Consider the following 72,089-nt stretch of genomic DNA (forward strand, 5'->3'; position numbering starts at 1 on the left):
AACATTTACTAAGTTAATTAACATCGTTACTTTAATGAATTACTCAATCGAAACTTTTTATCGACAAACAGCAGAATTGTAAAAGTGCTTCCAGTTTCCGCCAAAGTGACTCTTAGTTTTCTAAACATCAGGTTGCTAAAGTTTGTGACAGACAGCTTATAATGATGTAGAGTTGACTGGCCTCATCAGTGTAATGCCACAGAGGAAGACAGGATAATGTAGAAATGAATGAGTGGTAAGTTTAAAAAATACTGCAACACGAATAAACATTGCCATTACAATGTAATTGGGTGAAATGTTTGAAAAATGCTAAGTTGCAAAAGTTTTTTTTTGTAATAATTTCAAAATTTCAAATAAAACAAGAATTCCTGTTAGCTTGCCATAATTACTATTTGTAAATTGTCACAATTTGACCTAAAAGTTATATTTCGTGATGCAGTAACTACTTATATGTTAAGATGAGCTTTCCGTGACATGAGAAATAACTTAAGCCAAGTTTGGTACCGCTAATATCTACACTGCATTTAAAATATTCTTCTTAGAATTTGTGGCTTGAATTCATTGCATAAAACCATGCTCAGGACCCAAAGTAAATAATTATTGCATTTCATGAGACTTGATATCATGATATTCAAATTCCCAGTTAAAGATGTGGTTGCGTCAAAAAGGTCAATTTAATGAAATTAAGACCAATTAAAGGCTAGAACATCAGCTACAATCTGTTGTCATTTTTCTCTTTATAGACTTACCTTGTCCAGAGATATATGCATTTGAATGAGAGCTTTTAAAAAGCTCACATTTCAGCAAGTGCTTATTTCGTGTCGAACTAGTGATACATTTGAAAAGAGGCAACAAGCAAAAAACATAAAATCGCTTAATTAGCCAATCAACAGCACAAAATTTTTATCTAGGTCGTAATAAATGATATCACTCAAAAAACGTGTTGTCTGTGATCTCAGATTTGGAGATTTTACTCTATTATTAATATGCATGGACATAGATATTTACTAACCTAATTAACATTGGTACTTTAATGAACTACTCGATTGACAAATTTTATTGACGAACAACAGAATTGTAAAAATTACTGTAAAATTACAGTAAAAGTAAGTTTGAATTTTTCGAGCATCACATGGTTAAAGTGCTACAGGGGAAGATAAGAGAGGGGAGGTAAAATTGTTTCACTTTCAGTCTCCTACTATAGATATACTGTTGGGTTTACATTCAAAAATAGACATTTTCCGGTCTTTGTTATGTATTATTTTTAATCAAGAAAGAGTTCACCATCATCATCATTACATTGAGATTATATTTCCCTGTGAGGCTACTTTGGCTAACCAAATTGAGACAGAAATTAGATGCAATTCATACATGTGAGTGTCCATGTGAACATCTTTCAACTCTATATCTTCTAGCAACTGCCCTTTGTAATGACCAAAATTGATGATTGAAATGGTCTCCTTACAGTTGCACAGTAACATAACAATTGAACCGCTTGGACAAAAAATATCAACAAAAGACGGAGAGAAAACAGAAATATTTATGTATATATATAGTAATAATGTAATAAACTTTAACAATTTTGTTAGATTCTCCAATTCTGACATCATTTTATTTTTTAAAATGGCGGAATAATGGTTCATTCTCATTCTGCAGTGCATTTGTGGTATTTTTCAGCATTTTTGTGGTATTTTATTCTGGCATTAGCCAAAGTAAAACTTCATGTCATTTTAAGACAAAAATATTTTTTACTGGCTTACTGGTTCAAAGTTTATACAGATTTTACGTGTGTTTGCTAAATATTAGGTTTTTGTCAAATACATAATTATGTTTGAGTAAAGAAATTGATTTGGTAGTAAAAAAATTATGTTCAATATATGTACATTGACATGTTGATAATTATTTCATTTACCGACTCTTTCAATAGAAAGGGTGCAATGGTAAAATGATGCAAGCGCAAAAAAAGAAAAGGTGAAAGGAAAAATTTCGAAAGGGTGAAAGGGAAAAAGGGCAAAGGCGTGAATGGGCTAAAAGACAAAAGGATAAAGTTTTGTAAGGCAAAATGACAACACAGTGAATGAACAGGAATTATATCGAGTGCAAGATACTTATTATGATAGAGCTAAGCAAGCCAAATCGTCTTCTATATGTCAGGCAAAAACTAAATTCTGCATGTTGCCTTTTTTAAGTCAGCTGAAATGCATTTTTTCCAACATTTCTCTTTGTTTAGTTAACTTTTATTTTATGATCATCTTAATAGTACACAGAGATGCTGTATATAATAATAGTCAAAGCTCAACAATGATGTAACACTTCTAGAGAATTCTTGTGCCTGAGTTATAAAACAAAAACTCCTATTTTAAACAAATATATTTTGCATATTAGATTAACCTTTGTCAGTGCATGGAATAGATATTTTCATAATGATACCAAAGTTTAATTTTTAAAACAACAAATTTTAAAAGTTGCTGAAAATGTTATTTAAAAGCATATAAATTAGATATATCAGCTAACCTTAAAGCTAATGTAGTTTATAGAATGAAAATTCAGGTTTGGTCTTCTTGAGTTACATTAGGAACTGCATTTAGATCTACATGTTTTCAGAGTTTATCTGAATAAAGAATTACCAATAGACAAATTTTGTTTGCCGTTTTGGAGAGCTGTGTGTAGTAAATCAATCGTTAAGCTGAGGAAAGTTCCCACTTACATGCACTGATATATATAGAGTGACCCAAATGAATTTGTATTTTTGAAGTTTTGCTTACTGTTTCACTATCGATCTGTGTGTTGTTATTACCGAGACTGCCCAAGAAGTCACCAGTCTCCATCAATTTTCTCTGTTGAAGTCATCCATGTATTTACCTACCGCATCTTCTTTGTTGACTCTCTTTTGTGACCTGTATAAATAACAAAATTTTAAACTAGGTTACGAGCGGCGCAGTTACGGAGACAAAAAGCAGTTTCTAAAGCGAGATAAGTTTTAATTTCAGTCGCTTTACTTCGTGAAATTTGATGTCTTACTTGTACTTTTTCAATGTCGATTTTCAAATACTAATCAAAGTTACTATAACACAAATACATGTACGCGTAATATCCTTCTCCCAACCCATACAAAAGTTTTTTTTTCTTTTTGTGTTGTAATTTTAGTTCTGCTGGTAGTTTACTGTATAACATCTAGCATCATAATTAATAGGTTTATAAAATTCTATTTCCTGTTTTAAACTTGCAGCTTTAGTCTTTGCAAGCCTGACTAGAAAATCACTATTAAATAATATTTTGCAAACTACATCATTTTTCAAAAAACTTACATGAACATCTGTGCTTTAATTGAACTAACATGAACTCACTTGCAGTAAATTGCAGTTAAACTCATTTCCAAAGTTATTTCTCTATCGATTTAATGGCAACAGTATATTTATTCAAGAAAAACTAGCAGACGACAACAAAAGTGGTCAATTATTTTTACGTTTCCAACTTCCTTAATTTCATTAGCTTTAGGTTGTTTATCTTATAACTAGTATATAAAGTTCTCTTTGAGAAAAACATTTTTTACACCATTGCTCACCTCCACAGTCAAACTGTTCATATGAAATGCAGTTGCTCCTTAATGGCAAAGCTATTAAACATATGTTTATATAGGAATCGATGAAAGCCAGTTCAGCATATTGACTTGGCAACAATCAACAGCATATCCCCATGACGACAATCTACAGCATATTGACTTGGAAACAATCAATAAAACAACACTTAGTTATAATGTCAATCACTAACAGGTGGAGCTTCCAATCAGTTTCCAACAACTTGGCATTATTAGATAGCCACTTAAGTTTGCCAAACAACCAGCGCTGACATAGACATTTAACGTAATTCTGGGTTCAAGACACCGAGTACAATTCCAGTGAAGATGATCAACTGGCTACTTTTAACATGTATGATAGTTTGACACGTGTCTCTTTACCACTCGACTGCTGAATCAATATCTTTGACAGCTGACAACGAACTTATTTTCAAAGTGAAACTGAAAATGGGAGAGCGGAGTGGGATTTTCGATTCGACTTTTGTTGCAACACTCAATAATGAAGAGCTTCACTAGTTTCTGTACACTTTAAATAGTTTTTCCTATTTGAAACGGACACTACAATGTAATGTATTTTAAATTATTCAGTAATTCTAGTTTAAAATAAGAAGAATCCTGTAACAGCAGCCGTTACTTTTAGATGCAATTCATGATTCATGATTTTATTTTTTCATGATTATTTGTATAAATGTGTATCATTATTGCTTTAACAATACAGAGTATCCTGATCTTTTTAATCTTTTATCAAAAAAACATTCAAATTATTTTTTATCAATTCATTCTAATGTTTTTACTTTGTACACATTGGGTCCAGTTATACCAATTAAAAACTAACAATTAAAATCTATATACAAAATATCTCATCTCGAAACTGGTTGTTCATCAGGCCACAAGCTAACCTACTTTTCTAAAAAGGATACAATGACTTTTTTGTATCTGTTTCAAAATTCCACTAATTGGGTTAAAATGATAAGATATTTGAGCTGATTACTGGGCAGATAATTATTATACGTTGAATCATTATTGAATATATAATGACTGTCCAATGTCCATTACACATAAACATGTAATTATTATTTGTGTTGAAATGTCCATTTCGCCCTAAAATCTTGCACAACAACACTCAAGCTTGCTCTCATGACTCGTCACAGTAAGTATAACAATATGTATACTCACTTAGTCAAATAAGCCAACAGCACCTCTCACTATTTATAAGCTGTTGTTAATGTATGTACAACTTTGCGCAATTTGCTTAAGTTGGTTAGTGATGAGGGCGGCTAAAAATCTCTTAAAAACTAGCTAATGATATAAGTAAATAGTTAAATACCCATATACATGTATTTATTTACAGTCAATTAGCCCTGCCGCCAATGGTTTTTAGGTTTTTTGAAAATTTCTCAGATTCTTAGATTTATAGGATACATCTTATAGAGAAAAAATAAAACTATGTACTTTTATGATCTTAATAATTTTCTTAGTTTGAAGTAACATAAACAGAGCAGAATTCCCTTTTTTGACAGCTGGTATAGGTTTTTTAGATTTCTCAGATTTATGGGATACAAGTTGGAAAGAAAAACAAAACCATATATTTGTATGATGATAATAAGTTTCTTTATTTAAAGTAACATAAACAGAGCATAATTACCTCTTTTGACAGCTGGTATAAATAAGAAACATAGATGCACTATTGAATAAATGGGCCCCAACATATGTTTTATCTGATTTTTTGTTAAATTGTTGATAAAGAACTGATTATTGTGTGGAGTTAAACAGAGAATGATGTCAAGATATTCATAAATATATATATACATTGACTCTGGTAATCATTGTTTATATAAGTATTAGCTGCATGTTACAGAAAAAAACAGCCTATCGAAAGTGTGTTGTACAGTAAGCCTTAAACGTCTATTGTTCTGAAGCAGCTGTAGTTGCAGTTAGCCCTGCTGACATTATAGAATACTAATTTATAAGGTTTGCCAAGTATTTTAAAAATTTAGGCTGATGCAATCTTTATTACAAGATTGAATTGAATATTGAAAAAAAAATTGAATCACAGAAGTATAAGGACAGTGATATAAAAATTTGACAGAAAATGCCCTGCAGGTAAAGATGCTCTGCTAACGTTTTCCAAGTTTCCCTAAACTTGAAGTTGGAAAATTTTTTAACTTTCAATTGGTTGAGTCTCTATTTAATAAGCAACCAATAATAATTTAAGGGCAGTGTCCATCTTTCTGTCAAAAACCCTAACAAGAGCGCTAGGTATAAAATTGCATCGCTCAGAAATTCAACTCAGGCATCACAAATTACATTCTAGTGACCAAACCATTTTATCATCAACCCACATGCATGTCTCCAGGTCTCACTTGTTTTATATATATTACATACTACAAGCAACTTAACATGGTGTCAGGACTTTGAGACCACGCCTACGATACAGCGACAACACAATTTTACCAACATGGCCGAGAGTGGTTCTCTTAGGCCGCCTCCAATTTTTATGACATAGTACTCTGCGCCAAATCCGAGTGACGCTAGCAGACATTGGAAAACATGGTTGAAACACTTTCAATTTTATATGACAGCAACAGAGAAGGATGCTAAATAAGAGAATGTTCAGGTAGCTAACTCACATCATTTGGAGTTGATGGTTTGGAGTTGTTTAAGACTATCGAATTATCAGCGACCGACAAAAAATAGTTAAAACTTACCTAATTTATTCCCTCCTAAATTCATGGTAGAATTTGAACGGTACAAATTTTATAGCTAAACAAAACAGACAGATGAAGTGTTCGAGAAGTTTTTATTATCATTTGAAAGCCTTGTCACAACATGCAACCTTTGTGAGGCAGAAAAAGATAAATCTTCGAGGGACAGAGTTGTGTTGACAGAGTCAGTAAGAAGTGAGTTGATTACATACCAAAGAATCTCACGTTAACTAAGTGCATCAAAGTCTGTCAAAGGTTTGAGACAACAAAACATTACAATAATTATTTTAAGATATCAAATACAGAACCAATTGCCAAGGCACATGCTATAGATGTTCAACAGACACAGCCAGCTGCTAATTAAAAGCCATATATGTGCCTAGCAGTACAGTCAAAAATCATATGGTGGTCAGCAACAGAATATGGTAATCAGATGCAAATATTGTAGTGGTTCACACCCTGCTAGAAGAGGTCCAGCATACAACAATTTCTGCAAAAGCTGCCACACAAAAAAAACACTTTAGAAAAGTATGCAAGTCGGCACCTACAAGAGTGTCAACTTTCACTAACTCACTCAAACTAAATGTAGTAAAAGGTCAGTCAAACACTAAATAATGGTGTTTAGCAGCTAACTGTGAAGGCAACAAACTCAAAATTAAAGTAGACACTGGTGCCACTTGTATCAAAATGCCAAAATCAACTTACAATAGGTTGAGTCCCACAGATACCATAATAGAGAAGCATAGCGAAGCATAAACTTCATTCAGTTAATACACACTCATGATCATAGGAAAAGTAGCGCTTACGCTTGAACGCCGGCACACTTTTACCTTACATGATTTCATAGTAGTTGAGCAAAGGAAGACAACCTTTCTAGAATTCACCATTTATATCACTATGAATTTAGTAGAAACTGCATGTGCTGTAGCTAATAGCTCTGCTGAATCTGGTTTTACTGATGTTTTTGTAAGATTGGGCGAGTTACCCAGCATGCATACTTTGACACTCAATGAGGGTAGCAAACCAGTAGCACAGAGCCCTAGCAGGGTGCCATTTAGGTTGAGAGATTCAATAAAAAGCATGCTTGACTTAACGAAATCTAAAGGTACAATGACCAGGGTTAAAATGCCTACTATGTGGGTTCATCTCAATGTGAATACCTTGAAGCCTGACGTATCACTGCATGTTTATCTCAAACCCACCGAGCTAAACAGGTGTATCAAAGGCAAACAATTTTTTTTGCCAACAGCCACCGAGATATTTTTAAAATCATTGCAGTCAAGGTCTTTTATTAGATGCAAATCAGTTTTTGCGACTTAAACTCGATAGTGAGAGCGGTTTTCTAACAACATTTGCGACTCATTTTGGGAGGTACAGATTTCTTAGGCTACCATTTAAAATAGGTTCAGCTCCGGATGTTTTCCATAAAACTGTCAGCAAAATATTTTCTGACATTGATGGGGTAGAAATATTTGTGAATGATTTGCTAGTTTATGCACTAACAAACACAGATCATGATGCTATACTTCAAAAAGTGTTGACAAAATGTGGAGAACTTAATCTCAAGCTCAATCTAACAAAGTGAAGGTTTGAACAGTCAGAACTCAAATACCTGAGGCAAATACTAATAAAGCAAGGGGTTATATGGCCTGATCCAGCAAAAATAATAGCTATTATTGATATGCCCACTTTAAACTGCCCCAAGGAATTGCGTAGGTTGCTAGGCATAGCCACATACTTAAGCAAGTTTTGTCCCAATTAGGCTGAGGTTACAGCTCCTTTTCAGGATTCTGAAAAAAAAGATGTTCCGTGGTCTTAGAGAACTTAACAAGAAAAGTCACTCAAACAGCTAAAGTCATTACTTAGTAGCGGTCAGCTACTCAAAATGTTTGATCTTAATCAACCAATCACACTAAGTTTTGATAGCTCACAAAATAGTATAGGAGCAACTATTCTGCAAAATGGTCAGCTAGTTGATTTTGCTAGTTGTAGTTTAACTAATGCCCAAAAAAGGTTACGCCATCAGCACTCTTATGGATGATGAAGGCTTGGAAGATGGCTCAACTCTTCCTGGACACAGAATTAAAGGTATTTCAGTTCCATCAGCAATAAACATCATAATGCCAAGTTTGGTAATCAGGTTATTTGTGAATCAGGTTATAAGCATACAGTTGAGTTCGAAGTCTCTTTCTTTGTAACCTTAGTGTGAGGTCATTCAACATTTTCTCTTGATGCCAAGCAGTCGTAAATGATCAGTTTCCACCATTAATTTCCAGCCATACTATATGGGTTAACTAGGTGTCTTCAATACATGTATGGTCAGAAATTAGTAGTGAAAACTGATAACTTACCATTGCTTGGCTTCAAGAATAAAATTTTGAATGGCCTCACATCTAGGTTACAAAGAATGAGACTTTGAACTCAACTGTATGATTATGACCTGATTCACAAACCTGGCAGCATGATGTTTATTACTGATGCTTCGAGTAGGGCTTACCTCAATGACTCCTGCCCGGACAGTGCAAACTTATTCAGGAGGGATTTTGAGCAAATACATGCTATAACCTCTAGAATTTTTTTAAACCAATCACACTGTGAACGTTTTATCAAAGCCACCATAGACAATCCTGCTTTAGACACACTCAAATCATACACAGTAAATGACTGGCCAGAAAACAGACGCTCATGTTTAGAACCTGTAAAACCATTTTGGAACATGAGACAGGACTTCAGTGTACATGAGTGTACCAACATCTCTCAAGCAAACCATTATTATCTATATACACAAAGGCCACCTCGGAACTTCTAAGCGCAACGAAAGAACTAAAAATGCAGTTTACTTGCCAGTCTATTTTGGCAATATTACTTATTTAGTTGATGCTTGTGAGACATGCAAAAAATGCCATAGCGAACAATATGTTTGCACATAAACCATACAAAATTCTTGAAAACTTTATGCAAACAGTCAGCATTCACATTTTCCAGCTAGAAGGCATTAAATACTTGGTTACTGTAGATAGATATTCAAAAAGGCCCACTTGCCATGAACTTGAAAGTTCTACTTCTAAGCAGATAACTGAATTGCTGAAACGACAGTTATTGGACTTTGGCACGCCTGAAACCTTGGTATCAGACAATGCATCATACTTTATCTCATTTGAATTAAAAAATTTTATTGAAGGTGATGATTTCAGCCATATACATGTTAGCCACTATTTATGTAGATCAAATGGATTGCCTGAGTGTATAATACAGATGGTTAAGACCAGTCTAATTGAAGCACATCAGTTTAGTTAAACACTTTATGATGCTAACACCCATGAGCGTACTTAGATCTACACTACTAGGTAATGGCCTGGCAGCTTCTCCAGTCCTACTACAAGGTAGAAACCTAAGATCAACACCGTATATCCTGCAAAAACAACTAAAATCACAGTCTATCAACACATATAATGTAAAGTAGTTGACGTATTTAAAAAAACGACAAGCGCTGTCTGAGTTTTGTGACAGCAACAATAGCTTGCCTGGTAATTTTATAAAGGTCACAAATGTATGGATAAGACTGGGATACATGAATTGTGTGGAAGAAAAAGTTATAAAACATTTTGACACTCCACAAATTTTTATAGTACAATTACATGTAGATGATGGCAGGATTTTCAGAACAAACAAATCATTTTTTATAACAAAGAAAAGTGCTTCCAAAGCTGCGAAATCAAGTTGCAGACAACCCAGTTATCCCTAAATACACATAACTTCCTCATTTAGAACACCTAATGATGATTGGTTGGCTGAGGCTATGCCGATTTCTGATGCATCGTGTGAGGTTACGGTTGTTGGTTTGGGAGAAGGTAGTGCTTCGTGTGGCTCCGGCACCGTCACCAGGAGTAGTAGAGTTTCAAAACTACCAGATCAATATGGTGAAAGTATTTATGGCTAAAGATTGACCATAAACAGTGTACCTTTGGAAAGTTTTTAGCACAGCAGTCGATTTATATTTACACCAGTGTATTATGCATTTCTTGTCCTTTCAATCAATAATGTGGCCAATACCTTTTTTCTGTTACATGTTTTTGCCTTGTTTTCAGAAAAAACAATATGTTATAAAGCTATTATCTTGTATTAATAGCTTATTATTATCCTGAATAGCTAGGCTATTATTCTGGATAGTTATGTTCGAGCAATTGGAGAAGATCATGACATGAAGGAACTGCCTGTAACAAAACACCTTTGACTACTGAAAATTGAGACAATAAAATTACTTATAATGCCGGTTAAAAGAATTCAAATTTTAACGCAAAACATGAATGGAGATAGAACATCTTTTAAGCATAGATAGTTAAAAAAGGTCTAGTTTACAAAATTCTTTTTTTTATCTAGAAAAAGATCTTAAGCTAAGGTAGTTGCCTATTATATTTCCATGTACTAATAAAATGATTGGCTTTTGTAGAAAGATTAATAACATATAGCAAACCTAGACACTTTCTTTCACAAATTACATTTTTTTCCTATCTGCAATTGCTCATTAAAATATTAACTATATAACTTACAGGCTGGAGACAAAACACTTGTGTGGTTTTTGCACAACCTGCAGAGTAGATTATTGATGACTTTACACTGTGAGATTATCAGAGTTACTCATCATAGATTTTTGGGTTAAACCTCCAATCTGTAGGGATGGCTGACAGCATAATCGGTATTATTTATCACAAATTTCTGTCTGGCGATTAACAGTGTGTAAGAAAATTTTCAATAATTCTTGTCTGTTCTGCTTTTGAATTGTTTTTTATTGTTTTTCATTGTCAATTCTCATTTAACTATATCACACTCTATAAGTATTGTGATAATTTATATTGTGTTTTTACCAATTTGTAAAAATTAAGCTATTTTTCAAAACTTACAAGGTTATTAATGCAGTTGATGATCTATCATTTTGTTATGTTAGACATCATCCTAGACTGTTAGTTTAAGTATAAAGTTGCTCAAAATGCATCATTTTTAACTTACCAAAAAAACTACGCAGTCAGCAACAACTAGCAACAAAAATATCAGACAAATTTACCCTCTTATTTGTACATGTTGGCTTTCGTAATTTTGTAGGTGGAAGTACATTAACAGTTTTTCATAATTTTAATGTTGATAACTAGTCAAAAAGTGATTAATGAACTTATTATGTGCGAACGTGCTAAAGGAAATGAGAATGGTATGTATGAATATCTGCGCAGACAGTGGATTATTTTAATAATAATTCAGCTATTGATGACTGGATTAAGAAACATAACACCTAGGTATGTATGGATTTTTTTTCTTCGGTATCTTACCATAATTTAAACAATTAGTATTTACATATGGTTCCACAAATTTAATAAGAAAGGCATTGTTTATGGTGTCATAAATAAAAAAACTGTTTTTTTAAATATCGTTTTTTTTAGTTATTTTGACAAATGAATTAAAAGCTTAGTTACACAATTTTGAGTGCATAGTTTGGTAATTACAAAAATGGAATAATTGCACATTGGGTATCTGGTACAGTGCAACCTCGGATCTTGAACACAATCCGTTCCAGAAGGTTGGTCGAAAACCGAGTTGTTCGAGATCCGAAACAGGTTTTCCCATTAGAATTAATATATATAAGTTTTAATCCGTTTCAACACCCTGAATGTTTACCTTTTTAATATTTTATACATTATTTTATGCATGAAGTTGCACATTAAAATGCTGACCAACACACAAAAAGCAATGTATATCTCAAAAAGTGTTAAGCAAAATGGCAAAGACACAAATAACATAAACATAAATGTAACCAAGGCTAATCGTACGTTCGCGTTGTCGTAATCTTCTATACAAAAGATTACGCTAACATGAACAGGTAAAAACAAAAAAAAGGATAAAGAAAAGAATTATGAATAGAATTTTTTACTCGGCTACAGGATGTTCTTTTCTCTTAAAATATCTATCCAATGACACTTGCTTCTGCCTTCTTTTTAGCACTTTTCGGAAATGGTTCATGGTAGTGTCGTCAAAATCATTGATGACTCTGGTGGCTGCAGCTTTATCGGGGTGGCGGAGCTCGACGAAATTCTGTAACTCGGCCCATTTGCTGCACATTTGTTTAATCTCGGACAATGCGACAACAGTTGGTCACGGAGAGAGCCATCTACACCCGTACGCTGCTCAGCATCCCACCCTCACGTCCGCACTCACGCGTTGTACCGGCGTTTGAACTCCGATTTTTGTTTGAACTACGAAGCAAGAAATTCTTGAATTTTTTGTTCGGACTCCGATTTGTTCGAACTGCGAGTCGTTCGAAAACCGAGGTTCCGCTGTACATAAAAAATGAAAAATGTCAGTAATAGTCTTTAAAAAATATAAACTTTTTAGTATTTTGAATCAAACTATATTAGTAAATACACAAAAATATTTGGCAGTAGAAAGACATTTAGTATACACATAAAACAATAATTTTAATACAGCAGCCACTTTTGTAAAACCTGAAAACTGTGTAAGCCGACTTTAGCATAGCTAACAAATAAATTTCACTAACACTTTTACGCTACATGTTATTCACTGTTTTATTTTGGATAAGCTCATTTCATTAAGATAATTGTAATAATTAATACTAAATTGCTTTACTTTGTTAAATCGCATAAAGTTTGCAACAGTTTTATTTAATTCTTGGACAAAAGTCAGAAACTAATACAAATGTTATCACACTAGGTTTAACAATTCGAGCTAATTGTATGTTTTTAGCTCTTGCTTTTGCTATCAGATTACTGCAATTTGTATTTTAGAAATACTAATGTTTGAATTACTGATATTATTTGAGATTTGGCTACCATACTTTAAATACTTTAGAAACGTTTTTTTGCAAGATCAAATGCCAACTTCATCCGCATCATCGCTGTTTTTAGAAACTCTATATTGGCAGAACTATGAAGCTCCTTCTATAAATCAAAACGTTATAGGCCACCGAAGCCAGGAAAGCTCGAGAAGTGATGGCAGGGGTGCTGGAAGCGTAGGTTGGGACCAAAGCAATGATGAAAGCAATCTTGGTACCAGCAGTGGCATTGCTCACTCACCTGAGTTTTCTTCACCAACATTCTCTAGTTCTAGCAATGACTATGACGGTGACCGAAGAAGTGATAGAGGTAGTGGAACAGGTAGAAGCATTATGAGCAGTGAAAGCAGTAGAGAATGTAAAGAAATCGGAGGAGAAAAGAGGAGCCCAAAGCTTTAGCACTGCTAGTAATGCTGGTAGCAGAGACAATTTTGAAGTTTTAACAGGGCTTCCTCTCATACCCCTTTTTGACCTTACTCAGAATAACGAAAATGTTCAACTTGTGGGTGTCACAGGTCAAACAAATACTACTGGTAAGGATGGAATAGAATCTAATCTTATTCCTGACATAGACAATAATGTCGTACTACCGCAACAAGAGCAATTTAGGCAACAGCAAGAACGAAGTAGGCTATGGTTTTGTGGAACCACTCCTACTAGATTGTACAACCTCGAACCAAATCCAGATCTAAATGCTCCTGAATATATACCAATATTTCAGACCGTTCCTTTGTATGACAAACCTCTACCTTATCAAAACATCGAGGCAATAACTAGCTCCTAACCATAGTTCCTAACCTAATCTTTCTGATAACAAACCAATCAGTGCCGTAAATTTGGTCATGAAGTCATAATGGTAGCACACCAACTTGCTTTCAAAACAAAATTGCTAAAAGATTATGCTTGGAAAGTTTTACTTCGTTCAATTCTATCTCTATTGTGCAACTTATTGGGTCAACAGGTGTTTCAATTGCTTGTGAACACTAGCTATATGTTCATCAAAGTAATATCAAATAACGATTTTTTTTATTAAAATATCTTGATTCAAACAATACTTTTTGCATCTCTATTGGAATAAATAAGTGAGATCTAAAAAAATTTTTTTACACTCATTATTTTATTCAACAGACATGACATTTTTTATTGAATAAACTACCTTTCAACCAAAATAGCCTCTTAAATATGATTAAATTTTGGTTTAGTTCCTGTAATATGAAAGAATCGACAAATTAATTAGTCTTTTACCTCAAAGTCTTTGCCCAAAATAAAGCGCAAAATTTAATTTTTTAATCAACACACTACCCATATAATTAAGAATAAAAGGTCAACATTAAATGATGACCTCACGAAAACTAAATTAAGAAAAATACAATTTTAAAGTAAAGATGGCGGGTCAATCTAGTCCTAAATCTGAAAGCTGTCTTCCGGAAACCTCTCGAACAGCAAATATAATTATTGCATTTGTGCTTGGAAGGTATGATGCCCTAATGTTTTTACTTGTTGCAATACTTAAGTTTTTCAATTTTTGTATATATAAGTAAAAAAAATTTAGAATAATGCTAGGAGTAAACCCAGAGCTGTCCAGAATTCCTTCTCTTCTTTATTTTGCCCAACTTCCTGTATGATTACGATTTGTGATTGTGCTTATTGGTTGTAGTTGCCTTTATTGTATTGGAGGTCACATTTTAAATTTTCTAATTTAGTAGACTGGATTGTAATTATATAGAAATCAAAAATTCTAAGAAATGAAAGTGAGCCCGGCAGGCAATGCTTGATAAAGTCTTGTTTTTTTGCCCAAAATAAACAATATGCATTCTGTGCCGATAATATTTTGTATAGAAATCATAGGTGGTAATTTTTATACCGATATTAAAATTCAGGATTAAACTGAATTGGGAACGTAGTAAAATAGAGATATTTTAGCAAAACAAATTTAATATTAAAAACCACTCAATTAGTATATTTATTACTAAAAATTCTGCATTTGTTTCTGAATTTCGTAGAAACCCACTGTCTAAAAATATCTGGAGTTTTTTCCTGACAACATTATTACAGCCAAACTTGATATTTTAGAATAGACAGCACTGATGAAATTGAATTTATGGAATCAGTTTTTCTGGATAAGCGAGTGGATGTCAGCAGCAATAACATTCAGGAAAACTTGCGAAGTTTCAGTGAGTTTTGAACATTCCATCAAATTACATATATGTATATATACATATATATATATATATATTTGTTATATATACATATATATATATTAGCTATATATATATTTGTTATATATAATATATATTATAAATATATTTGTTATATATAATATAAATTATAAATATTATATATACATGTTTGATATATTATATATGTTATATACCATACATATTACATATAGGTATATATATATATATATATATATATCAAGGTCTGTGATATGTCTGTCATCATCTTTTTTTCTGTTGGAGGTATACCTACAGTCTGTTTATTTTGATATTTTCCCATTATGATGCCAATACTGAAATGAACTAAAAGCTAATTGTGTACCAAATAACTTTTCATCGTAATCATAATAGACCATATAATCGACTAGAATAGACTATAAAGCAAAGTAGACTATATTTAGCCACTACCCACTAATCATTTCACATTTACATTTAAACACCTTCATAGTTTTATTTTGCCTTCCTAATTTGCAGCAAAAAACATTTTTTTCAGAATATAAAAGTTTAAAAATGGTTTGAAAAAGTTTGAAATCTTTTACTGTTGTGATGTTTTTATCTTAATCTATTTGAACTGTACAAAAACACTTTTTCATGATATGAAGTTTAAAGGTTAGAATGCTAAATGTTGTGTTGTATTCATTAAAAAAAGAGTTTTTTCTAAAAACCTTTTTATTAGTTGGGCAACGCTGCGCATTCACTAGTTTATGCATGAACAAAAATATGCGTACAATGTTTGTAAGAAATTCAACAAAATGTAAAAGCACTTTGCACTTGCATGGAAAAATAGACACACACAAACACACATGCTCACAAACACTCACACATGCAAGCGCACACATGCACACAAGACCGCACACGACCAATACAAAGTAAGATTTTTAATGTGGGTATGTATATGTTGTGAAAAAATTACTAAAACTACAAAAAGGACTCACTGTACATATGTCTCGTATGACTAATTAAAAGTTTTAAGTCGTATTTTGCGAATTTTATATTCATTTGATTTCTTACTTCAACATGTAACCAGTTTGTTTGCATAAAACTCTTGGTAAATTTTCAGCATCTACAGCTGCTATCATCCTGGCAGTTTAGTGTACAATTAATGATTGTCAGTGGTACTGACATGTACTAGCAGGTGGTTAATTTTGGCTAGTGTTACAGTGTCATCCTGTTAAGCCTAATGTCATGTGATCAAGTCATGAGCGAAGCAATTTCTCATTCTAACTGTTAACCCTAGCTTCGGATTGTGAAACAGACAAATATCATTTTATAATAAAGAGGCGATAATACAGTAATTGTATATAATTATTTGCATAAACCAGTAGTACGCTTTTTATTAAAATATTTACTATACAAATCTTGTATTTTTGCCCATCTAGAGCTAAGAGCCAGAGATAAAATAATATATATATATATACATGTATGTATATATAAAAAATTGTTTCCTAACCCCGACTAACCCGTATGGGTGGTTGTTTCTGCTCCAACTCAAGTCTCTTACCAGAGACCTGGGAGTTTGAGCACTTGCCTCAAGATCTTAGCTGTTCCCAATAGCGCACATTTCTACAACTCACCTGAGTTGATTGCTGTTGGTATTTGGGCAAGCCACATTTTATGCGCCGGTGTTATTGCGCCCAGCGCCCCAATGACTACTGGGATTACAGTTGTTCTTACATTCCAGCATTTTTCCATCTCATCTCCAAGAGGGAAATATTTCTCTACCTTTTCTTTTTCTTTGCTGGCTATATTGTAGTCATTGGGTACTGCTATATTTATTATAGTAGCCCTCTTGTTCTCCTTGTCCACCACCACTATATCTGGTTGGTTTGCCAGGGCATGCTTGTCAGTCCGAATGTAGAAGTTCCAGAGGATCTTAGGGCGGTCATTTTCATTGACCGGGCTAAGATCCTCTGGGAGGATCCTATCCACTTTCATATATATATATACATATATATATATATATGAAAGTGAATAGTTGTGATTGCTCCCTCAGAGCAGGAAACTAGTAGTAATAAAAGTGTTTTAACCATAAGTTTTAAACTTTCGTTTCTGTACATATATATATATATATATATATATAAACTATATTAAGAACTGAAAACTTTTAAAACATTTTACAACTTAAAGTTTCATGGTTGCTACCATTCATCAGGTAAAATTAAAATGAACTCTGTAATGAACTCTAAACTCTATAAATACATCTATAATACTCTATGAACTATATAATTAAAATTATATATATATATGTAAATATATATGGCTAAGCAGATGGAATGCCTAATAGGAGAAGGCGACCGTTCGGAATGGCTGACCAAAGGACGAGCTGTACTTCTGATAAAAGATCCAAAGCAGGGGCCGATTCCCAAAAACTATCGACAAATAACGTGCTTGTGCATCACCTAGAAACTGCTCTCAGGAATAGTTGCAGACAAACTGGAAGAGCACATGAGTCACTATATGACCAGTGCTCAGAAAGGAATTGGGCGCAACACCCGAGGAGCCAAACATCAGTTACTGGTAGATCGGACGGTCTGTCAAGACAGCAAGAGAAGGCATATTAATCTTGCCATGGCTTGGATTGACTACAAAAAGGCCTATGACTCAATTCCCCATAGTTGGATACTTGAGTGCCTCAGTATGTACAATTTTCACCCTGCTCTTGTGGCATTCATCAAGATGTCAATGGCCAAATGAAAGACGGAACTGGAGGCTAATGGCAAAAAGCTGGCGAGTGTAAAAATTAAGCGAGGCATCTATCAAGGTGACTCTTTATCACCGCTGCTTTTCTGCATATGCCTAAACCCTCTAAGCAATATGCTGGAGAAGACCCAATATGGGTACCAGTTTAAGAGTGGCATGAGGATAAACCACTTCTTCTACATGGATGACATCAAGCTGTACGCTAATAAAGAAAGGGACATTTATTCGCTAATACACCTCACTCAGGTATACATCAAGGACATCGGAATGACCTTCGGTATTGAGAAATGTGGAAGGCTAATTCTCAAGAAAGACCATTCTGTGCTCACAGATGGCCTAAGAATGCCAAATGGTACTATCAAAGATATAGAAGAAGGGTACAAGTACTTGGGAATTATGCAAAGCAACATCAACCACGAAGCCGAAGTACTAAATTCAATTACAAGGTACTAAATTACTAAATACAAGAAACGCCTTTGGCAGGTCCTACGGAACCCGCTCATTGCCAAGAACCAAGTCATGGCAATAAATACTTACGCACTGCCAGTAATAAGATATCCAGCAGACATAATAAAGTGGACTGAGGAAGCCATCAAGGAAACATATATAGCAACTCGTAAACTGCTGACCATGCATGGAGCATTGCACCCAAAATCCGATACTACTAGATTGTATTTCAAAAGGAAAGTTGGCGGTAGGGGACTCAAAAATGTACATCAGACAGTGAAAGCGGAAGAGCAAAGCATCAAAGCCTATGCAGCCTCTATGGTCACTTCAGATAAGTTGCTAGCTGAATTTCCATCGGCTGCTCTTACAATGGACCTTCACTCTGATGATGAGGAAATTGACTGGCACACGAAACCTCTTCATGGTGCTTACCCCAACAAATATCTAAAGTTGGCGATCTTCACCAGACATATATGTGGCTAAACAAAGGAAACCTAACGGCCAATACAGAGTCGCTAATCATGGCAGCCCAGGAGCAAGTGTTCCCAACAAGGCAACTCCAAACGAAAATCTATCACACTAAAGACGATCCTAGATGCAGACTGTGCAAAGATGCACCTGAGACCATCCAACACATCATTACTGGATGCAAGCAGCTAGCAGGAAACGCATACACTGAGCGGCATAATCAGCTTGCAGGTGTTGTGTATAGAAGTCTATGTGACGAGTATGGCCCTAATAAACCACAATACTGGTGGGAAACTCCTGGTAAGGTCAATGAAACTGACCGCGCTAAGATCCTCTGGGACTTCTACATCCGGACTGACAAGCTTGTCCTGGCAAACCAACCAGATATAGTGGTGGTGGACAAGGAGAACAAGAGAGCTACTATAATAGATATAGCAGTACCCAATGACTACAATATAGCCAGCAAAGAAAAAAAAAGGTAGAGAAATATCTCCCTCTTGTAGAAGAGATTGAAAAATGCTGGGATGTAAGAACAACTGTAATCCCAGTAGTCATTAGGGCATTGGGCGCAATAACACTGGTGCATAAAATTTGGCTTGCCAAAATACCAACAGCAATAAACCCAGGTGAGTTGCAGAAAGTGCACTATTGGGAACAGCTAGGATTTTGAGGCGACTGCTCAAAATCCCAGGTCTCTGGTAGGAGACCCAAGTTAGAGCAGAAACTACCACCTATACGGGTTAACCGGGGTGAGAAAACAACTTTGTTTGTTTATATATATGTATATATACATATATATATATATATATATTTAAATATGTACATGTATACATACTAGCTGGGCCTTTTGGCCTTGCCCGGGTATTGAAAATTAGCTTTTAAACAATGAGAAGTGATAAGAATTGTATACCACTTGCTAATAGCCTGGCACATTGCCAATGTAAAGTTCTAGTAAGCTAGTTAATAAGCGCCATTTTATATATAGTATAATATACATTTATATAATGTTTAATATGTATTGTAACATATATAATAGTACATATGTTAAATATACCATTTTGTAAGTATATATTATATAATATATATCATATAATATTTGAATATAAGTTTTGTATATATTATTTTTATAGTATTTATGCAGCTCATGTTATCATTTCACACTTTATTATTTTCTTATGAAGTATAAAATAATATTATGAGCCATAGCTGTAAGCCGTAGTGCACCTGCAGTTATTGCTCTTTTTTAGTGTGAGTCTTTGTTAAAGAGCATATTTATCAACATGAAAAAACTGCCTTAATGATGCTAAATAATACATTTTTATTTTATACAATTCATTTTAGTTAATCATAATAATATAATAATAATAATATCATAATAATAATATCATAATAGTATAATGTAATACATTATGATAAGAATTAATATGATAAATTATATCATCCCACGACCAAATGAGCAGAGCAAAGTTTGAGAGTTTTTATGATAAATGCATGTGCACATAACTTACAAAAATTATTCATCAACAATGAGCTGAACCCGTGTCTCGAAATCTCATCAACAAATTTAACCATCATTTTGTAGAGTCGTTAAAGTATAATAGCAATACAAAACACATATAAGCATATTTAAATATGTTACCAAGTCTTTGTAAATTGTCGAAATTCTCTTAAAACTTACCCATATGAACGGATTATACACAAATAGAAAATTAATTTGGCTGAAATTCTTCACAAAGCGCTTGACAAGCTTGGTTTAATAAAATTTGAGACCAGAAATTGAAATGCCAAGCGACAGAGAATAGAACGATTAAGTCGCGCACATTTCACGGAAAAATAACGTGCACATTTAACTAGTCTATAGTATTGTCGAATTACCGAAGATTTCTGTAATTAACGTAGGGGTACTGAAATAGGAGTACTTTGGTATTCTAACTGATGTCCAACGCAGTGTAAGTAAAAGAAATGACGATGATTATTTTTCTAATGTTCTTCATAAGGTTATTACAATAATTAATTATAAGTTTGGATGACTACAGAACAATGACTATGTAATACAGATTTTCAAAAAATGTATATAAAAATCACAACTTATTGATATTGCTAGCTATGACGTTTTGAAATGTCAACAAAATTGTGCATTGGTTTTATATTATTACTATATTAATAATATTGGTTATTCTAATAATATCAGTGCATTTTACTTCTAATATTGGCCAATATTGCATTTCTCCTATTGCATGGGGAGAGATATAAACATATAATATTTTCCTTTCATTATTTATATTTGTTTTATAAATAATAACATCCACACCCAGTACATTACAGCTACCATTGCAGTTATCTTATTGCACTGCCGTGCCATTTGACTGCAGCTAATATTGCATTTCTCAACCGTCAGTACCCTTTCTTTTTTTCCAATATCTCTTTGGTTGTGGGCTGTATGACAGTGGAATTTTAAGTAGTATATATAAAGATCATTTGAAAATCGATAATCACTTATAATAATCTTGCTACTACTATTGTGACTGCAACTACAACAAAATAATAACTTTGTTTTTTGTTTCTTAATGACAGTTTTAAACATTAAAATCATAAACAAGTTCACAAATAATTTCATGATGTTTTCTGAAACCGATTATTTTCACCAAGTTTAAGGTCTACAGATTTACAAAAGTTTGTGATTTGGTGTATAAAATCGTATGCCTTACTTGTCAATAATATTTAAAGTGAAATGGAAAGCCTTAGATTCACTGCATAGCAAAATAATGCAGGTTAACCAAATAAAGCAAGTCAATTTGGTTCTTACACAGTTGAGCTCATTGTCACCTAAACAAATACTACTTTTTGAAAAAATCAAAAAATGTTTCAAGTTTTACGAAACTGAACAGTTATAAATTACTTTTAAAATTATGCTAGCTATTTAATTTTATCTGCTTGTGATACTGCTCATATCTTGTTAGTCACTATTTTAACCAAATTTTGGTAAATCAAGACGATTTTTTCATAGTTTTATTACAAACCGCCCCAGGTATAGTAAAGCCTTTTAAATTGTTTCATGAAAATTTTTTGGGTTTTATTTGCACTGTTTCTAAATTAGACTAATTATATAATGAGTTCACTGCTTTGAACTGCAGTTCAAAAATTCTTGAAATGTGAAATTTAATTACATTATTTGATAATTTTGTTAAAGATGACCAAATGGATGAGGAGGATGAATTCAATTGCCGCATAAGAGCAAGCATATCATATATTACTGAGAAGCCTACTGAAGAAGAACAGCTGGCAGCTTTTCAAGAGCATCTTGAAATGTTTGAAAAAAACATCATTGCTCAGACAGACACTGTAGCTGGATGGAACATAGTGCAATGGGTAAGCATGGTTAGTCAAGAGACGTACAGACTATTCCTAAAGTCAATGAAGATATATCAATTACTGTTTCGAAAACGTTCAAAATTTCTTGAATTCTAATAAGATTTTTAATTGAACATTGCATCAATGTGATGCACTTATTTATTTCTACTAAATACTCTCAACTACATGTAAATCAACCATAACATTATATCATGTTAAATAACGAATCAACCAAGTTAGTCGTCTCCTCTCTATTGAGTCACAAAGGTAAATAGTAGAAAGCTGGCTGTTACTTACTGTTAGTTACTCCAGCATCAGCTAAGGTGACAAGCTTTGTATCGGCTTACAGACTGTTGATACTATTGCTAGGTCTCTTAGCTCTATAAAGTATAAAGAGGAATAATTTAGCTCACCATTTAGAGAAACGGCCTTGTTTTCCATGAAAACATCAAATTTGTCCCACGGTTTTATGTTTTCTCAGAGGGATATGAGATATCTTTTCATTACCAGGCCTTTTTAGCAGTTCACAACAAGCTTTGATCTACTAGACTGCTGTTTACAAACTGCGACGCTATGCTAACTCTCAACACTATAACTGTTCTATAGCGCTCCATGCTTATAGTGAAACTGATTAAAAATTAATCAAAAATCAGTAAATAAATTGGGTCATCTTTCAGTTAGATAATGACCAAAATGAACAAAAATAAACATTTATTATTTTTAATGCTGCATATAAAAAGTAAAAAGGTAAAAATAAAAGCCTCACTGAATTTACAAATTGACATGAAGATGAAAACGTTCCTAAATTGATGACTTTTAAATTGAACGTTTCATTTTACCAATCATTAATTTCTTTACAAACCTCCTGTGAGCAGAGAACTTAGGACACAAGTAAGGAAGTATTGAACAGTTTTAAATGAATTCATAATTTGATTTGAAAAAAAGTATTTTAGTTTATATTCTATTGAAGACATTTTTTATGCTAACTCAATAATAAAATGCATAATTTAGTCTTTTCCGGCATTAGTTAGTTTTTTTTCCATTTTTAGCATAAATATTTTTTCAACTAATTCTATAATATGTGCATAAGTTAATTTCACGCAAAATTTATTTAGAGATTTTATTTTCAGTTTATTTGTTCGTTAGACTAATTTATTAATTAATGCCTAGTTCTCATTTTTCAAACCGATGATAGCGCCTGAAGGTGGTGAGGGAGTGACTTTACAGCAACACATTTGGTATGCTACACTTTTTTTCATACTGTTCATAAAATAAGCTTTAAATTTACTTTGGATATCAACTTACTAAACAGAAACTTTGAAGATTGTTTTAACTTTAAACAACATCAATTACATAATTATTATAATACACATTGTATAATTATAACTAATTTGACTAATAACTGCAAATACTTTTTTTCTAAATTAATATCCTGTTTTAGGTATTTTTTCTTAAGGAGTGTAAACATATTAACATGTATTTAGTTTTTTTATATAAGAAAAGTTGATTTGAGCTATGGGAAGACTGGCATACAAGTTTGGTTTCGGAAAATATTAACCTTGAATGTCAAGGCATGGCTGTATTTAAATTTGAAACAAATTCTTTACAGTTTTATTGTTAAAAACATATATTATATTTAATTTTTAGCTTCTCGTTTTGTAGGCATATTAAAAATTTAAACTATTTAATAAGGTTTAAAGTGTATACTTTCTTTCAAATGGTATGAAAAAGGTCACTAACTACAATTTTTTACAATAGTTTAGTTTTAGCCATTTTAGTTACTAGAAGTTCCACTGTCATACAGCCCACACCAAAGTGATAATGGAAAAAAGAAAGGGTACTGTTGATTATTGAAAAAGTAGTTCTCAGCAGGAATTGACAGATTATAGTGTAAATGAGACTTGTTTGAGAAGATATAAAATAAATTTGAGGGAGCACGACTCTAAAAAGGTGCAACTAACAATTTATTTTGAAGGTAAAGTTGGGTTGAAATCCGGTATACGAGTAATTGTTGATATTACAATATCTGTTATAAGTATACAGTATATGGTAATGTCGCGCAGTCTAATCTCCTCTCTTTTGCGTTGTAAGATTAGGTCATCGATAGCTAATTGAGTGATGCGGTTGCTAGCGAAGTTGTTAGCAAGTAAGTCATTGATGTTTCGAACTCGAGAGAGAGCAACAAACGATATTCCAGCGGTCATTTTGTGGTGGCCTATATATAATATCAATGACAGTTTTAGCCATGTAGGACCTTGACTATTGTGTGTTGTCAAACCCCATTCTAGATCGAGAGGAATCGAGAGGACTACAATGCCCCTTTTGTCATAAAGGGGCATTGTAGTTTGTCCCTAGCTTGTACATAAGTTGTTGAGAATTTCGGCTAACGTTTTAAATAATTTGATGAAACCTTCGGTGATTAGACAGAAAAAAACATAGGCTGATAAACTGTGTACCGCAATTTTGTACCTGTAAATCGGTCTACGCCTCAACTGGTCTATGTTGCATAAACGTCTACATTACAGAAACCTTCAAATAAACTCGATTACACAAGTAAACAAGGTCGTAGACTGGTGAAATTAGCACGAATTTTTCGTGAAATACGCACTGCTAAATAGTTCTACTATCTGTCGCATGGCTTTATTGGCGTATCGTAGGCCGGTCTTACCTTTTATTAAACCAAGATTTTCGAGCGTTTTGTGGTGATTTTTGGCCAAATAAATCTGTCTATTTGTGTATAATCTGTTCAAATGGTTAAGTTTTAGTAAGTAAGAGAATTTTGACAGTTTACAAAGATTTGGTAACATATTTAAGTAGGCTTATATGTGTTTTGTATTGTTATTATACTTTAACAAATTTACAAAACGATGGTTAAATTTGTTGATGAGATTTCGTTCGGTACAAGGGTTTGCGACGGCCGTTAATGAATAATTTTTGTAAGTTGTGTGCACATGTGCATTTATCATAAATCTCCCAACCAGTCGCTCCGCTTGTGTTTGGTCGTGGGATTAGTACTATGATATTAAAATAGTTTAACTAGTTAATCTATTTAGAGCCATAAATTAAATAAGAAAAAAATTGTGTGGTCTAAATTGGCTAAAGCAATAAAAGTTAAATATCAATATTACAAAAGTTACAAAGACAAACAAATAAAATCAGGTAAAAATAAATTTCCCTCTTTTTCTATTACTACCTTTATTCAATTTATTTTTGCATATTTATTTTAATCGCTATATAATTTTTGTTTGGTTATCTGTGGACAAAATAATTTTGCAAATTTAGAATTTAACTCGCTATTTACTTTAATCAAAGGAAAAGGCAATTGAAATGGTTTCAATCCAATTGTAGTTGGCAAACTATAAAAAGGTTAAATGGGCAATATATCATATTTAATACCTATAAAATCTATACTAGCAAATAATTAATTTCAATTTGTATCAATTTGTGAAACATTTTGAGCTATATCGCTAAGCAAGTTTGGTAGAAAGCTTAATTTTAAGCGGCTACAAAACCATTAATCATTAAAAAAACCATATTCGTTTATTATACATCTATAATTATATAATTTTATACTTCGCAAACCAAGCTACAGACGCCATAATCTAAACTTGACAAGTTAAAAAATCATATAAATTTTTCAAAAGTTCTTTTCTGTTTTCTTTTAAAAATTGTCTTAGCTTAATTATACTAGCATTGTATTTGTAACTTACGTGTTTTAATGTATTTTTAATTTACGTTAAGTTCTTAAAAATATGTGAGAACAATGTTGCAGAAGTTTACAATATTAAGCAGTTGATTAGTTTATTCTTTATTATGGCAGTATTTTATACATTACTGTAAATTGCTGGTTTTAATTTAAAGTTGTTGGCAACATTTAATTTCCAAATGGCCAAAAAATCTACATGATAAGCAACTATAAAGACTTTTGCCTATCATGTGTACTTAAAGGCTTTTGCAATTTAGCGGTTTTCTTAGCAATTTTTTATGATGTTATTTTTTTTTTTGGTATTTGTAGATGATACTAGTAATAAATCAGATTATTATATTTCAATATGTGGAAGAAAGCCAAGACACTTTGCATGAGTATATGCGCATGATAGTGGATTATTTTAACAACAATTCAGCTATTGACGACTGGATAAAACAGCACAATACCTGGGTAAGTATGTATATATTTTATTATCAAGCATTCTACAATAATTTCTCTCTTGTTACAATAATGTACAAAAATTTACATCATCTTTCAATAATTTACATCGTCTCACCTTGATTTACATACAGAACTTTGTTTAAATATGGAGCCAAAAGTTTTAAAAAAAGCAGGCATTGTTGCATGGTGTCACAAGAGTTTATACATCAGCAAAATAAAACTGCTCAGCTGAATATTGATCTCACATATTTTGACAGATAGATTGAAAAGCTTTGCGATACAAGCACTTAATGCTTTTTTAAGTAAGTACTTATATGAAATCCTCAAGTCGTGGGGAACTTATTTGAGACTTGAGAACTGAAACATTTCAGTAATATATGAAACATATAAATCATTCAGTAATTTTGTTGTCCTAATCTGAGTAAAATAAGCTAACATAGCTGGCAGCAGAAGAACATATTATTTACTAATAAAACAATAATTTTAATAAAATCACTACTTTTTGAAAGAGTTGAAAGTTTACCAAATGCAGCGTGGCCAACAAATACGATTTCAACAACATCTTCAAGTTATATGCTTAATATTATTTTAGTTTCGATCAGCTTATTAAAAAGAGTAATTGCAATTATAATAGAAACAAAATTGTTTTCATATGTCATATAACAACAAGTTTGATGCAGTTCATCTGTGAATTTTTACACAAAATCTAACAAATCAAACAGCTTGTATATTTTAACTTTTGTTTTTGTTATCAGACTTTATTGCAGTTTATACGAGGAACTTTATAAATAGTAATGATCTGATTACTGATGCAATTTGCCTCTTTCATTTACAACGCTTTGCGAAAAAGCTTTTTGCAGGACCAAATGCCAACTTGTTTACCATTCCTTGCAATAGCTACTTTTGGTAAAATATTTGTAGGTTTGGTAGCTTTAGCATAACCAAAAAATTCGATACACTTTTTACCTGCATGCATGTATAATCTATTATCGTTATCTTATAAATGTTATATACTTATAGGACCTTTAGGAATTGTGGTATTTTTTTCTGTTTAGTTCCTTTAATTAAATAGGTATAGTAATACCCACTAAATCTTTCTTACGGATTAAATAACCACAAACTTGCACTAGGTTTATTGCATTGATAAAAGTTTGAAATCACTCCCAACGTTTTTTACGCCAGATCTCACAATTCAAACTGTTTGTATATTTTAATTCTCGCTTTTGCTATCAAACTTTTGCAATTTATACTTTATAAAAATTAATTTTTTCATTACCTATTTAATTTAAACTTGCCTTCCTTACTTTAAACACTTTGCAAAAATTGTTTGCAGGATCAAATGCCAACTTTCTCGCCATCAACGACTTCTGATGCCTATTCCTCATTACTACTTACAAGAAATCTTAATGAGCAGAACCCTAGTGCTGGACCTAATAACCAAAATGCACCAGTTGAAATTTTACATGTACACTCGTCTTCTCAAGCCATGGATCAGACTGAATCTGCCACAGTTCCTAATGATAATAATCGCATTCTTTTAGAAGAACAAAATGATTATACTCTGGCACTACTTAGAGAAAACACAAGACTTCCCTCACAGCAGCAAAATTTCAGTCCACCACTGAGTGCATCTGGGGGCACTAGTAACTATGGCCCCATTCGTCGAACGCCTTCTTATCAGTCTAGAAGAGCAGGTAGAGGTGAAATGGAAAGAGGTAACCGAGGTCAAGAAAGACCTAGAAGTAGTGGCCGAGGTGTTGGAAGTGCTGGTCAGGGCCAGAGCACTTATGTAAACAGGTACGGGAATAGCAATAGCACACAGACTCATTCTACTGCAGTCACACATGATAATAGCGACGCTTTTTTAGAAAGTCAAAACAATTTTAGTTTATCACCACGCAGAGAAAACACCAGAAGATCTCCATCGCCACAACTAAATTTGAGTCAACCACCAAGTTTACCTTCTGCTTCTTTTAGAAGACAAGATAATAACAATAGAGATATAAGGGCGGTAATAACTAGAAATGAAGAGCATGTTGAGTCTACCAGCGATAGTCACGCTGGTCCTATACGACGAACACCTACTTATCAGTCTAGAAGAGTAGGTGAAAGTGAAAGTGGTAGAGGTCATAGAGGCCAGGAAATCTCTAGAAATGGTGGAAGAGGTGCTGAAAGGGTTGGTCAGGGCCAGAGCGGTAACCTGAGCAATCTTATTACCACCAGTGACATATCTTACTCCCCTGAGATTCTTTCACCAGCATCGACTAGTTCTAGTTGTGATTCCGGTGGTAATAGGGAAAGTGGTAGAGGTGGTGGAATTGGTAGAGACGCAATAGAAAGAGAAAGCAGCACAGAAAGTAGTGGTAGTGAAGGCAGTGATTCTAGTCACCAAAATAATGATGTTGAACATGCTTTGGAGGTAATCAATTTGATTGCTAATCCTATTGCTGGTATATCTCTGTTTTCTCCTCCTGAAATGGAAGATAACCCAGAACTGTCACAACAAGAGCAACTTAGGATACGACAAGGACGAAGCGGGCAGTGGTATCGTGGCACCACTCCTCTTAGTTTGTACAACCCTGGACCAAATCCAGATCTAAATGCCCCTGAATACTCACCAATATTTCAGACCGTTCCATTGTACAATAAGCCTCCAGCTTATGTAAACATCCAAGCGTTGACTATGTTCCAATTTTAGTTAATGTATCCTTATTGTAAAAACAAAAGACAGTCAATGTTGCAAATTTGGGCAAGCCATAGTGATCACAATCTAACTTTTCGCAAAACTGAAATTCTAAAGAATCTGTGCCTCAGAGCTATATTATCTTTATTATATCCCTAGCGTGTATGAAGAACCTATGAATAATTTGATAGCTTTTGGATGCTGTAACTATCTTAAATTGAAGTAAGATGAAAAATTTGTTTGTTTCAATAAAATGACTATTCAAACGTTATCTCCCCTTTCCATATTTCTAGTCATAGATTAGTGGGACCACAAATATATGTCAATTATTAGACTACTACCCAAAGCAGCAGTCTGATAATTGACATATGAGGTCATGAAACTATCAGTAGCAGGAAAGATAGGCAGAATTATTTTTCCTTATTAGTATATATGTACATGTATATGCTAGCTATAAACATATACAGTAACTAAAAGCAGGTGAAAAAGCATTGAAAAAGAAAGACTCAACACTGAAAACCTAAAAGATAATTAGTGGAATACAGCGTATTAAAAAAATTAGGCGTAAGTAAATTCTCAGTAAATGCGGTGCAAATCTGTTTCGTGTGATGCACTCCTCAGGAGAAGTTTGATTAAAATTAATAACTACAAAAATGTTAGAAATGGGCTCGATGCTTTAATCATGCGATTTAGTGTTAAATGTAACCAATAATATAAGTCTTAGCATGTCTGCAATTAGAAGATAACTCATTCTTGCTATTCAACGTGCCAGAGTGTGGTTTATATATCATGAAGTACTTTTCTAGTAAACATAATCTGCATCGTTTTCTTTTGATTGTATATGGATCTTCTTGCACTAATATTTTTCATGTTGTTGTATGCTGACTTGCTGTCTTACAACTTCAAAATATTCTTAGCCAGCTTTGTGTGGTACTCTATGTTTCTTTGGTTAAATGAGGTTTTATGCTTGTTATATCTGTTTTTAAATTCGGTTGAGCAAAGACCAACACGAATTGCTATATGCTTGCCTGTGTGGTCATTCACTGTCCCCTAGTTGTTAAATTCATAGCTCAGCATTTTTCTTCCAAAAGGGCAATGGTTGTTTTGTCTGCAATTGCCACTTTTTTCAATTTCTTCTCTTTGGTGTGCAATGTTTTTTGTAAATTTATTGTTGCTTGCATCAATGATTGCAAGCAACAAAAACATACAAATAATAAAAACAAAAATAAATCAAATAATAATAAATAATATTAATAAATAAAAACATGCAAATACAAATAAAACTAAAGGTAGTTCTATTCAACATATAACTACAGTTACCATTCTAACTTTCAAACTTCATATCATCAAAAATATTGTTTATGAGCAGCTTAAATAGTTTAAGAGAAAGAATATAACAACTGAAGGTTTTCAAACTTTTTCAAATAACTGTAACTTTCCAAATTCACATCATTAAGAAAGTGGTTTTTTAGGGCAAATAAGTTAGCAAACAAAAGAAAACAACTATAAAAGTGTTTAAATGTAAATGTGAAATAATGAGCAAGTAATAGCTAAATTAAGGTATAATAACTGGTAATAACTGAGGTAAGTCAGTTTTGCTACAATTACAATAAAAGATCATTTGGTAATTTATACAAACTGATAAAACAAAATGTAAATGCTGAATATGTTGAATTCATAATAACAATTTGAGCATAGAATGAAAAAGGTTACTGTTCCAGTATGAGTTGTTATCTATCAAAACTTTTGCATACGATGATAGTGGTACATCTCGATACTGGTATACATGTGAATTTCAAAATGAGATATCGGACTGTGTTTATCTTTTTATTAGTCTAACCAAAAAATTCAAGAGTACGTTGAGGCTAATCCTTCTCAAAATAATACAATTGTTCACCAGAAAAGTATAAACCAGTTCTGATTCAGCTATTGAACCTTACAAGAAACCAGAAACAGAAGTATGACAGCATATTTGAGAGATTAAAACGGTAGCCTACTCATTAAAAATAGAAATTAAGATAATAGGTGGTGGTAGCAAAAAGTTAGTTTTCAAACCATTTTTGTAAACTAATTATTGCAACAGAAATTCTTGGTTAATAACCAAAGTTTTACAGCGCGTGCACTTATGCACCATGTGTGTGTGTATGCGTTTGCGTGCATGCACGCGTGGACATGCTTGCGGTATAAGTGATAAAAGTGATAGATTGCTAAGGACTGTATGACTCAGTGGTAGAAATAGAAGTTTTGAATCTTGCGATTGGAATCACCATGAATTCAAATCAAGCAGGCAGCAAGCTTTTAATTCCAATATTTTAATAGCTATAGCTGGACAGGAAGACATCCTAACGGACAACAATGACAAACTTAAAGATTTATACACACATATATATATACACTAGCTGTACCAGCCGGCGTTGCCTGGGTAATAAAAATTCTATGGACAAAAAATTGATTTTCCTTAACAGATAACACCATTTACCATTCTAACTTTCAAACTACATATCATGAGAGAAGTTTTTCTGTAGTTGAAATAAATAAGGAGAGAAAACAAATTCTGTATAAGTTTTCAAACTTTGTCAAACTGTAACTTTCAAACTTTATATCATGAGGGATTTATTTTGTGCAGAACAGGTTCTTTTCTTTGGATGTATTAGACAATTTGTAACTTCTGACAATAAATGTATTTAACAGATTAATAAAAAAAATATGACAGAATATGGTAGTATTTTGTGGTTGAAATTTTATTAGAACAATGTCTGCCAAAAATGGTTGAATCAAAAATTAATATTTATAAGAAAGGTTGGAAACTAACTAAGTAATAATAGGTTACAGTGATAGGACAATGAATAACGATTAAACTTCACACAGATATTAAACTCAAATTAAAAAAATGCAAGTTGCAATAAAAACGATAAAGTAACAAACTGTAAAAACTTGTATTATAAACTTCAAAAGTTTTACAAAGTTTATAAATGTAATAAGAGAATGTAAATCTACCTGTATATATATATATATATTTCTCAAAGTATGTAAATGTATATAAATATAAGAGAGCGAGGAATAAATGATACTAACGATAAATCTTCCATTAATCTTACAAATGATTGTTGTAAAATGGGAAAATAATTAAGAATTACTAATTGGTTAGGTTTAGAAGGGAAGGTGTGAAAGCTAATACACAAAGTGAGTACTGATAGAAAAAATTTTGAAGCACGCATTTCACGAACAAAACATTTGGCTGTTGAGGAAAGGAAATAGCGCTTGTTACTATACTATATCGCTATTAAAATAAACGCTAATTAACAAAATGAACAACATTTAACAAAATTAAAACAACTGAAAAGGTTTTCAAAATTTTTCAAACAACTGTAACTTTCAAACTTCATATCATGAGGAAAAGATTCTCAAACCACTGTAAATTTAAAAGTTCATAACTTTCAGCTTTTAATAATGTACAGTTCAACCTATTCTAGCTGAACTGTTCTAGCGTTGCTAACCAAGTTTTTCGAGATCCAAAACAACTTTTCCCGTTAAAATAAAATGATGTAAATTTTAATTCGTTCCAAGATGAGGAAACAATGAAACAGCAAAATATGCAACAGATATTTGCATCAAAAATTGTAGGAAAAAGAAAATATAAACAGCAATGGCCTGTTTACTTTACATCTTTACTTAACATCTTTACTTAACAGCTGTAACTTTCAAACATCATATCATGGGGAAAAGGTTTTGAGCAGGACAACTAAATTAAAAATAAATAAAAGAACTGTATTTTCAACATTTCACACCATAAGATGTACTGTATAGTGCATACTATAAATGGAAACGGGTGTATATAGATCAGGTTTAATTTTAACAAATTGTTTTATGTTTATGATGTTGGAAAAAGTTTTTCGAGATCCAAACCATTTTTTTCATTAAAATAACATTATATAGATTTTAATCCGTTCAAAGATGAGGAAAAACGTGGTAAATTCGGAGATATACTTCGGCAAACATTTTACACCATAATATGTACTGTATAGTGCATACTATAAATGGAAACGTGTATATAGATCGTGTTTAATTTTAATAGATTGTTTTATATTTATGATGTTGGAAAAAGAAAGCAAAAGTAAACGTTTCATACGTTTGGCTTTTAAAACATTCAAAGCATTAAAGGTTAAAATACAATACTAAAAAATATGCAACAGATAGTAACATCAAAAATCGTAGAAAAAAGAAAATATAAACAGCAATGACCTGTTTACTTTACATTTTTAAAGGAGACTCATCATCCAAAACAATTTAAGGCAACTCGACTGGAAGAGTTTACTCCCTAGCAAATTTCTTCGGTAGAGGAGGCGTTGTCCCACATGGTTTCTTCCTTTTTGTAAAGAATTTACGAAGCGTAAAATGCTTATTTGTTTTCGAGCGTTTCCGGAGCTTTTCTAATTGCAATTCGCATGCTCCAGTTTAGTCGAGAACCGAATCTATGTTTGAGCTTGGAGGCAAACAAATCTCACAATATTTGGTAAAAACCTAAGGCTAAAATAATTAGCACGCGCATGACCTTATATTTTATATAAAAACGCATCAGATCGCTATGGTGTAATTGCTCAGTGGTAGAGCAGACAAACAAAACTTTTGTCGATGAGAGAGCCAGCGTGAGTTCGAATCCATCAGATCGCTGAAAATCTAGATTTTAAGATCTATAGCCGAATTTCCGACGAACGAATACAAAAACACACGGACTTTGAGAAATAAATATATAGATATATGTATATGAAATATATATATTTATTTCATATATATATTTGATATGTAAACTGTATATACATATCAAAATATGGAATGTACATATCAAGATAGAATGCCAATTCTACCGGTCTACGGTAATTCTTGTATGACTACCAGAATTAACGTAGACCGGTAGAATTGGTAATCGGTACTCAAATGTTTACGCGGCATTTGGAGAAAGTGAGTAAGACAAATTTTCAAATTGCGTTATTTGAGGCCTTTAAAACATTCATAATAGTATATTTGTAGCTGCATTTAAAATTTTATTTTAGCCAACATGAGTAAATACAAAATAAAATATATGCCAGTAGAGCCGCGTAGGACTAACCTTTGATTGCAAATAGCCAATGTGAATACGAGATATATTGACAAATATATCACACGTGACATCATTTTTGGCAAGTCTGGGCATGTTTTTTTGGCCTGAGCGTTTTTACGACGACCAGATTTTTTCGATTTTAATCTTCAAATATCTTGACAATGAGATCGCCTAACACAACGAACAACATATCAACTGATTGAGAAAAAAAATGCTTTCTTTTAAAATCAACTCAAATTTGACACAACCACATCTTTAAGTGTGTGACTCAGAGCTTCCAATGCTGCTTTATGTGCCACTGTGCATTCATCCCAAACAATTAGTTTTGTGGTCTTTAGTATGGAGCCATTTCAGAACCTTCATGAATTTTGCAAACATGAGTTTCTAGGAGCCCGATATCCAACGGTAGATTAAACATGGAATGAGATGTGCTTCCACTTTCCAGCAATGTAGCTGCTATGCCTGAAGATGTGACTGCCCGTTCAACTTGTCGGTTAGATATGATCTTAGCAAGCAAAAGATTAAGCAAGAAAGTTTTACGAGTTCTACCGAGAGCGTCCAAGAAAGATATTGCATCATGCTCATCATTCACAGCTTTTAAAACTTTTCCATACACCAAAGTCGGGTCAAAAGTAAGGTCCAAACTTTACCTTCATCCGACTGTGATTTGATACCGTAATTTGATACTGTGATTCAATTTGATAACTTCTCTGCTGTTAACAAATCTATCTAAATTTGTCATGTCATAATTGGTTTTTCATAACAATTCTGTCTGTGGAAGCCGGTCTAAATCACTGCATGGCAAATTGATTCCGAGTTGCTCTAGTCTCTTACCGGAAATGTTAATGACTTTCTCTTTTAACAAAATCAAAGAATTGTTAGAAGTTTTGTCTGTAATATCTAAAGAGATCTGTGGTTGAAGTAGAATTAATTGTCGACATACATTTTTACTTATGCTTTCTCTATGATCTAGCCGTAATTGTTAAGGATCAGACAAATTGCAGGTGATAAGAACAACAGCAAAAAGATTACGCAACTGAGAATGTGAATCTGCAACTGAAGCTTTCTAAACAGTGTTGTGATACTGTCTGTCATCTTCTAGTAGTCCTTGATTAAGACACGCTTCTTTAAATGTTGAGCAAACAGCTCCATCAACAGTTCAAAGCTGTTCCAATGAAGTAGGTCCTGTATTTTAATGTAGTAAAATGTGACAGTGAAAACATTCTACATTTGTTAAAAGAACAGTATATACGTACTTTTCCCAGCGCATCTAATGCATTTATGTGAGGCCAATTTTCAAACACCTTTTTTTGTTTTTCAGATTGCCATTTTTTCTTAACTGTTCATGCGTAATAAGTAAGCATTTGCTGATATAGTCAAGTTTGAGCAATTTCATCATTTTGGTACGCATTAAAAACTTTGTTAAAGTAGTCTTTGGTGGTTTTTGGGCACGTTGTTCGATGTTGTCTTCATTGAAGTATACTGCAGCATATTTCTGATGGATCAGTAAACCTAAAATTATCCAAACAGCCTCATTGCTGGAAATATATCTATTGGTTTGAAAGGCACTCACTTCATCCTTGTCATTTTCTATTACAAAAGTTGCTTGATGAATGTATTTGCAAATGCATTTTATGGATTAAACTGAATGACAATATTCCACATTGAGATGGATGTTGAAAATCTTTGATAGAAGAGGGCAGTATAGCAAAAACCATTTTGTCGGATTCTATTTCTGTGCTACTATGTTGAATTATTGCAAAATGTCTTCCCATCCCTGGCATTCGTCTTCTATACTGCGGATATCCATCATCAGCAGTCGGAGTGCCCTAAATAAGTGGTGGCGGGAATAATTTTTTGGTGCATATTCCATCTTTTATAAAAGGAAAAAGGCGATTTAGGTTTTTACATGGTTCATGTATCATTTGCTTGGTAACGATGCTGGACAAAATTGGGTCCTCTTCTTTATCTGGAATTTTTTGCGGATATTTTTGAGTCGAAAGGAATTGAGCTTTTTTCTATCAGCCATAGAAGAAGATGAAAATGAGGCAAACCACATTTTGCCATTCAATTGAATAAAGAAAACGTTGAGCATTGTCAAAAATATTTTCCCTTTATTAGCAAGTTGAGCAGTAGTTTCACTTTTAGCCTAAACACTCTAGCTACAATGTCATGTCTTTTATGAGCTGCTTGTCTATCTATGAGAGCTTTTTATATCCGCCCATTTTGAATTCCTTGTCAATGTTACAAAGAGATCTGGCCTTCTATGCTGACTGACATAGGTCGTAGAATCCTGGGCATACCCATGCATGTATCGTAGGCTACCAGTGAAGGAAGAAGAAAGAGTGATTAATTGGCCAATGTTCTGTGCACCTTCATTTAGCATATTGTCTCTTAGGTGAATGTAACTGTCGGCTCTAAGTCTTCTTTGGTAATGTCTAATGTAAAACAACATTTCACTTTCAATTTTTGCGGACATGTCTGTCAAAAATTGGTGGAGCAGGTGTCTGCATCTGGGTAAGTGGTTTGATACTTTGTTTTGTATCCTACAGGGGTAAAAACCATGGCAGATATTGTCTTCCTTTGTGCTTCATTAACTGTGTTTGGGTCAACCTGCCTAATTGTAAGATGATACATGTAGGAAAAGTTTATTAGTTTATCCGTGCTCAGCAATAATAGTTGCCAGCGTTGAGTCGTAAGCTAAGGTTTTGTTTAACTCACAGCATAACATTTCTTTAAATTCTGTAGAAGGCAACGAGATTCAAATTACTACTCTTAATTATGAAGTTTTCAATTGCTAAGGAATTGTTTATTAGAGAAAACAGGTTAGTTGCATATGCTGTTTTATTTTTTTATACCATGTTATATTGTTTTTATCGCAGTTCAGTTGATGTTCCGTACTTTTACTTGCCATTATACTGTAACTTTTTATGTTCTATTGCATTCATATTTATTGTGCTTAGCAAGAACGTATAAAAATAAAACTGAAATGTTATTTTACGTTTTGCAGTACTCAATAAAGGTCGTAATCTGCATACTAATCGCTGAACTCACTTCTCAAATGATCCCATGCGTTAAATAAAGTTAAGAGTTTCCATCAAAACTCTACAATACATACATGTATCTACATACATAAGTATGTACATATGTACATACGTGCATACATAGGTACATACATATGTATGTATGTACATACATACATACATATATACATACATACATATGTTCATATGTACATACGTACATACATATGTACATACGTACATACATACATATGTACATACGTACATACATACGTACTTATGTATGTATATTTATGTATATGTATGTATATAAACATATATACATACATATATACACACATCTATACATATATACACACTTATTTAAATACATATATACATACATACTTATATACATACATACATATACTTACGCATATGCTCCCTCACTTCGGTTTGGTTGAGCACTCTGTGAGAGCTGTGGCACTATTAGCCTTTGTGCAAAGCTCATCACTTTTGTGATTTGAGCATTCTAGTGCCAGCACATTGACTTTCTTAAAGTCTGTGAGGCAACCTGGTTGTTTCATGGCAGGAAGTCAACTCTCATTGGTAATGGGATTTGTGTCCCTTGCAAAAGCTCTGAGCTGCACTGATGAGGCTTCAATAGCCGAAACAGTACTGTCTGTAGCATGAGTACATACATACTTATATACATACATTCTTATATACTTACATACTTATATACATACTTACATACATGTATACAGGCATTCATATTTACATATGACATAATATGTAATGTAAAGAGGCCTACGCCATTATTGAGTCTCTACAGACCTGTTTTAACCAGACGTAGGTCCCCTCTCATCAGGTAATGGCTTTAAAAAGCAAAAAGCTTCTGAAGGTATCATCTGATAGGAGGACTTATTAGTTAATCAGTAAAGATATATTTTGAGAAGACATAAGTCTGCTCAAAACAGATCTGTAGAGATTGAATAACAGGCAAGTACTTTGGCAATCACTACTAACAGGTAGCAGTGATTGCCAAAAGCAGGAGAAGAGAAAGTAAATGATGCTAAGAACGAGCCAAGTCTCTAGTCGGTCAACCACATAGCAGGTCAAATAATATGTTGGTCTTCTGGTTGAGGAGCAGGTTTAACTAAGCAAAAAGCATATAAAAAGAGCCATGAAAAGCAGAGAATGTAGAAGCCTCACATTGTGCAGTTAATTATGTTTCCATTACATGTTTAGCTGTACTTTTATATAGACATAAATACTGCATAGGTTTACGTGATGAATTATATCAATGAAAATGCCAATCTAGAAATGCCTTTCTTGGCAGCCTACAAGCGCACTGAAGAGTTTCAGCAGCCCATGGCTTCCGTTACCGGGCAACCGTTGACTTATATGGATAGATATGGGCAGCCATTACGTAGCAAAGTACAGGCACTAAAAGACATAGGGGGTTGACATGTAAGGAATGTGGCTGGTTACCACTAGGAATTACTGACCGTTAGTTTGATAGAATATTGCTCAGGGGGTCTGTTGCTGGCTACAAGTCTAAACCGGCCTGGGTTATGAGTCTTATGCATGAGTCTTACGAACTAACTTGTACATATTTAAGCCGACTTTACAGTCGACACGTACATGTGTGGGGGATCAATATGTGGATGAGGAGTCATCCCATTTTGGCTCGAGTTTTGCATCACCAAGCGCAAAAACAGCAGCAACAAGTTTATCTGAAGGAGATTTTCTTAGCAGCCAAGAAAAATTGCATGGCTGGCCAAATTACAATTCGAGCAGTTGGCAATATTGCTAACATGTTACCAAGGCTCACTCAGCATGTCTTCAGCATACTTGACTTATATATATATATATATATATATATATTTATATATATACATATATATATACATATATATATACATATATATATGTATATATACATATATATATACAGTCAAACATGGATAACTAGCCCACGGATAGCACGAACACAGGGTTAACTCGAACGGTTTCTTTGGTCCGTTCCCACGTAATGATAAATTGCTATAGATAACTCGAACTCAACAATGTTAACTCGAACTGTCGTTTGCCCAACGACTACCGAAACGGTTGTTATCGCTTTAGAAATTCACTTTATTCTAAGCCATTGAAGTAAACCTCAACTTTTCGTAATTCAGAAGCGTCATTATTACCACCATCGGCAAGATATTTTTGTCAACGACTTTTCTAAAGGTTTGGTGAAATTTGATTTACACAAAACATCTGCTTAGCGGTTGCCCTTCGGAAGCAAGGAAAGTGGTATTTGTTAAGAGCAACACTCCGAGGCAGTTCAATTAGAAGTTTTACAAGGTTTTACGGTACATTGTATATCACTCTATCACTCACGCTTTTTGAATGGATACTTATTGAGCGTACATGTATTCTGTGTTTAGGTCAAACAATGAATAGTTTTCCGACGTTGATTCCGTGTTGAATCAATGTCGGAATGTTGAATGTTTAAAACGTCTTAAAACTTGTTGTAATTAAACGTATACGTTTTCTTAGCTAAAAAAACTATTCATCGTTTGACCTAAACACAGAATACCTGTGTACATTCAATAAGTATCAATTCAAAAAGCATGAGTGGTATACAATGTACCGTAAAACCTCATAAAACTTCTAATTGAACAGCCTCGGAGTGTTGCTCTTAATGAATCCCAGGTAAAGTGAGGTAATCTTTGCATAAACTTCAAGAAAAATCGGCAAAATTTATCGTGGGTAAAACGCTCAAAAGAAAAAGATGTCTTTTCTTTTGAGCATTTCAACAACGATCAAGATGTGCCAATGTCAATCTAAAAAACGTCCTGGCAATAACATCACCTCAAACAACGAACCAATCTCAAGTGGTAGAAAAATATCTATACTTTGTGATAAAAACGTTTTAAACTTTACATTAGAAGCATTTAATTTGAAACAAGCCATTTGCGCCTTTTATTTATGTTATAGTTTGTATATGTTCATGTATCTACTAATAAATAAGTAAATATATAGACTTGTGACAGTGCTCTGGTAACTTGAACGCTCTGATAATTCGAACACTTTCGCTCGGTCCCATGAAGTTCGAGTTATCCATGTTTGACTGTATCTATATATATCTCAAAAATTTTCATCTGTCAGATGTTGGCCTGTTCAGATACAGCTATTAAAATTTTGGAATGAAAAATCTGCATCGCAGAAGAGTTGATCTCAAATCTCCAGTTTTTCAGATGATAAACTATTCCATTAATATTGATGCGAGATTGATTGAATCATTGTGCGATATATGTCGCTATATAGGTGAAAATACAAATACTGCTCTGCATTATGGCACAACATCCTTTTATGCTTGCTCTCATGGCTCTCATTAATAAGTTTAACATTAGCCTAATCTTTCCTTTTCAAATTAGCCTTTGGCAATGTTTTAGGCTAATGGCAAGTGGCTGGCAACTATATTACCTGTCATTGTTTAGAATATGAGTTTTAATACCCACGCAACACCAGGCAGTCAGCTTGTAGCTTCTATACACCACTGTGACTATGTGTTATTAGCAAAAACCAAGTAAGGAAAAATAGGATTAGAGATAATAAAAAGACACAACGGAAGAAGGGAGCGTAAAGATCTATGTTCTCATTTGCTACTAGCAACAAAAGTGTGTTATTATTTAATAATCTCTACATTATATATACATCCTTGGTTAGCTCTCTTGCATTTACAAGTGTAACCGTTTGGATGCTTATCATTTGTAAACTTGTTTAAGAATTGCACTATATTATCCTGAACTGCAATCTATTATTGTCCTTTGCCTTTTCATGATTTTTGCAGAGCAGCATTAATAAAATGCTAGACTGAATAACTAGCTACGCGGTTATAAGAACATGTGAAGAACTTCACTTTTCCTTTTTAAACATGACTTTTCCTATCTGAACTTCACTTTTCCTTTCAGAGCATCTCTGTTCCTTTCTGAACTTCACTTTTCTTTTCTGAACATCACTGTTCCTTTCTGAACATCACTGCTTTTCTCTAGACATCACTGTTCCATTCTGAACATCGCTGTTTCTTTCTGAACATCTCTGCTCTTCTCTAGACATCACTGTTCCCTTCTGAACATCACTGCTTTTCTCTAGACATCACTGTTCCCTTCTGAACATCACTGCTTTTCTCTAGACATCACTGTTCCCTTCTGAACATCACTGCTTTTCTCGAGACATCACTGTTCCCTTCTGAACATCACTGCTTTTCTCTAGACATCACTGTTCCCTTCTGAACATCACTGCTCTTTATTACACAGTTAACAGCAATTAGAGCAGTACATGAGAGCTACTACTTGTTTGGTATAATACAGCTTGTATTCGAAACACACCTGCAAATGGCTAGTCTATGCTGTCTTCTGCAAAGGAATGCTGAATCGGATAGGAATCTTTATGCAAATGTGTAACAGTATTCATATTCAATGTTCATCTATGTTTTTAATAAAACTAACATTTAATTCTGTATAAAAATGCATTTTGCTCTTACAAAATATTGTTCAACGTACTTAAGAAAACAAAACTAACACAGCAAAATCTCATTCATAAAATAGTCAATAAAGCCAACAGCTTTTATGCTAACTTTGATAGTTTCTTGCTGTTTTTAAGATAAAGTAGACTATTTTTAGCAACTGTATGCATTTAGACGCCTTTATAATTAAGACCAGTACACCTCTCTGTCAATTTTTCAACTGAACCAACCGCTCAAAATTTGAGCATTTAGTTGAATTAAGCTTTCATCTAATTTTTCTATTACGCTGAGAATAATCTGGAAATCAAGAACTTGTGCTATTAAGACTAAAGACGTCATAGACTTAAGTTGGCATTGTGCAAATTCAGGTATATCTGGCATAGTGCCAAGGCTATCCTAAAGCTATAAAAGCAAGTAGATAGCATAAAAGCTGTTATATAAGCGTTTGAAAAGCGGCTCACTAATTCAAATGTTTTCGCCGATTTCCTTTAACAGTGTGCGAGCTAGTCAGAAGATGGTATTTATTCCTATTCATTAAGAAAAGTGCTGAAGAACACGAAACTCAGGTAAAAAATGGTGCATTGCAGCAAATATATGTTGTTCACTTAATATATGACTGAATTTTTTTTCAATTTAGTTAACTGATTAGATAAATTCTTTGTTTTGTAATAGTTAAATTTTACAAAATTTTCTGTGTAGCTAAACACCTGTACATTTTTCTCTTAATCCACTCTGTATTTGTTATCTGTCTCCTTATGCGCAAGTGTTCCATTCAATTTCAGTTTAGTTATAAAAGAGATAATTGGTTGCTGTGGTAATACATACTCTGACCTATTTTTGCCAGCCGCACAGTTTGAAGAAGGTCTTGTAATGGATGACAGTACCCGTGGGCGGTGTCTACAAGATTTGCTCAATCAGACAACAGATCAAGGTAGTTACTTTCGGATGTGTTATGTTTGTTACTCTATAGATAAAAATGAAGCTTTAACGGATATAAAAGCTAGTAGTATTTAGTAATACAAAAGGTTGAATAGTATCTATAGCAGTCAATAAATTTTTAACAATATAACTTAAAAATCAAATTTTTTAATTTTTGTTTTTATTTGCAAATCTGAAGCACCACCTTGATAAGTTTATGGCTTTTTGTAATTTTAAAGTAATAAATATGCAAAATTTATTAAAATCAAATACGCAGTAACCTAGCCCTTCATTTGTGAAAATCTGTTGAGTATTAATGTTACGACAATTGGGCACTTCAACATTTTTTTTAAATAAAATAACTTTGTGATCAATTATCGGTAGTTGGTAATTGCAAATTAAAAACACCATAAACAGCTTGGTAATTAAATAATGGCTTGTTGAAAATAATAAATGCAATGCATGATTGTTGAAAAAATAATAGTGTATTACAAATAGTAAACACATTAAACAGTCCTAAAAAATTGGATATAAATATTATAAATAGTAAACCCAAAAAGTAATTTAAACTAACAATTTATTACAACTAATAAATGTGATCAATAAATTTTAAATAATAATCGGATAAAAATGATAAACACGATGTGTAACTTGTCAAATGACCCACACATTTTTAAATAGTATACTATGATGTATTCTTTGATTAAGTTATGGTTTACAATAAATAGTAAACAAAATAACCAAGTTTTGAATTAAATTCCAATTTATTATATAAAAAATCACAATAAATAGTTTTATCAAACAAATTTTATTGCAAATAGTAAACACAGTCAATCAATGTTCAAATAATTAGCGATGTATTACATATGATAAAACTAATAAATAACTTGCAAACAAAATATTTTTTGGTATTTGTTTGCAATTTTAGTTCAGAAGACATGGAATTATTTTAACACCATCGTTTTATGTTTATCTTTTTTGATCAGTTGCACATTTTCATTTTAGAAGAAACTCACCAACTTGTTACAACTGCTGACAAAAGTCTCCCATCAGCTCGGCAACAACAGCTGCCACCGCCTGAAATTTCTGCCCTTCCTTTGTCTCAATATTTTCGAATGAATAAACCAAATTTTTCGCTGCAAACTGGAGAGAGTGTACCACACAGTAATGGAAGTAGACACCACAGTGTTGATGGTGGCATTCAAAATCCACCTTCTCATCATAAAGGAACTAGCAACATAAAGACAAATGGCAATTATAAAGAGTTTAGTAAAGGTTGGAACACGTCTAAATGTGGTAGTAGTGGTTCTCATGTTTTTTCTAGTCCAACTTTTTATTCACTTTTTCCTTTGGCTTCTACAGATAGAATCACTTGGCTTAAAGATGATCAGAACGCATCAGAATGTGAAAGAGATGAACCTCTACAAGCCATCAACAATCTAGCATATCATCAGGGTGCTTATGGTCAAATGTTCAACTCAAAACTAAATCCAGATATAGATGTTTCAGAGCATGCACCTCCATTTCAAATTGTTCCAAAGCTAAATCCAGATATAGATGCTTCAGAGCATGCACCTCCATTTCAGAGTGTTCCATTGTACCAGAAGCCTCCGTCTTATGAAGCAGCATTTCCAATTTCACCATCTGAACCAGCTGAAAGAGATAACAAGAAAAACTAGCTCCATGGATTTGGAAACAAGCAAGATTTTTGACATTTACATGGAATTATAGCACTTTTGAAAAAATATTTTTAATTTTCTGTAGATGTCGCAAAATTGTTTCCTTGCAAATAATTGGATTTTAATCAGCAAAAATTGATTGATTAAGCAATACAATGGCAGAAATAAATTGGCTATCATTTAAACAATATAAACTTTGAAATTTGATGCATTTAGCAACTGATTTAGATTTAGTAGCATTGATGAAATAGCGTGTTTAAAACACTACCAAAAAAAATGTTTATTAGATTTACCTTCATGTTATCGACAATAATAAATATACTGCAAAAGTAGTAACTTTTTTTAAATTAATTTTCAGTTTGCTGCAAAAAGATACTATTATAATACTAGAAATTCCACTGTCATACAGCTCACGACCAAAGTGATATTGGAAAAAAGAAAGGATACTGATGGTTGAGAAATGCAATATTAGCAGTCAAATAGGATAACTGCAATGGTAGCTGTAATGTACTGGGTGTTATTATATACAACAAATAGCAATAATGAAAGGAAAAGATTATATGTTTATATCTCTCTTCTTGCAAAAAATGAAATGCAATATTGGCCAATATTATAAGTAAAATGCACCGATATTATTAGAATAACCAATATTATTTATATAGCAATAATAAAAAACCAATGCACAATTTTGTTTACATTTCAAAACGGCATAGCTAACAATATCACGAAGTTGTGATATTTATATAGATTTTTAGAAAATCTGTACGACGTAGTCATTGTCCTGTAGTCATCCAAACTTTTAATTAATTATTGCAATAATCTCATTAGAACCGTTAGAAAAAATATCATCGTCATGCCTTTACTTACACTGCGTTAGATTTTTAGAAAGTCTGTACTACGTAGTCATTGTTCTGTAGTCATCCTAACTTATAATTAATGATTGTAATAATCTCATAAGAAACGTTAAAAAATATCATCATCAATTGCTTTACTTATACTGCGTTGGACATCAGTTAGAATGGGAAAGTATTCAAATGTGTCGGCAAATGAAAATGAAAAAATTGAAATCGGCAAAAGTGAAACGATTTCTGTACTTCTATGTCAGTTGCCAAAACCATCGGCAATTCGACAATGCTATAGACTGGTGAAAAGTGCACGTTATTCTTTCGTGAAACGGGCAAGACTTCATCGTTCTATTATCTGTCCCTCGGCGTTTCAATTTTCGGTCTTAACTTTTATTAAACCAAGCTTTTCAAGTGTTTTGTGGCGATTTTCGTTGAAATTAATCTGTCTATTTGTGTATAATCCGATCAGATGGGTAAGTTTTAAAATAGTACCGGCGGTTTACAAAGACTTGGTAACATATTTAAATAGGTTTAAATGTGTTTTGTATCGTTATTATATTTTAACGACTTTACATAACGATGCTTAAATTTGTTGATGAAATTTCTTGACGAGGGTTCGTCTCATTGTTGATGAATAATTTTCGTAAGTTGTGTGCACATGCATTTATCATAAAAACTCCCACACTTCACTCCGCTCGTTGGGTCATGGGATTATATTATAATTATTATAATATAGATGAAAATGAAGTAATAGCTGGTATGAAAGCTAGTAGTACTTACTAATATGAAAGGTTGGATAGTATCTATAGCAGTCAATGAATTTGTAACAAGATAATTTAACAATTAAATTTCTTCAGTAGATGTCCTTGAAACTGTTGCCTTGCAGATGGTTCCTTTTGTATCAGTAAAAATGGCTAAAGTAATGCAAGTGCAGGACTAAAAAGGCTATTGTGCCAAAATATAAATCCTTGAAATTGTTGCATCTTTGATAAGTTACTGTGTTGGAAAAACTGTAAACAAATAACATGTTCATTTAATGTGCTGTACCTCCAAGTTAACAACATTGATAAGCTTAATGGAAGATTATTAATTTATATTAAAATAGTTTGCAGTTACATGTAGCTACAATATATACATATATATTGTATATACATGTATTTTATATATTATGTATAGACATATATTACATATATTATATGTATATATTATATTTGTTATATATATTATACAAATTTATATATGTTATAGATATATATATATATATCATATGTATAGATTATATGTATAATATATATATAGAATATATAGACTAGAAATTCCACTGTCATACAGCCCACAACCAAAGTGATAATGGAACAAAGAAAGAGTACTGTTGATTGTTGAAAAAGTAGTTTTCAGCAGGAATTGACAGAGTATAGTGTAAGTGAGACCTGTTTGAAATAGAAATAGAAATATAAATGTTCTAGAAATAGCTTAAAAAGCTTGGTTTAATACTATAATAAATCACACCCAATCACACACAAAATCACACCTAATCTACTACTATCTCAAACCTGTTTTACAACGATAAAAAAAATTAATTTAAGCTATAGGCTTAACCTACTGTAATGTATGTATTTTAACAACAACAATAAGGAAATATGTTTATGATAACTCTGAAATGCAAAAGTAGATGTAAGCAGCAAGCTAATGTTTACTATACACAGTTTGAATGCTGGTTGCGTTAAATGTAGAATGGTATTGATAGCGATCTTTAACAGAAAGCAAGTATGAGCATTCACAAGTCTGAAAGTTTCATGCAAACTGCAGCAAAATAAAAAAAGGTTCTCGTCATAAAGGGTAGTTGTAGTTCCGCCCTAGCTTGTACATAAGTTGTAAAGAATTTCGGCTAACGTTTTAAACAATGAAACCTTCGGTGATTGGACAAAAAAACATAGGCTGATAAACTGTGTACCACAATTTCGTACCTGTAATTCGGTCTACGCCTCAAACGGTCTACCTTTATTACAGAAACCTTCGAATAAATTCGATTACAGGTAAACAATGCCATAGACTGGTGAAATGAGCACGGTTTTCTTGTGAATTGCGCACTGCTAAAGAGTTCTACTTTATTTTTACTTTATTGGCGTATCGTAGGCCGGTCTTAACTTTTATTAATCCAAGCTTTTCAAGCGTTTTGTGGCGATTTTTCGTTCAAACTAATCTGTCTATTTGTGTATAATCTGATCAGATGGGTAAGTTTTAAGGTAATGCCGACGGTTTACAAAGACTTGATAACATATTTAAATAGGCTTAAATGTGTTTTGTATCGTTATTATGCTTTAACGACTCTACAAAACGATGGTTAAATTTGTTGATGAGATTTCGAGACAAGGGTTCGTCTCATTGTTGATGAATAATTTTCGTAAGTTGTGTGCACATGCATTTCTCATAAAAACTCTCAAACTTTGCTCCGCTCATTTGGTCGTGGGATAATATATATATATATAATATATACATTTTTTATATATGTGAATTTCAGTGTTTGTCAGTTTGTCATTTAATTGGCCAATAGTAGCATATTAGATGTAGGAACTGAAAAACCACTTTGCACTGGATTTGAACTCGGAACCTTCAGGTCTGCAGGTTGACCTTCTAGCAACTATGGTAACTTTTAATTATCATTTTTACATAGCTTATCTGTCATTATACAAAATTTATCGGTTTGACATTGTTTTTTTTCGATACATCAGTTTGAAATATTGGAGTTGTACTACCATTTTTACTTTAGTCGCTATTGCAGGTTACAAGCTAAGTGTGCGCTTTTTATTATTAATTACTATTACATTTTTTATTTGTTTTTGAAGCATTTTGAATAGCTAACTTTCATTAATTTAACGAAAGTAATGCAATTTTAATTTGTCATATTTACATGTATTTTCTAATTTACACACCTTCAACTTGTGGTTCTACTAGCAATCATTTCTAAGGTCAATCGGTAAAAATTGTAAAAACCAATTAAATAAAAAACGAGAACATTTTTTGCATGGACAGTTGCTTTAACTCAAGTAAGAATTGGCACTGAATTCTCTTTCTGTCCGGTTAGCTAAAGTACCTTCTCACGCTTCACATCAACGCTGTATTTAGTTTTAATATCTCATAAATAACAAACGAGAACACTTTTTGCATGGACAGTTGTATGTTGCCTTATCTGAAGTAGGAGTTGACACTGAATTCTCTCTCTGTTTGGTTGGCTAAGGTACTTTCGCATGCTTCACATCAACACTGTATTTAGTTTTAATATCTCATTTTTACATTTGTGCCAGTATTATTTATCTATCCAAATACTAAGTTATCTATCCAAATTTTTAATACAAACATAACATTTGTATCCAGTTGCTTCTTCTACAGCAGTAATTCTTTCATACACTCATTTTCATAGATTTATTGTTATTCACTTAGCATATCCATAATTTTTATTTTGTTTATAGCAATTAATGTATTAATTCTGCATGTCCCAAAAATTAATCATTGTAATCGCTATTGTATATAGCGATTACAATGATTAACAGACGTTACAGATTAACGATTATTTAATGATTAACAGATTACAGATATAACAGACTTTATATAGCCATTTGCTGCATATCATTTTACATTTAAACACCTCTAGGGTTGTTTTATTCTTTATTTGAGCTGCACTAAACGCTTGCTTATGAGAGGAAATTTAAAAGTTACAATGGTAATGTAATACGGTGTTGCATATGGTAAATGAAAATAAAATTTATGTGCAAACGCATTTTCATTCTCCGAGCAATGCTGGGCATTTAGACAATCTTTACCATGATGTGGGCCAGACCTGTCTATCCATCTGTCAGCTTGTACAAAACCTTGCTTATAGGTCACGGATAAAAGTATTTTTAAAGGATTTCCAGCTCTCAATTTCAGACCTAGTAATCTTGCGTTATACTAATTATACTAACAACTTTTGTGCAGTTTGAAATCATGTTGTAGTTAGTCATCATTAGTAAGTTAGAAATCGTTGACACCTAACAATCTCTCATGAATTATTGGACTGCCAAGGTACTAGCACAGCAACAGTTCAAGTTTTTGTGCAACAGTGTAATAGGTCTGTAAAACTGTAGAACTTCAGTAAATATGATAAAACATTATGTTAACTTCTTTGTAAATCCTGAAACTTGATCAGGGTTATTAAAAATTCCAAATATTTTCAAGGAAGGATTTTACAAACATTTTTCTGATAGTTTATTTAGTTAAAATCTACGAGTAGAAGCAACACTTAGTGATTACCTCATTCAAATGGGTTTCTAAGAAAAAAATTAAAATAACTGCAATCAAAATGGCTGGTCCAATATCCTGTAGTAGGACAGGAAAAATAATTATTGAGTATGCACTTTCAAGGTATGACATGAAAAAGAGTGTGTATTTTGAAAGTTCAAAAAATTTGCATGCATACTTTTGATGAGTAATAAAAATTGTATCGTTTTGATTAATTTGGCTGGCAGGACTTTAAACAGTTAATTTTATAGATACCGCTTATACTAATTGCATGTGATGTTTCTGCTCCACGTCTTTGCTCTCACTCTTACAGATTTGAGAAATAAGTTTCAAAACACTTTCTCTGTTTTAAGGATAGTTTTTGCTACTGAAAAGCAAATATAACCCATACTATTGTGTCTCTGCTGTATATATACTATAATGGTATTGTATTCTTTTACTTTTAGAGTGCGCAACAAAGAAAATGTTGATGTAGATATCATGAAAAACATACTTTTGGATGACCAATCTGATGTTAACTTTCAAAATATAAAAAAAGTAATAGACAAATTCTGTGAGTCAATGAAATACAAGGCTTTTGATAGATTTTGTCATCTGTCTGTCTGTCTTTCTGAATGTCTGACCGTCTGACTGACTGACCTACTATTTGTCTGTCGATCTATCTGGCAGACTGACTGGCTGTGTGGGGCTTTTCATGGAATGAAAACTCTAAGGTTGCATGCGGAATAGCTTTACTTACATGTAAATCAATTTATTAATTGTTACAAGCAATATTTTGCTGTCATTTATACAGTTATCTTGAAAACAGTAGATGTTCTGCTACTATAACCAGATCATGAAATAAGCGATAGTCGATGTTTTAGATTGTGAAGCCATCACTTAGTCAGGATCGTGTGAAGCCCCCAAGCTATGTCCCATAAAAAGGTGTATCAGGGCATATTATTAGCTTCAAGTGTTGAAGAGGATACTTCGATAAAATTATAGCAAAGTTGAACATTTCAAATGAGCTTGCACAAAGTTAAATGAGTTTACAGGTCTTAAAAACTATAACACATAAATAAAGCTTTGTACCATGTCAAAAATGTCTGCATACTAACAAAGAACTGCCGTAGTACCATTCATATAACATTATGTGCAACAGAGATCAGCTACATGTATCTAATCTTTGAAAAAGGGTAGATAACTCCCATCAAAAAGATGAGAGGTAATCAAACCTCAAAACCTATATTAAGATATACCAATAACTTGGGTGGCCTAAGCTTACGAAAAATTCCTATGGAAATCTCCGCAATGCCTACAGCTGCCAATTAAAAAACATGAACCACGTTTCCATATAGCATTAGTTCAGTGACGCCTAGTCGTACCAGTGCTAAAGTTCCTCGCTGTTTTGACAAACGGATCATGCTTCAATGAACACTACAGTAGAGGGATGGTTGTGTGACACCTTATGTCAAGGCCAAGCAAAACCGATCTGCGCGCACAAGCGCGATGCCACTGGTTGCCGAGGTGATTTCCTCAGAATAAGGATGGCTCATCGCTTAGGTGTTTTACTTCCATACAGCGACACTGAATCATGACAGAATGGGAATGACAAGATTATTTCCATGATGACATTGTACTGTCATATGAGAGGCATTGCTTTGCTAGCAGCAGAGGCACACACAAGCAGAGGCGGTGTGTGTAGCAAAAGCACCGTTGCACTATTTCTGTTATCTTGGCAAAACATGTCTGAACGGTGTGTCAAGTAAACCTCAAATAATAGAAACACACTGTTTCAAAGAGCACAATTTAAGGCTGCATGTCACTAGAGTAGGTTGTTTGTAGGTCACAGGTTCTGAACCATTAGGTTTAGTTATGTTTTATATGTTATACAGTTACAGAAGAGCGATCATATGTTCGATTTAAAAGTGATATGCGTGCTGCTGAGGCGTACGTTTTTGACTGCCTAACTGAATCCGATAAGATGGAAGCTCTCAAAGAGATCCTCCAAACTTGTGAAAAGAAAATTTCTTTGTATGATCATAACATGCCAGCTAAGTTCTGGTATGCTGTGCAATGGGTAAGTACAGTGTGTTCTTACTAAACCCTAAATGTTTGAGTGTTTTAATATGTAGTTCTACTTGTTGCCAGCGATGCGTAGATACTGTAGATTGTGTGTACATAAACAAAGTCGACTGATACTTTTAGCACAAAACCAGTACTGATGTTTCCTTCTCCTTAATCACAGTAAGACTGAACTGGTACATTAGCTTTGAGGCGTGGTCACACGAGCACCGAACCAACGTAGGATCGGTTCTGTTCGAAGGCTGGTTCGGTTCGTGGCACATGTCACACGGCATCCGAAGTCATTTCGCTTCCTAGATACCATATGTATAGAGACAGAACACGGTTTCATTAGTAGTTTTTATGTATTTGAGTTAAATATTTCTATTGTAAACAAAAAACTTTGAGGAACAATTATAAATTATGATTACAACACAGATTTATCAGAAGATCGTTCAGCTGCTCAAAACAAATCACTCGATACAAAGATTTTGCCAACCCTTCCCATCAACATAATTATATTTTTTATTAACATATTAATGTTTTTCTATGCTGAGTACATAACAAACAAAAACAGTCTTTATCATAGTACTGTGGTTTTACATTAATAAATCAGTCAATGATACTTCTTCAGAATGAGTATGAAACATTACTTATATACTACACGAAAGAAAATCACAACCATTCTCTTGCATTTATGCAAAACTCAAGTGCAACATCTTACATTTATGCAACACAATCACAAGTCTGGGTGAACATTGTCGTAAATTGCTTTGTTGTTTATTTAACGAAATAAAAGTATCGTTCCATTTCTTTTTTAACTTTACTCACACGCACGTAAGGAGAAATGTGACGCGTGCTCGCTAAAATTCTAAAAATTTTAACCAGCCAATAAGAGCAAGTTTTGGCTGCAAAATTTTGAGCAGGACCGAAATGGTTTGTTTCGGCCAGAAATGTCTTCGACCGAACTTTTTACAGCTGAGAGCGACGTTGTTTTGTGTCAATTAGTTCGGTTCGGCGCTCGTGTGATCACCCCTTTAGTTTGACTGACTTTCTGTTAGCTTTCGTGATGCTTTCTGTTCAGCATTTCTGTCAGTGAGCATTTTAGCTTGCACGCAGCCTAGATAACCCATTAGACAGGCAGTGAATTTAATTTTTTATAAAGCTGTTTGTTCTAAAAATTCTTGATTGTCAAAGCCATCTCACAGTGTTGAAAGATTTCTTGCAAGAACCAACTTTATTTTATTCATTGCACAGTTCAAAAACACAGTGAAAAATAAGTTTATTAACAATATATATTAAAATCATATATAGGTTGAACTCAAGGTAAAAACTAAACTTGATGCAAAAACTATAAATTCAAATAATAATTAATGAACAAACATTTTTATGAATGCCTTATCTTTGTGTTAAAAACAGTAAAGCAAAACTTTAACTTAGGAGGTACAAAATACATTTGCTACATAAGTAGAAATGGTCTTGGAATATAGATCTAGTCTGTTTAAACAATGCAAACAAAAAATTAATAACATAGCTGTTTTGAGTTTCTGAAGCTTGCAAACTATGTTTACTGTTTCTTTGTAATTTTTCTCCCTTTTTGTTGACGATTGATCATTTTTATTTTTTCACACCCACCAGAGTTTACTAACTTTTCTCACAAATTGTCTTATATTTTTTGCACATAATATACAGTAATTTAATGCTTGAATTCTAAAAACTACCACTTCTTTACTTTTCTATAACTATGTGCGCTTGAATTCAATTTGTTAAAAACTGGAATTTTGTTAAAAAATGAAAGAAAATAAGAAAAATAAGAAATTTAAAATAACAAAATGTAAAATTCAATACTATATAGAAATTTAAAAATATGATACATCATTAACAATTTGGTCACGATAAATAATTTCAAATTATTAACTTGTTTCAAATTTTAATTTAAATATATAAGTGTAATTTATTATTCAAACGTTCATATATTACAAATAATAAATGTAATATACAATTTTTCATTAAACACTAGTGTAATATTACTAACAAGTACAAAAAATCGTTCATGCAAATTTTACGTTTGTTACAATTAATGAACTTAATAAATGACTTGTTCAGAAAATAATAATTTGTTTCAAATCTTAAATACGATATATAGTTTATTAATCACAGATTCGCAAATAGATAAAAGATAAGGTTTTAGTTAGCAGTTTGGATTTTAGAAAATTCATACTAAAACTTCTTTTAAATATTGCTTTAGTAAGCTAATTTCATTTAGGTTACATTTAGCGTTGATTTTACACGTCTGTCTTAAAAATAAGAACTTCCTAAAGTACGTATTGCACATAGTAAATTGTATAGCTACATTTTCTTGCCTACATAAACCACTAAATACACTAAAGTCACTGTAGGTAACTATAGTTACCAAGGTTAAAATATTGTTTGGTTACTACGTTTTAATGATGATGATTTTTATTATCATCTTTACTATCATATACCGAAGGCACCAATCACTGCAAACCTGTAAGTCAAACATCTACCACTTGCCAGATAGTAAAGAATGTTTTGAATATGCAATCGCTGAATTACATGACATTATAAATCAAGGTAAGAGAGCTTCAAGTACTGATGGGTCAAAACTCAATGTTTTTAAATCATTTACTAAAACCAACGTAATGAACACTGTAATTGCCTTTTATGGCCAACTGAAGGTAAAACACCAAAACAAATACATACAAAAACGAACACATATTATTTACAAAGTATTTCAGCTATCGCAGCCATCTAGCATCAGTTAATATCTGCTCTTGATCAAATAAACACCCTAGAACCCAAAGTACAAGTGCTATCAAATGAAAACTCTAGCTGAAAGACTCAAATAAAGCAAGTTAAATTTTACCACAGCCATTCATAATCATATTATTGCACACCTACAACTGTAGTGCAAGCATCAGAAGCTATGGATGGTTTTTTTAAATTACTGTTAGCAAACCTTATCAAAGGACTTAGCAGCCAGACTTTTACTTTTGCACTGAGAAGAAAGTGTATGCTTCCATATAAAAACGATGCTAGTGTGGTGGTAAGTGATGATGACATCAGAAACACTGTATAAGGATTAGAAAGAAATTCAACAAAGAAGATTAGCAGAAATGACATTCTGCTACTAGAAGTGGTTTTGTTTCTAAATATTGATAAAGAAATATTCTCAACTATTTATCAACACTGATCAAATCAAAAATATTTTGAGTGTGGAAGACATTATATTATTACTTCAATCTCTAGACTCTCCGAAGCAGGAAAACCAACAAGAGCAATCAATGGGACATTTAATTCACATGAATGTCTACAAAAATCTATCAATGTAAATGCGAAAACGAATGGTTTGACTATTTTTTTAGAAAATAACCAGCTTTTCTCCATAATATTTTTTCGTTGTCATCAAATATTGCACGTTCCTTTACAAATGACAGGGCCTGTTACAACTGTGGGAAACTGTATCATGATGATTTATGCACAGATATGTCTCACTATTGGTATGGCAGCGCCGCGATCAGAAGTAGAGAGACCGACTATATGGTCTCCGGCTTTGCTGGATTGAGACTTCCTGCCATCGGAGAAGACTTGCTCTCCGATGAACTGGTCCGGACGATCGAGAGACCCGTAAACTAACCGAGAGATGAGAAAACAGACCAAGATATGAGTAAACTAAAGTGACGGAGACTAACAAAAAAGCGATTGATATAAAAAAGGAAAACATAATCAGATGGCAGAGTAAGCGCAAGCTCTTTGCATGATTGTCATTTGTAGGCACACTTTGGCTTCATGTATTTATACATATTTGTGATAAAATATATAACCTCTGGTGATTAAACACTCGGTGGGTTTATTTTTTTTATTGCCTGTTTTGTAGAGAAGTAAAAGGAACCTGAAGTTTTCGTTACAATAAGTAAAATGCAATAACTTAAATAGACCAGCTTTCAGGATATGTCAAACGTTTAAAAAGTTACAAAAGGTTGTTGCTTCAAAGTCCAATGCCAACTCTGTCGAATCTTGATCCGATCATGCGTGATTAAGAAACTATTGCAACAAAAAATACAAAGTATGTTAATGTTTCTACAAATACCTTGCAAATGTCAAAGCACACAAGGAAGTCAATTGTAACAAATTACAGCAACTATCAAAAAGTTATGATGTTTACCAAATCATGGCTCAATGGAAAAAAAAACATTTTACAAATACTGATGGATTGTATTGACATACATGTCATTAAGCTAATAAACAAATATGTGGTGTGGAAATTTGCATGCATGATAATTATTCAATTCTGAAGCTGTGTAAATACTCCAATAAACCGGGTCAGCCTTCTAGATGATTTTACAACAGTTAAACTTTACAGTAATTATGTACTTAGTTCAACAAAATATTAAAACCCTCCAAGTATTAGAAACTCTAAAAAGCATCAAACTAATGACCACAATCTAAAAGATTTTTATAATTGTCCAACTTTGTCTTTTTTACCATTGTCTTTAAACTGCTTTGACTAAGGAAAATAAAGTTAGTTTATAATAAAATCTAAAAACAAAAGCTTGAGATTTAATAATATTGAATTTTTGGATCATTACAAATGTTAAAAACTAGTTGAGTGATCAGCCACTTTTTTAATTAAAACTCTCATTAAGGCAATTTTATAACAATTTTTTAGATAAATTCAAGCATGAGTAAATTAGTGCTAAACTAATTTTTAGGATTTGTGCTTCATTGTTATTTTATTTCTTGTTGAAATTTATGAAATTATAGTTCATGATATCTTGCTTGTTGTTTAAAGAAAATGACCACAAACCATAAAATGCAATACGTTATGTTTCCGTATGAATAATAACACAAGCTATAGCAAATGTGGTTTATTCACTATCATAGTATGTAATGAATTAACATGTAGATACAAACAATGAAACTATAACAGTAAGAATAGTTATCTGTATGAATAATAACACAAGCTACAACAAATTTGGTTTATTCACTTTCATAGCATGTCATGAACTGTTGCCTTCCAAAACCTAGTTTATATAACCATGAGCCATAGCTATTTAATAAATAGTCAAACAATGCATATATTATATTTATATATATATAGCGCAAAGTTAGTTTGACCTAAACTTTTTTATTAAAGCAATATATCACAATCAAATCTTAAAAAATGATGTTTAAAGTTAGTTACCAATGAGTTAAAAAGAATCGCAAAACATTTTAGAAAATTTGAAGTTTTTAGTAATCCAGGTGGAACTTTAATTTTAGATAGTATATCTTGTTGCTGAGCTCGTGAAGGAAGCTTACGAAGATTACAATTCTAGTGAAATGTACGAGTACTTGATTACAGCAGCGGATTATTTTAACGAAAACCCTTTGATTGATGAGCAGATTCAAGCTAATGGAACATGGGTATGCTAACCTTTGGTTCTTAGTCTATGAGAAATCTAAGCTGCATAGATAATGCCTGCTCTTTGGGGGTAGATACTACAGCTGAATATCAGTTGCCATTCAGTAAGGCATAGTGCTGGGACGATATCAAAAATTCGTTTCGATACGATATGATGGCGTGGTGAACCGATATATCGAAATATCGGTTATGTTATTTGGAGTTGTCTGGTCTGTTAAAAAAAGTTGCCATGGAAGGACAACTCCCTAATGAATCTATGTACCAGTATAATTCTTTGAAGAATCGGGTATCAAATAGAGTGGAATATCCTTCGTTTTTCGTGACGTCATTCTATCGTTGTCCGCCATCTTTATGGAGAACTTTTATCGTTAAAAACACGAAGCTTCTGCAATTAATTATTGCAAACAATGCTTTTGTATGAATTTTTTGTGTGCTTTTGTATGAATTTGCTTTGTAAAATTTTTTATTTTAGTATCAAAACAACATCGAAAAATACTATTAATCATGTAAACATCAACGATACTTACACAGTCAGATGGTACAGACCATATTATAGTCATCAAATTATTAATAATAATCAATCTTGCCACAATCAATACTCATAGAATATCTATTCTTCAGACCTGAACTCTTGTATATAGTGTCAATCAATTTATTTTTGTAAAAGTTATCCTGCATTACTTACTTGAAGTCATCATCTCATGTAAAATTTCTTTTAATTTTTACAATAATAATCTCAAAGTAAACATGAATTGTTCACTACTATTTTGCATTCAGGATACTTTCACAGTTTCTATTTTATTTGATAATATGCCTGCAAATAAAAGCTTTTTGTTATTTTGTTATCAGCAAAATTGAATATTAAAACTAACATACTATTAATCAAGAGAATGACGATAGTTTTCTACAAATATGGCGGCTTTTTCGTAGACGAGCGCATTGCAAACAGGGCGATGACGTCAAAAAAACCGATGGATCTATATTATCGTCGATATCGTCAAATATCGACGATATCCGATATTTCGATATGGGCAGAAAGCACTCGGTACGGTCGGTATCAGAAAGTGATATCGACGATATACCGAAATATCGTAATATCGTCTCAGCGCTAGTAAGGCAGCTATCTGAAAACCAACCGTTGGTTACCGTAACCTACTATAGTTATACAGTATACATATAATTACTGCAAACACTTACTAGTTTCTCCATTGAATTAAAAGAAAAGATTCACAATATGTCATGTTTGGGTATGCCTAGTGTTGAAAAACTAAGTAGGTATTGGCGTCCTATACCAACTTTTCAAGGTTTTATTTCCAAAAGCGGATCTGGTATTCTTTGACCAAGTTACTACAAAACGGTCAGACCTTTGAGGCACGCCTGCATATGCATCAATCACTGCTTAATGAAATAAAACTTAAATTTTATTCAAATCATAAGATGCCGATCAACTTGTATACAAAAATAAGTTAATCAATAATAATATTTACTCTAATAAAAGCTATGCAACTTTGTGTATCCAAACTAACGCTAAGATCAGCAAAAAATATTGTCTCACACAGGAATTGAACTAAAGTCTTCAGATTGTAAAGCAAGCAGGCTTATGCCCACACCACTTACGCACATTGCTGCACTACCAAATACTTTTAGGTATACGAACTACACATGGTGATCACTCTTGTCACACAGGACTCCTAGTGTGCTAGTAATAATACTACTTAAGAAAAAACTGCTGAAATGGTTTTAGTTGTCAATTTTACACTTCGGCTCTCAACAAATTTAAACGCCGATATAGATATAACAAGAAGGAACTATAGAAATTATAGCTTTTTGTGTTTCTTTTTTATCTTTTTATTAGTTTTTCTGTTTTTCTTTTTTATTATGTTTACTGATATTATTACCTATAGCTTTCAAGTACGTTTTTTCAATAACATCACTGCTTTTTAAGCGTTCTTCTTACTTGTAGGACGAAATTCCTGCACTGAAATTACCACAATCTTATACAGAAAATGGAAACCAAGCTGTAGAAGTTCAATTGCAGCATGAACATCCTCATACGCCTGACAATACACCAGCAATGCCATCACTAAGACAATCAAGCCCGGTCAGTAGGTTCCCCATTTACGATTTGTTGAATATGCCACAACCCTATGTTGCTCCTCAACAACCTCTAGCAAGTACTTCGTTCCCACGTCAACTTCCTCAAAGTTTCCTGATTCAAGCTCGCAATACTACACCAGCAATATCCGCACAAAGGCAATCCAACCCAGTCAGTAGGTTCCCTCTTCATGATTTGTTAAATGTGCCGCAACGCCCTGTTGCTCCTCAACAACCTCTAACAAGAACTTCATTATCACGTCAACTTCCTCAAAGTTTTCTGAATCAAGCTCGTAGTAATACACCAATAATGCCTGCACAAAGGCAGCAAAATCTAGGCAGTAGGTTTCCTCTTCACGATTTGTTAAATGTGCCGCAACGCCCTGTCACTCCACAGCAATCTTTAGCAAGTAATTCAATCCTACATCAGCCTCCTCAAAGTTTCTTGAATCAAACTCATAACACTACACCAACAATGCCCGCACAAAGGCAGCCAAACCCAGTCAGTAGGTTTCCTCCTTCTATTGCCATAGGTTTGCCGCAATGCTCGGTTGATATGCAGCGGCCTGATGTATCTCCTAGACTACTTGAGGCTTTGAGAGTTCGACCAATTTTACAATATGATAGTGATCACAGTGAACAGGGTGCAGCAGGTGAACCCCCGAGTTTTCCAGGCGCAGCTAGCGGTAGTGAGTTTAATGATTCCATAGAGGAGATCCCGGATTTAGACTCAGTTTATGATTCAGATGAATCTGAGACTGAGGCTGAGAGAATTGCTAGACAACAAGAGTCCTCACACATTTGGTACCGTGGCAGTACTCCTAGGTTACTGTACAACCCTCAACCAAATCCTGATTTAAACGCTCCTGAGTATGCACCAGAATTCAATTTTGTACCTCTTTATCAGACACCTCCAGCTTATAATTTTTAAATAGAGTATCGATATCAGACCTCCTCAGAAAAATGTGATAACTAATTCTATGATAGGTTCTTTTGCATATTCAAAAACGGTTTCATACTTTAATTTTTATCGCAATTATAACAGCAGAATAAACTCATTCATAGACTTGTATTTCGCTTTGCCATTTCAAAACATAAAAAGTATTGGTTGCTATTGGTCTGTTTTAAGCCACTCTTACAAGGCTAGAAAAGATTTTATTTCATCCTTTATTATAACAAATGCCGTGTTCATTCATTTGTTCAAAGCTACATACACTGAAAAGTTGTAGCTTCTAACAAAACTCACATCTTTGTGTTTTGAAATCAACCATCGTGCAACAGTTTAAAATAAAAGTGTAGTTGGTTATTACACCTGATTCTCTTTCACTACACACCGAACAGCCAGGGTATTAGTATTCATAATTGTATCACTAAGATTACAAGTGTCGGTACAGCAGCTGCCGTCAACAAAACGTTAATAGATTTTAAAGCACATCAATTACATAAGTATTTTTATTATATGTTTCAGTACTTCAAAGTTATAGCTTTTGAATGAGCCTATATTAAATACACAAAGAACAATAGAACTATAAAAACAGGGTGTCAAAAGTATGTCCTGCAATAAAAAACACTTGGTGGTGGTTCCCACGATGTGATGTCATAATTAGCATTTAGCCTTAGGTCGTCAATTTCTTTTGCTGCCAATGAGGCTGCGCTTTCTGTGACATTCGATGCTCTGAAACCCAGAAAGCGCTAATAAAAAACTAGGATTGTAGATAATCAACAATGCCCTGGGGTCGTGCTAACGCTCCAACAATACAAACACATGTTTTTTGTTAATAAATTTTGGGTAATTGTTAGAGTTTGCTTTTTTTTAAAGTTTGGGTTTCATTCATTTTAAACTCTTATAGTTATTATTATTACATTATTTTATATGATGGCATCATTTGTCACATACAAAAAAAATGCAGTAGTCAAAGCATTATTATCTGAAGAATTTGTATCGCTTTCCATGTTTTGTTCTAAATATGATTATGCTTCAATAATTATACTGTTGTTGATAAAGGTAATGAAATCAAATCGATTAAATTGTGACCTGCTGTGGCATGGCCCTAGGACTATATGTAAATTGCACTCTCGCGAGATCACCACAATGCTTGGAATTAATTAGCCTCAGTCGAGCCCCTCAACATCACAACAAAAAAGAGAACGCTAGTGCACAATAGCGTCGAGAAAACATAGTAATGTGCTTTCAATCTGAGCTATTTATCATAGAAATAATCTGTACATGGACAGCTAATGACGCTGATTACTTTGTCATCTTCATTGGTTTTCTGGAGTTGTCCTACCTTTGTCTGCCAATAGCCTCATTATCGTAGTTGATAAATAAGCGGTAAGAGCGCACAACGTTGAATATGAAAATGGTGACATCCTAATTTATCAGCCTATACCATAGAACATTTCTGTACAAGAGCTCGGAAAAATTCTTATAAACACCACCAATGTTTGTATCACTATGTCCAACAATGGCTCATTTGTAAGCCAAGATATTGAAGAACTTGAACAAGCTGAAACATTACTGATGTTATTGATGAGCTTTAAGCGAATATCGCAACACATCTTGTTAACTCCCTAATAAATCATGAAACTTTGTCAAGGTGATAATTTTTTGACAAGAATTTCAACTATTTACAAGGAAAGATTTGAAAAACATATTTCTGATAGCTAATTCAGTTATAATCTATGTGTAAAAGCAACACTTAGTGATTACCTCATTCAAATGTGTTCTCAGAGACAAAAAACAAAAAACTGAAATAAAAATGGCTGGTCCAACATCATGTAGTAGAACAGGAAAAGTAATTATTGAATTTGCACTTTCAAGGTATGGCACAATATTAAAGTGTGTATTTTGAAAATGCAAGGGTTTTGCATACGTTATTTTGATGAATACTAAGAATGGTATTGTTAAGATTAACAAAACTGGGAAGGTTTTGCACAATTAGCTTTTAGACACCAGTGATGATACTTGCATGTGATGTATCTGCTTCAAGCGTGGCACAGTTATAAGGAATGAATTTTAAAATGATTTTATGTTTTCAATGATAGCCTTTAAAAATGAAAAGTAAATATATAATATAATATTTTGTCTCAGCTGTGCATATTAAGATAATTTTGTGTACTATTATTTTTAGACTGTGTAACAAAAGAAATGTTGATGTGGATGCCATGAAAAAAATACTTCTGGGTGACCAATCTGATGCTAACTTTAAGAGTATAAAAAATAAAATTAACAAGTTCTGTGAGTGAATGAAATATCAGGCTTTTGATAGATTCTGTCATCTGTCTGGCTGTCTGTCCTATTGTCTGTCTGTCCTAACTCACTGTGCAAGACTCTATATATATATATATATATATATATATATATATATATATATATATATATATATATATATATATTTATATATATATAATTTATATTTTTAATTTATATTTTTAATTTATATATATAATTTATATAGTTGTATTAATAAAGTATAAATATATATTATTATGTTACTATAAATTCCCTTGTCATACAGCCCATGACCTGATAATGGAATAAGTGATAACGGAAAAAAGGAATGGCAGTGCTGGTTGTTGAAAAAGTAGTTGACAGCAGGAATTGGCAGAGTATAGTGTAAATGAAAGTTGTTCGAGATGACATAAAATAAATTTGAGGGAGCACGACTTCAAAAAGGTGCAAATAACAATTTCAACAAATATAGAAAAGTTAGATAATCTCAGCGTTTTGTTAAAGGTCACGCAATCTAGTTTCCTCTCTTTTACGTTGTAGGATTTGGTCATTGATAGCTAATCGAGTGATGCGCTCCCTAGCAAAGTTTTTAACTTCTAGATTAAGTTGTTAATTAAAGCTGTAGGCCTAACCTACAGTACTGTATGTAATTTAACAAGAACATTAAGGAAATATGTTTATTATAACTTTGAAATGCAAAACTAGAAGTAAAATAGCAAGCTACTGTGTCCTGAAATAGAATTCGCCCTGGTTAGGGCAAACAATTCTCACTTTGGTAAATGGGGTCCTTTTCCTAGTGATTATTTAATCTGGTTGTCCTACGAGCCTATGTTAAAGACTCAGTAGCAATAACCAATGAACAACACCACAATCAAGATCAAGACAAGTCGAATTCTTATTAAGCACTATATGGATATATCATATAAACGTTAGCTTACCAGGGTTACCGTTAATACAAAATAACATAAAAGAAAGTCGTTAAAGCAAATAAAACACCGAAACACAGTATATAGTAAAAAAAGTTAGAGTGAATAAATATACGTCCTGACACAAAAACAGAAACGTTTCCTAGCTCTGCCAATTCAAGATTGTCTCTAAATCCTAAACACAACAAATCGGTCCTAGCTTTTGCAAGACTTTCTTAAGAAAGCTAGTCTTAGTGCAAAAGCAGACTACTGCGGGGACAGGGCAACTAACCAGTAGTTGCGGGTTTACGGCCAGCAAGCCACAGAATCGAATCTCACTGACTCGCTAAATCCGGAAATCCATAACAGTACTATACACAGTTTGAAAGTTGGTTGTGTTGAATGTAAAATGGTTTTGATAGCGATCTTTAACAGAAAGCAAGTATGAGCGTTCACGCGTCTAAAAGTTTTCCGCAAACTGCAGCAAAAAATAAAAATGTTCTCATCATAAAGGGGCACTGTAGTTTGGCCCTAGCTTGTACATAAGTTGTAAAGAATTTCGGCTAACGTTTCAAACAAGTAATTTAATGAAACCTTCGGTGATTGGACAAAAAAACATAGGCTGATAAACTGTGTACCACAATTTTGTACCTGTAAATTGGTCTACACCTCAAACTGTCTACGTTTATTACAGATACCTTCGAATAAATTTGATTAAAAGTAAACAATGCTATAGACTGGTGAAATGAACACGGTTTTCTCGTAAAATGCACACTGCTAAATATTTCTACTATCTGTCGCACGGCTTTATTAACGTATCGTTTGATGGTCTTAACTTTTATTAAACCAAGCTTTTCTAGCGTTTTGTGACGAATTTCGGCCAAATTATTTTGTCTATTTTTGTATAATCCGTTAGAATGGGTAAGTTTTAAGAGACTGTCGACAGTTTACAAAGACTTGATAACCTATATAAATAGGCTTTTATATGTTTTTTATTGTTGTTATACATTAACAACTCTACAAAACAATAGTTAAATTTGTTGATGAGATTTTGAAACAAGGTTTGTCGACAATGTTGATGAATAATTTTCGTAAGTTGTGTGCACATGCATTCATCATATAAACTCTCAAACTTCGCTCCGCTCTTTTGGTCGTGGGATTATTGTTATATTATCTATATATATATATATATATATATATATATATATATAGTTTATGAAGTTTATTAAAAACTACAGGTTAAAATCATTACTACTATTAGTTTTATTTATGGTAGAATGACTAAAATGTATAATGTACAAGCTATAAAATTACTTAATAAAGCTGAGGGCTTAATACTATTGTGTGATATATATACATTATAGTATACAGCAAATTATGTAGTCAAATTATGTTATTGAGCTAATTAGGTGTTTTCTTGCATGCCGGCATGTGGATATCAGCTCACTTCTAGTGTTAAGGCTGGCTAACTTCAGTTCGAATATGATGAAGTACTTTTCCCATAGAAATAGCTGGCAAGATTTTGTTGATGTGTTGTAAGACCGCGCTCTTTTGATGATCTTCCAGGTTATATTATAGCGAATGTTCTTGTCTTTTAAGTCCCATATGTATTTACTCGATTCTGTTTGTAGCCTTTTAGTAGGATATTTAAAAGATGTTTTGTGGTTGGCTAGTCTTGTTTTAAAAGTTGTTTCGGTGAGGCCTGCATACGTTTGTGTCTCTTGCCTATTGCGTTCTTAGCTTCTCCCAGCTTTATTAAGTAATTTTATAGCTTGTACATTATACATTTTAGTCATTCTACCTGAAGATTGCAACACGATTGCATGAACCTAATAATAGTAAGGATTTTAACCTGTAGTTTTTAATACACTTCATACACAGCTCTAATTGACTCGATTATTGAGCACTTTACTTTACAGTGTAAACCACATATACTATATATATATATATATATATATATATATATATATATATATATATATATATATATATATATATATACATATAATGTATATATGATATATATATGTTATATAGATTATATATATAATATTGTAAAGGTTTGTGCGAACTAAACTTTCCTCCACTAGAACAAGACTCATGCAGGATTACAATACATATATTTCTGCTTAGTTCATCAATGTGTACAAGAAATAATCAAGTAACAGGCAATGAACAGGCCCAGAACAGCTCTGCTCTTCTACACAAATGTTCGAGCGTATATAGTTAGTAAGCTCCGCCTCTGTTCTACTTGGCTGGACCCGGCATCGCTCTGGCTTGGCTTGGCTGAACTCCGACCGCATTTACACGCATGACTGAACACAGCTTGGCTCGGCTTAACTCCGCCCTATGCTCAGCTCACAGTGGGCCACATTCCACAACAATATATAAATTATATATAATATATTATATATATAATATATATACAATATATCTTGAAATTTATCCTACTTGGAACTAAGATCAGAGTGCTCAACATAAGATGGAGCAGTATTGTGGAGGACTGGACAAATGTATTAACTATGCTCTTATCCTTAGATATCAATGTTCTTTATTACAACCTTATGTGTGCTATTCTATTATACCCTATTATGTAATACTGCATATCTAGGCCTGCCTCACAGGCCTGCCACAACACGATTAGATGTTATATAAATATCTAGGCCTGCCTCACAGGCCTGTCGCAACACAATTAGGTGTTATGTAATCATTATGTAAGTGGGCGGAGTATATAAGGAGGAGGCGCAAGCCACCTCATTGGGATAATTATTGTGAGCTTGATGCTGTTTGACGCTGTGTTACATGTATTTTTGATTATATATAATAAATAGACTAAATTCACTCACACGGACTGATCACGTTTATGCCTGCCTGGGTGGCTTAGTCAGGACCATTCTATCAGAACTGATCTGCCTTCAAGTAAGCACTGCTTGGGAGATACCTAAGGAAGGCTAGGGGTTGGCTACACTACAACTGGACCTGATCAGAAATACGATAGCATTGGAGATCAGGCCCTACAGTAAGCTAGCCGGGACCTAGACTAGCCAAGATAGGGTCTCAGAGAGCAGGCTGTGTTAGGGTTCCAAGTGAGCCTGAATTGAGGGCAACCAGCCGCGGCCTGATCGGACCACTAGGTGTGTCAGGCAGGCCAACGAGGAGAAGGCCCAGAGTTCAGGCTGCACAGGCTTGTTAGGAACGTAAGGCTGGCTCAGCTACCGGGGCCAAGCCTTTACAGTATAAATTGGAAAATTAAATAGTTCACTTATCTTTTCAGCTGCTGACAGTTTCCTGCTTTTGCATTCTTCAGGCTGTAAACTTCAACTGAAACAAGATGGTGACTTTTCAAACATTCCACTCTTTCACGTGATTGGTGGATTTTGTCGTGCTCTGATTAATTTGTTACTAAAATTGCAGAGAAGATAACTCTTAGAATGAGGAGAAAATGAGGCAATTTCTGTTCTTTTATTAATTGTTGACATGTCAGGTTTTTTAATAATGTAGTATTTTTCAGAAATACATAAATGCACTTTTTACTTAAGTTACTGTAGGATTTAGCGTGTTTTAGAATAGTCCAGTCAAGTTTGAAGTTGATGTCTCAGTCTTTCAGTGCCCATATGTGTTTGCTCAGTTCTGTAGCATTTTTTTAGCTATTATTTATACTGCTTTTATGGTTACGGTATCTAGTTTTAAAGTCGGTTTCACAAAGTCCTACGTAGGTCTTAGCAGTGTTTCTGTCTAGTCTTGTCACTTGTGCTTGGTACACTATGCTCTTCTGAAGGTAGTTTTGGTTAAGCGGACAGTCTGATTTTGTTCTGCGGTTAGATCTTTTCGTTTTGGTAGTTGGTGGATTTGAAAGTAGCTTCTTTTTATGGTCTTCTATTACATGTTAAAAACATGAAAAAGACAATTTGCAATATATTTAAAGCAAACAATTTGAAAATAACAATCGAGGCTAATATGAAAATTGTCAACTTTTTAGATGTGACTCTTGATTTAGCCAAAGGCTCATACGGCCCATCCACCAAACCTAACAACACTATTTCATATTTACATAGACTGAGCAACTACCCTCCTTGCATAATTAAGAGTTTACCCCTTAACATTAATAAAAGACTGAACAGACTTTCTTCTAGCAAACAGATTTTTGACAAGTGGGTACAACCATACCAGACAGCTCTCAAAAACAGTGGATACAACCATATACTTTCTTTTGAAAATACAACTTAAACTAACAAAAGAAAAAGACAAACTAGACAATGAACCATAACTTGGTATAACCCACCATTTAACTCAAGTGTAAAAACTAACATAGGAAAAAGATTCCTGACTTTTATTAACAAGTGCTTCCGGAAGACAAATCCTCTACATAAAATATTTAACAATAATACCCTGAAATTGAGCTACTCTACTATGCCTAACATTAAAAACAAAATAGAATACTATAACAAGAAGCTACTTTCAAATCCACCAACTACCGAAACGAAAAGATCCAACCGCAGAACAAAATCAGACTGTCCGCTTAACCAAAACTGCCTTCAGAAGAGCATAGTGTACCAAGCACAAGTGACAAGACTAGACAGCAACACTGCTGAGACCTACGTAGGACTTTGTGAAACTAACTTTAAAACTAGATACCGTAACCATAAAAGCAGTATAAAAATAGCTCAAAAAGAAATGCTACAGAACTGAGCAAACACATATGGGCACTGAAAGACCGAGACATCAACTTCAAACTTGACTGGACTATACTAAAACACGCTAAATCCTACAGTAACTTAAGGAAAAAGTGCAATTTATGTATTTCTAAAAAATACTGCATTATCAAAAAACCTGACATGTCAACCATTAATAAAAGAACAAAAAATTGCCTCATCTTTTCTTCATTCTCAGAGTTATCTTCTCTGCAATTTTAGTAACGAGTTAACCAGAGCATGGCAAAATCAACCAACCACATGAAAGAGTGGACTGTTTGAAAAGTCACCATTTTGTTCCAGTTGAAGTTTACAGCCTAAAGAATGCAACAGCAGAAAACGGTCAGTAGCTGAAAAGATAAGTGAACTATTTAATTTTCCAATATATAATATATATTATATATAATATATGTATTATATATAATATATATATTATGTGTTTATATAATAAATATATAATATTTATACATATCTAATATATATAATATATATATGGTAAAAACTTTAACGTTGTTGCTTGAATAGCTTTTCTCACATGTAAAGAAGTTTAATAAGTAGTACAAACAGTATTTTGTACTTTATTTGCATAAAATATATTTTAAATATTATACAGTTACAGAAGAGCGGTCATACGTACGATGTGAAAGTAACATGAGAGCTGCTGATGCATACGTTTTTGACAACCCAACTGAAACTGGTAAGATGGAGGCTTTCAAAGTGATCCTTCAAACTTGTGAAAAGGAAATTTCCTTGTATGATCATACCAAGACTGCTAAGCTCTGGTATGCTGCGCAATGGGTTAGTAAACTAGGTTCTTTCTAAATCCTTGGTCTATTTAGAGCTTTTGATATGTTGCTGTACTCGTTGTGAGCAACTATGTAGGCAGATTTTGTGTACGTAAGCAAGGTTGACTGCTACTTCTAGCGCAAAAGAAATTAGATTTTTCTTATTTTTCATCACAGTAGGAATGAACTTTCATGTTAGCTTTAATTTGAGTGACTTCCTGTTAGTTCATGTAATGCTTTCTGTTCAGCATTGCTGTCAGTGAGCATCTTAGTTTGCATGCAGCTCAGTTCTACCTCAATGATAGGGTGTCCGTAAAAGAAACTTGTCAATGCAGTGGTCGTGAGTTCCAATTCAACAGAATGCGGAACTCCAACGACAAGATTTTAATCGCTATAGTCGGAATGCAGGGAGACGACATAAAACATACTTTGTTGACATATTTATATACTTATATATATATATATATATGTATATATATATAAAATATACAAGTATATGTGTATATATATATATTAACATATTTATAAACATACTTATATATATATATAAAAAATTGTTTCCTCACCCCGGATACCCCGTATGGGTGGTAAATTCTGCTCTAACTCGGGTCTCCTACCAGAGACCTGGGAGTTTGAGCACTCGCCTCAAGATCTTAGCTGTTCTCAATAGCGCACTTTTCTGCAATTCACCTGAGTTGATTGCTGTTGGTATTTGGGCAAGCCACATTTTATGCGCCGGTGTTTTTGCGCCCAGTGCCCCAATGACTACTGGGATTACAGTTGTTCTTACATTCCAGCATTTTTCAATTTCTTCTCCAAGAGGGAGATATTTCTCTACCTTTTCTTTTTCTTTGCTGGCTATATTGTAGTCATTGGGTACTGCTATATCTATTATAGTAGCCCTCTTGTTCTCCTTGTCTACCACCACTATATCTGGTTGGTTTGCTCGGACATGCTTGTCAGTTTGGATGTAGAAGTCCCAGAGGATCTTAGCCCGGTCATTTTCATTGACCTTACCAGGAGCTTCCCACCAGTGTTGTGGTTTATTAAGGTCATACTCATCACACAGACTTCTATACACAACACCTGCGACATGATTATGCCGCTCAGTGTATGCGTTCCCTGCTAGCTGCTTGCATCCACTGATGATGTGTTGGATGGTCTCAGGTGCATCTTTGCACAGTCTGCATCTAGGATCTTCTCTAGTGTGATAGATTTTCGTTTGGAGTTGCCTTGTTGGGAGCACTTGCTCCTGGGCTGCCATGATTAGCGACTCTGTATTGGCCGTTAGGTTTCCTTTGTTCAGCCACATATATGTCGGGTGAAGATCGCCAACCTTAGATATTTGTTGGTGGTAAGCACCATGAAGAGGTTTCGTGTGCCAGTCAATTTCCTCATCATCAGGGCGTAGGTCCGTTGTAAGAGCAGCCAATTGAAATTCAGCTAGCAACTTATCTGAGATGGCCATGGAGGTCGCATATGCTTTGATGCTTTGCTCTTCCTCTTTCACTGTCTGCTGTACACTTTTGAGTCTCTTACCGCCATCTTTCCTATCGAGATACAATCTCATAGTATCAGATTTTGGGTGGAGTGCTCCATGCATGGTCAGCAGTTTACGAGTTGCTATATCCGTTTCTTTGATGGCTTCCTCAGTCCACTTTATTATGCCTGTTGGATATCTTATTACTGGCAGTGCGTAGGTATTTATTGCCATGACTTGGTTCGTGGCATTGAGCTGGCTCCGTAAGACCTGCCGAAGGCGTTTCTTGTATTCGGTAATGGCTTTGTGACGTACCTCGGCTTCGTGGTTGATGTTGCTTTGCATAATCCCCAAGTATTTGTACCCTTCTTCTATATCTTTGATGGTACCATTTGGCATTCTTAGGCTATTTGTGAGCATAGAATGGCCTTGCTGTAATCTGTAATGGCCTTGCTATATATATATATATATATATATATATATATATATATATATATATATATATATATATATATGTATATATATATATACATCTTGTTTGGTCTTTATATCTTACTAGTCTTGGCTGCCATTTTGCGGGAACATGGTTTCGTTAAAAATACTGCTTTTTTTAGTAAAACTCACATGAAGACTAAGTTAAAATTAGTTTTGATATAAATCCAAACAAAGGCAAGTAAGTGCTGTATTACGCTTTTAACATTTAACTGTCATATTTTATGGCATTTTTCATGAATTTCGGGGAAGTGGAAAAAATTCAAAAATATATGCAGTCAAATATTGCAAAGGAGGTTAGAGCTGATTAACCAACAATTACCAAAAAAATTATAAAACATTTTAAAGAATTTGAATTAAAGAATACTAATCCAAATTAAACTTTAATTTTAGATGGTATTTTTTGTTTCTGAGCTGGTGAAGAAAGCTTACAAAGAGGAGGATTGTAGTCAAATGTACGAATATTTGATTACAGCTGCAGATCATTTTACCAAAAACCCTGGTGTTGATGAGCAGATTCAAGCAAACGGAACATGGGTATGCTAACCTTGCGTGCTTAGTTTATGAAGAAACTACATTGCACTAATAATGAATGCTTTTATGGTAGATACTGCAGCTAAACATCAGCTGTCAATCAGTAATGCAGCTATCTGATAATCAACAGTAGGTCACTGTCGCTTATTGTAAATAGTATACAATATGTATACAATAAATATGTATACAATCATTGTAAACACTTATCGCTTTCTGCATTGAATTGAAAGAAAAGATTCACAATATTTCGAGTATGTATATGTTTAGTGTTAAAAAGCTACACAGGTTTCAGCATCCTATACAAGTCTTCAAGGTGTGACTTTTAAAAGGAAATTTGGTGTTTTTAGCCGAAGTTCCTACAAAACAGTCAAACCGCGAGATGCCTGCATATGCAACAATCATTACTTTCCGTAGTTAAAATAATAATTTATTCAAGACATACAATGTTGATTGCACTGTATTTAAAAAAAAACCATCAATAATAAATATTAAAATAATAAAAATATTAGAAATAATCTTAAACAAATTAATAAAATGTTGAACATTGCTGTAGTTGTCAATTCCGCGCTTTGGCACTCGCCATAATTAAACCTCGATATAGATGTAGATGATGTGAGAGAGCAACAATAGAGTTTACCACTCTATTTTGCTATCATTACTTAAACAAGCACTTGTTGATGTATGATAAACATTAATGGATATTATAATATCTTAAGAAAAAGACCTCTGGAGTTGACCTAAATATGTCAGCCTTATTTGACAACCATTATCTTGTTAACATAACAAGATAATAGTTATAACATTGCTGTAGCATTCCAAGAACGACACTCATTTACACAAGCTATGCAATGCTTACTGTTTTATTTATATCGACAGTCATTGCTGACATTAATTACTATGAACAATGTCTAAGGCCAACAATCTCATC

General features: G+C 33.3%; 2 protein-coding genes across 4 annotated transcripts; one reads left to right on the plus strand and one right to left on the minus strand.

The window, feature by feature from the left end:
- Positions 1 to 16,902: 16,902 nt before the first annotated feature.
- Positions 16,903 to 17,274, minus strand: LOC137398004 (uncharacterized). Its single transcript, XM_068084103.1, has one exon. The coding sequence runs from the start codon at positions 17,272 to 17,274 to the stop codon at positions 16,903 to 16,905; it is 372 nt and encodes a 123-aa protein (XP_067940204.1).
- A 24,936-nt stretch (positions 17,275 to 42,210) lies between these two features.
- Positions 42,211 to 44,533, plus strand: LOC137398728 (uncharacterized). Of its 3 annotated transcripts, XM_068084917.1 has the most exons (4): positions 42,238 to 42,326; positions 42,543 to 42,691; positions 43,684 to 43,953; positions 44,041 to 44,533. In XM_068084917.1, the coding sequence occupies exons 2-4, from the start codon at positions 42,631 to 42,633 to the stop codon at positions 44,355 to 44,357; spliced, it is 648 nt and encodes a 215-aa protein (XP_067941018.1). In that variant the 5' UTR covers positions 42,238 to 42,326; positions 42,543 to 42,630; the 3' UTR covers positions 44,358 to 44,533. The 3 variants fall into 3 exon arrangements, with proteins under 3 accessions (XP_067941017.1, XP_067941018.1, XP_067941016.1); XM_068084916.1 differs by having other exon boundaries at positions 42,211 to 42,326; positions 42,605 to 42,691; positions 43,684 to 44,533; XM_068084915.1 differs by having other exon boundaries at positions 43,684 to 44,533.
- Positions 44,534 to 72,089: the final 27,556 nt, after the last annotated feature.

This window comes from Watersipora subatra, chromosome 6, assembly GCF_963576615.1.
Source record: "Watersipora subatra chromosome 6, tzWatSuba1.1, whole genome shotgun sequence".
NCBI lineage: Eukaryota > Metazoa > Bryozoa > Gymnolaemata > Cheilostomatida > Watersiporidae > Watersipora > Watersipora subatra.

Coding starts and splice junctions, on each gene's coding strand:
- LOC137398004 (XM_068084103.1), bottom strand. CDS start 17,274: ATGAAAGTGGATAGGATCCTCCCAGAGGATCTTAGCCCGGTCAATGAA.
- LOC137398728 (XM_068084916.1), top strand. CDS start 42,631: ATGGATGACAGTACCCGTGGGCGGTGTCTACAAGATTTGCTCAATCAG. Junction 42,692..43,683: donor CAATCAGACAACAGATCAAG/GTAGTTACTTTC, acceptor TTTTCATTTTAG/AAGAAACTCACCAACTTGTT.